Genomic DNA, 72,089 nt, shown 5'->3' with positions numbered 1-72,089 from the left:
ACCTAGACAAAAAAAAAATGATAGATTTGACTCTGTTTCTAATTGTTTCATAGATATAAGTGGTTTATTTCATGAGAAAAATAAGCATAACAAGATTTTCTTTGGATGACACCCAGGGAGACGATGATGGTTACAATAGATTCATTAACCCAGATGGACTGATTTTTCTACAACATGCATTTCAAATAGACACTTGCCCCAGTATACTCGAGACTCGTCCTCAGTGGGTTAAGGAGACAGTAGACCTTAAGGAGACAAATTGTGTCTCCTTAACATTTTCGACTCCATGATAAGTCATTCAGTCCATGCATTACCACTGGCTAGTACAATATTTTTGTTCCATACACTGTCTCTGAAAGTCTAGAGGAATATGTGTTCATATACAAACATAACGATGGTATTCAAAGAGTTCTGACTGTAGCGTGCAATCAGTGCAATCAAAATTAATGCCAGGTGCATCATGGAACAAGCCATTCTTATTTGAGCTCCATTTTGTTGGTCTGAAGTAATTGTGAGATGTATGCTTCATAGCCACTAAGATTTAATGAACTGCATTACTATTTTCTGTCTAAGTCCTCGGCAAAAACATCACATCTCCCTTCGGTCACAACCTGGAAACATTGTCACTGGATATTTCAAAACATTTTTCCCCAGGCCTGGAAAAGGACCGGGTAATAGGGAAAAAGGAAGGAAGAGTATCAGGATGTCGCAGAAATGTCATGGAAAATGATTTCACTAGATTTTGCTTATATGTGATTCCCGAAACTACACCTGTACAAAATTAAAGGGGGTGCACCCTTTCCATTTTTTCTTTTTATTTCTTTTGTTTTAACAAAAAATAATTGGGGGGCGTGCTAAGTGCACCCCCGCCTGGATCCAGCACTGATAATGAAGTGCTTAAAGTAGAATATGTCTCAATACGTTGTTCAGAACTTGGAGAGAAAGTCATGAAGTCAAGATAAGAGACCAGTGAAATATTGAATAAAACCAGTTGAAGGGAAAAAAAAATGACTACGACCACTTCAAGCTGTCTGATAAGGTCTTCTTCTAGCTCTTCACTGTAGCTATCATGGTCATTTTACTTCATTGATGTGATGTGTTTTGACTCTTACTTCTCGCTGGCATGATAAGCAATGGGGAAAAACAGAATCTTATTTTTCATTTTCATGTCACTTTTTGTTTTTTGCTTTTTTCTTCTTAACAGAGGAATCAGCATCCTCGGTCACAGAAAATATCGAGATTATAATGTCCTTCATTGATTTTGAGCATCATTAGGGAAATAATGTTCCTTTTCAAGTATGTTTCAATGGCACATGACAAGCAAGCATTACAGCACACGTGACATGCCAATCACGTGGCTTTAAAGATAGCTTTCTCAGTACCATTCAGGGGCCATGGAAGGGAGGGGGGACTGCAGCCCCCACACTCTTGGTTCAAAAAAAAAAAAAATTTTGTAAAAAATGGGTGAAAAAAACCGAAGAAGAAAAGCTACAACTTTCATGAGTTACACCCCAATATATACTTTTCATCTTTCCACTCCCAGCCTATTGAAGTCAATAGTGTCTGGATCTGTTTAATTTCTGGATATCTGTCCGATGACGTTTAAGTTTCATTGATACTGTACCATAATGCAACCAGTCAACTGTTGAGAACTACGAGTTAGTGTAGGTACCAATGGAAAAGCAATTCAAGCAGTCAATGAACCTCCTTTGATGTGCATCTGGGTTTCAATTCATTTCTGTGTGTTTACATGACCATATTTCCTGCTCATGGTGATCCCAGAACTATTTCATTTGATATTTACAGACTGCGCTCTAGTGGAGACACTTCAACTTTACATATTCCAAGACTTGTTTCAAAAAGAGCAGAGGCTAGGTTTGATTTTTGTGGTCCCAGACTGTGGAATGGTTTGCCAGCACATTTTACGGCTTTTTTACATCAACAGAATCTTTTGAGAGAGACTTAGACATACTTATTTTTATCATAGTGTAACAACATTGGAGAGCTGTATGTAAAGTGCATAGAAAAATCTTTGACTGGTAATGTGCTAGATAAGAGCCAGTTTGTTATTTTGTTTTGTTTAATGGATTATTCTTGTTCTCCTGACTTCAGATTTCATGCACAGCTCAAGTGATCAACAAAAAACGTAAGTATCAATCTTTATTTAAAATAAAACTTGGATGTTATTTCAGTTTACAAGGCTTCACAGACGTGAAAACATAAATGACTGCACTTTTTTTTTGGGGGGGGGGGAGAATTGCCCTGCTGAGCAAGTTATCATTGAAGGAATGAAATAGAGTAACAGCTAAGTGGGAATTTTTAAAACTTAGATAGGCAGTGAAAGGTGGTGCTGACTGTCATGTATTTCATACCACCTTTATGAGACGAAAGGGGTCACAGACATCCTACATCATTTATGCATACCATAAATCTTTCCAAGAGTTCCGTCAGTAACGTTGCCATGTAACTTTCAAAAATGTATCATAATGATGTTGTGTCCTTCTAATATCCAGAGCTTTGAAAATCACAGCTTGTGGATCACAAATTGTTCTAGAATGTTTCTTTGTTTGATCATTGAACAATATCATTAAAAGGTGAAATGAGAAGAATGAGGAGAACTGCTGTTGTTTCTTAATTGGCTTAAAGGACAAGTTCACCTTAATAAACATAAGGTTTGAGAGAAAGTAGCAATATTAGTAGAACACATCATTGAAAGTTTGAGGAAAATCAGACAATCCGTTCAAAAGTTATGAATTTTTGAAGTTTTTGTGCAGTAACCGCTGGATGAGAAGACTACTACAGTGTACGATGTCACATGCGTACAACAATATAAGGAAAATATAAAGAGAATTTCACAAAATTCCATCTTTTGAAAAAAGTACACATTCCCCAGACTCGTTACCGACAAATGTTATGGGTAATATTATTCCCCCTGCCTTTAGAAAGAGGCAAGTCAAGTGCTCTTTTATTATGCGAAATAAGTGAAAATATGTTGAATTTTCTTATACATTTTCTTTATACATTTATTCTTTCTTATACATTTTTCTTATACATTTTCTTTCTAATCCAAACCAATTTTTTATTTCGCACTTTAACATAAGGAGTATAAACAAAAACTTTGATCAATTCAATATGTTCGTGAATCAAGTTAAATTTGATAGTCAGGTTATCGGAATCAGTGAAACCTGGTTAAATGAAACATCACCTTCTTCGCTATTTACCATTGATGGCTTCACTCTTTTGACAAAAAACAGGGCAGGTAAAAAAGGCGGCGGAGTTGGGCTTTACGTCACTCAGAATTTGAATTATGAACTCTTAGACGAATTCAGTTTAATGTCTGAAGTTATTGAGAGTATTTTCATTGAAATTAGGGTTCCAAATAGAAAAAGTATTGTTGTCGGTGAAATATACAGACCTCCAAATACAAGCCCCACTGAATTTATTGAATCTTTATCCGTACTTTTAGCTGATAAATATTTGGAGAATAAAAGTTGTTTTATCATGGGTGACTTCAACTTAAACCTTTTAGACTGTCATACCAACTCCGCATGCCAAGATTTCCTCAATGTGATGTTATCCGAGTCCTTTTCACCTCTTATAAAGAAGCCCACTCGAATTTCAGATGTCACAGCAACTCTAATTGACAACATCTTTGTTAATAGTTCTCTTTCCAATATCACGTTTGGTGTAATAGTGTCTGATGTATCCGATCATTTTCCGATTTTCGCTGTTCTGCCCAATGTTAACATAAGTAATGCCTCTTTTTATTCGCCCAATTCTGGTTTTCGAGAAATGTCAGAAACTAATCTTAATAGACTTAGGGAGAGACTAGGATCCATTAATTGGTCAATTGTTAATAACCAAAGCGATGCAAATTTAGCTTTTGAACACTTTTCACAAATATTATCATCCGCATTCAATTCCATTATACCCGTTAAGCCATTTACTCGTTCAAACCGTAAAAAGGTTCCAAAGAAACCATGGATTACGAAATCTCTCCTGAGGTCTATTAACCGTAAAAATGCTCTTTTCTACAAATACCGAAGTGATCCTAACAGTCGAACTCGGTCTCGGTATGTGCATTATCGCAACGTTCTAACATCATCCATACGTTTAGCCAAACGAATGTATTTTTCAAAGCAATTTATCAAGCATAAAAATGACATCAAGAGTACGTGGAAGGTGATAAATGAAGCGCTGAACACTAAAAATAACATTGAACCACCTAGGCATATTATTAACAATGATAAGTACATTGAAGATGAAGCTGATGTGGCAGAAGTATTCAATGAATACTTTGTAAGCATAGGACCTAATCTTGCCAGCAGTATTCCGCATTCAAATACTGATTTTTATTACTTTCTAAAAGACCAGAATCAGCAGTCTCTTTTTTTTGAACCTGTCATTGAAGAAGAAATCAAAGATATCGTGCAAAACTTGAACACTAAGAAAAGCTCTGGATGTGATGGAATCACCAATTTTCTCCTTAAAAACATCATTAATGAAATAGTTATACCATTAACACACATTTTTAATCTATCGTTATCTACTGGCATAGTTCCACAAAAAATGAAAATAGCTAAAGTAGTACCAATTTTTAAAAAAGGACAAAAAGAATCTGTGACAAATTATCGCCCTATATCTTTGTTAACTTCATTTTCAAAACTTCTTGAAAGGTTGGTATATACGCGCACACACAAATTTCTCGAAAAGTGTGAAGTTTTCTGTAACTCCCAGTTTGGTTTTAGGAAAAACCACAGTACGACCCATGCCTTACTCACTTTTATCCATAAAGTTGCTCATGCTATAGATGATGTCTCCCACACTATTGGAGTTTTTCTTGATTTTTCGAAGGCCTTCGACACAATTGACCACGATATTTTGATTTACAAGCTACGACATTATGGTATACGTGGGAAGGCTTTGGACTGGTTTCGAGATTATTTATCAAACAGAAAACAATTTGTGAGTATTAATGGCCGTGATTCTCAGTTAAAGTTAATTTCATGTGGTGTTCCACAGGGCTCCTTACTAGGCCCACTATTGTTCATTTTGTATATTAACGATCTTCCTAGTTCCTCGCCAATTCTTTCCTTTATATGTTTTGCTGACGACTCCAATCTGTTTTTTACACACAGAGATCCTTATACTCTTGTTAACACAGTGAATAAAGAACTTAAATCTGTGCAATCTTGGATATACGCCAACAAATTGTCACTTAATATTGATAAAACTCATTGTATGCTTTTTAGCAATAGTCTTAAAACCCTTCCTTTTCATATTAAGTTTAATGAAACTGAATTAAATCAAGTCAGTAGTATAAAATTTTTAGGGCTTTTTATTGATAGTGATTTATCTTGGAAATCCCACGTTAGTTATTTAAGTAATATTCTTTCTAAAAATATGGGTGTTCTTAATAAACTTAAGAGTGTTTTTCCAAGTCAAATTCTGCTTAATCTTTATTCTACTTTGATTACTCCGTACCTTAATTATGGTATTCTTGTGTGGGGGAATGCAACTAGAAATCTTCTTGATATACTGTTCCGTATTCAAAAACGTGCCATCAGAAATATCAACCATGTCGGATATTTGTCCCACACGAATGATTTATTTTTGAAAAATAAAATACTGAAAATATCAGATCTGTTCAGTTACAACGTCGGCATATTTATGTACAAATTTTCTGCCAACGAGTTACCGGGTGTTTTTACTAGCATGTTCAGAAAAAACTATTTGATTCATAATTATCCTACCCGCCAAAGTGACGCATTTCACCTTCCACGTACTCGAACAATTTTCGCTAAAAAAACGATAATGTATACGGGCCCTAGATACTGGAATGACCTCTTCCCCGAAATAACAAGCTGCTCGTCCTTATATTCCTTTAAACGTAAATTAAAAGAGTTTTTATTGAGTGCATATTTTGCAGACACTGAACAGTCGTAATGTCTTATGTAATACTGTGGTATGTTATTGTCCAATCAAACATTTTGTCAACACGTTGCAGATTCCATTTAGGGTCTTGCCATCGGGCTCTCTGAATTCATCATTAGCAATTCCACATTCTACTTCGTTTCCCTCTCTTCCTCTTTCCCTCTACCCCTCTCTAACCTTCTATGCAGAGCTTGACGGCAGGCACCAAATGGCTTAATAGTTGTACATGTTACTTTTTGTGTCTTACTGATCATATCCTGGTGAAAGTTTTAATGCAACAATAGTTCATAGTATATATACCAAAGTAGGCTGTATGATAATGATGGCTCGGTCACAGTAAGTTCATATTAATGTATAGTTTGTTTGTTTTTCTTCTTCTTCTTTTTCTTCTTCTTTTTTATTACATAAAATTTGGCAACCTTACATCATCATTCTGGTCTTATCTTCTATCCGTTCTCCGTTTCTTTCTCACAAACACTGATTACTCGGGGCTTACAGCCAAACAAGCTAGCTTTCATGTAGGTCCCGTCATACTTCTCTTTGATCAACCCCATTTCGATTTCGATTTTGACCAGTTATCATTACATGTAATTACTGTGTTATCACCATGTATATTGTTTGTTTTCTGCACATTGTTCACAAGGTAAAAGAACTTGTCTGGTTTCTGTTGTAATGTTCATAAATGAGAAGTATGAAAATAAATGAATTGAAAAAAAAAATTGAATTTATACTGTTGTACGCAAATGACTCACAAGGTGTAGTAGTCTCCTCATCCAGCGGTTCTAACACAAAAATTTTAAAAATTCATAACTTTTGCATCAATTGTCCAATTTTCCTCAAACTTTCACTGATGTGTTCTACTAATATTGTTGCATTCTCTCAATCCTTATGTTTATGAAGGTGAACTTGTCCTTTAAGTCACGGGTTCATTACAAGGTTCGTGCTCAATTTGAAAACAGCTATGAAATTCCTGTTATAGAAGTCACCTTGTAGTAATAACTTCTCTATGCAGGGAGGCAATGTCAACTTCAGCATCCAGCCTTCAAGAAGAAGACATAGCATGTCGATTTCAACCAGTCACAGAGAGCAATGAGTGAGAAACAGTATTTTTTTTCCTGTTATTTGCAGATGCTTAATCATCTTTGTTGATGATATTCCTGCCAGTTCTAAACTTTTGTGGTATTCCCGACCTTGTTTTAAAAAAAAAGATTAAATACTGTTGATTAGAATTATAGATCAAGGATGTAGTTTTGTGAATACAGCTTCATTTATTTTCTCTCATTTTGATTTCCTGTTGCATTGGGTGTAATTATATGACTCACTATATTTTTATGGAGGCTGTTTTTGTTCCTTCTTTTTTTCTTCTTTTTTGGTAATGCAGATTGAGTATGCTCTCCTTTTTTCCTCATAACTTTCTTATCAGATCAAAATTCATCAATGCCTGTGTTCCACTTCAATATGCATCAAAGGAAGTGTTAGTAACATGTCTATAACTCTATTAATCTCCTTTGCTGATACTCTTATTCTCTCACATTTTGTTTCGGTCAATCTCCATCTCGTAACGGTCAGCTTCGCTTACGTCCAGTCCAAAGAGACCGGAGATAGCCCTTCGCCTCACATGAATTCCGACTTACGCTAGAGAATCAATTATTGACGTTGCCAATTTTTCAACTTGTGCGAGATTGACCGTATCTATCAATTTATCTCTCTCTCTCTCAAACAACTCTGCCTTCCCTGGTGGCTTCTAAAGCTTTGGTCTCTGCTCTATTCCCTTCACTCTTTTCTCATTCCCTTTTTTGAAATCAGCCATGATGCAGCTTTTTTACTAACTGCCCAAGGTGCAGTGACGCCTCAGATTGGCAGATAAATTCTGCAGACTCCGAAATATGAGTTGTTTGAAGTTGCACAGTGGGTGCATTTATGCTTGACTATTTTGGGGGGCAATAGATAATCGTCATTTCGAAACATGATTCGTTTAAAACACAGTTGCATCCCAACTCTGATATAAGCGCCGGTTCCAAATGCTCAGAAAGGTATGTTTATGATCAGCACTTCTCTATAATCATGTTTTCTGAGGAAGCATAAATGCACATCACATTTACAATTGGTGATTCTCTCTAGTCATGTTGACTTGGGAATTAAAAGCAAAATTATGCACACTGAACAACTCACTACAAAAGGGGTTTTCAAGTCTTCAACAGCGCTCATAAGCTCTTTTTCTTGAGCTCGAAATATTATAATATTATAATATTAATGTGTGAACAGTACCCCTGTGAACAGTCTGGATCCAGATGGTGGTCAGAGTCACTACCAAAATTTAATCATCTGTTCCTTGTGTCATCATAAATTTTTCCCAAAAATTTAATCCAAATCAGTACATATCTTTCCGAACTGTTTTGCAAACAGACAAACAGACAGACAAGCAACCCGCTGCTGACAAAAAAAGTAAACATAAAGTCCTTGGTGGAGGTAGTAAACAGTTCCAGGATGTTGAAGATCAGGGAGGCAATTTATAGAATGCGTAACTATGAAAGAAAAAGTAAAGAAATTCAAAAGTTCTATCTATTTTATGTATTTTTCATATAATGCATTAGAGATGAGAAGCCATACAAATTCTGTGTCATGTTGAGTACTTGACTGTGCTCAAGTAATGCCCACATCACATGATTTATAACCGTAAGAGATAGATATAAGATGCCACGTTCCCTGTTTCTGTTGAACAGTTAAGCCTACTTTATGAAGTAACCAAATTGTGGCATTTGGCATATAAAATTGTTTCCTTGGAATTGATCACTCCTTATCAGAGATGGTTATACAGTGGACTCCTGTTATAACGAAGTCCTCGGGACTGGCAGTTTTCTCTCGTTATATCAAAATTTCATTATAACCGAAGAAATAAACAATAAAAATGCACAGAGTGGATAATGTTGCGGCCTGAATTTCTACTTTGTTGTAACAGGAATTTTGTAATAACTGTGTTCATTTTTTAACGGGAGTGCACTGTAGTATCAAGACCAGGATTTGCAGTCAAATCTTTTCTCAGGTCAAGGCTTGAAGGCCAAGAAAGTTTGCTTCTCATGATGATATCACAGGCTGAGGTTAAAGGACAAGTCCACCTTCATATACATTAGGATTGAGAGAATGCAGCAATATTAGTAGAACACATCAGTGAAAGTTTGAGGAAAATGGGACAATTCGTTCAAAAGTTATGAATATTTTAAGTATCTGCGCAGTCACTGCTGGATGAGAAGACTATTACAGTGTATGATGTCACATGCGTACAACTACATAAGGAAAATAAAAAGAGAATTTCACAAAACTTTACTTTTTGCTTCTGATGTATGTTAAGGGTAATATTATTCCCCCTGCCTTCTGAAAGAGAGAAGTCGAGTGTTCTTTTGTTATGCAAGAAAAATGGAAATATGTTGAATTTTCTTTATTCTTTCTTTATGTCGTTGCACTCATGTGACATCACAAGCTTACTTAGTCTTTTCATCCAGCCGTGACTGAGCAGAAACTTCAAAAATTCATAACTTTGGAAAGGATTGTCCGATTTTCCTTAAACTCTCATTGATGTGTTCTACTAATATTGCTGCATTCACTCAACCCACATGTCTATGAAGGTGAACTTGTCCTTTAAGGAACAAATAATGGCCAACTGTATACACTGTTATGCATCTCCATGGATATAGGTGAAATATTGAGAGGCATTCAGTGCACTGAAAACACTATCTTTTACAGTATCAAATTTGTGCTACTGAGTGTTTAACCATGACTGCACACTAACCAATTTTTTCTACTGGTCCAACCTGTCTCACAGTGTTGGACCAGTAGGTACGAAGTTTTTCATATTTTACTGGTCCATTTTCTGAAAAAAAAAATCACTTGTGCGACAGTGATTTTTACTGGTCAGCAACTGTCGCACCAGCGTCAGTGTGCAGCATTGGTTTAACAGCTGGTTCAAGGTATGGCCAGGATTAGGATTTCATGTGAGGTTAATATGCAATAAATAGTTTCTTTCACAGTTTCTCTGTGTGTTTGTTTGATATGCAGGTGTTCTGCAGATGCCGAGCTGAATAGAATCGTCATCAGGCTGTTGACTTCAGCACTCACCATCAGCAATGCACTGCAGAGAGAGGAGTATCGAGTCACATGACTCGAGATCAAGGATTGCAGCGACAGCAGCTTAACCCTCTGTGTGTTTTGAGAGCAAATTGGCACAGGAAACCCCCTAGTATTGTACACAGGACACTAGCTGTCAAGAGTCTTCAGCACAGAAAGGGTTAAGGGTCTTATGGATGTGGTTTTGGCATTCATCATACTCCCCTATTAATGGTTATCCATGTCTTCAAGTGCTCTTCCCCATTATGTCAAGTTGACTTTAAAGGTGCATGGTCCCGGTGTTTTAGTCAAATGCATACGCGGGCGCACGGCACAAGTTTCCTATAGAGACCTACGCTATCGACTCCTCTTTAGCGCTTACGCTGTGGCCCACTTCCCCGAGTCCGAAGAAGTCCGATTCACTGTAGTCAGTGGTCGGATCACAGTTCGGCTCATGATTCGGCGGAGGGGGATGACAGCTTTAGCAAAGTTCTTTTGTGATGTCATAATAACAAGCACATATGCACTCACCCTGACATTACTACAGACTGCGCGATGTGCAGAGAAGACAACGAAGGCAACGTTACTTGTAACACCTACGCACTTTACTCTTGAGGACAGCTCAACTTCGGTAATCTTGGTATCAATGCTACTGGTGATCAGCAGTATCATCAACAGCGCCCTCTACACTGCCGGGACTATGCACCTTCAACCCTTTGTGTGCTTTTAAGTGCCGGTTGGCTCAGAAAACCTCCATAGCTTGTACACTCTGTCAAAAGTCTGTAGTTCAAAAGGGCTAATAGGTATAGTAAAATCCATGTTATCCCCCTCCCCCCCCCCCAAAAAAAAAAAAGGGGGGGGGGAGTTTGTGGGATTACAGAACTTCAAAATTTCATCTGTTTATGCCAAATTGGAGGATGTATTTATGTCATCACCTCACAGGTCTTATCTTGATTGGAGGACAAAATATCATTACATTTTGGTGGACAAGATATCATTAAACCATGATAAATGACTTGATGACTGCAAACTCATTCCTAAGAAATTGTTGCTTGCAGGAGATTGAAATACTACACTTATGCAATGTGCCATGGTCCATCTTATCCTTGAGGCTTCCATGTCTATGAAAAAGGGGAATTTAGCGAAGATTTAGGTAATTTGGGGAATTAAGTTGCTTAGGAGATTGGTATGGTGATGATGTCATTACTTTTGTCACATTTTAATGTGTGATAACAACTAAATCCACTAATTTGTAAAAATGAAAAAAAATTAGTAAAATTGCATATCTCTTGTAAAAGAATGTAGGAAACTTTAAGAATATGTAACTCTTCTAGTGGATGTCACATTTTTAATAAAATCTATACCATTCTTTTCTGATTTGCCTCTATTCGTAAACACCATTTTTCGCATTTGGATCAATTTCCGTCCAGTTTCGTTTATTTTGTTTATTTCTGAAAAAATAAGCCATGCTCTATTGTAACACAAAATACATGACTTGCACAAAACTCATCTTGCAAAAATGCATAGTAAGAATTAGTGTCATTTGCTGATATTGCAGATGCAAAAGAGAGAGAGAAAGAGAGAAACATGAAGAAAACCTCCAAAAAGCTAAAGCTTGTAGGAAACTAGGAATTGCAGGTTTCCAAAGAAATGTGGGTTTGTAGCATTATGGAGGTCAGAACTGATTTGAAACTGACCAATTATAAATATTCTTATGAAAACAAACCTCCCAAAAACTTTCTGTATTGAGGCACAAACGTGATGGAGAAGTAGGACAAGTGTAGAGAGTGAACTCACAATAGTATTGCATGTACAGTGCACTCCCGTTATAACGAACACAGTTATAACGAAATTCCGGTTACAACAAAGTGACAATTAGGGCTACAACGTTATCCACTCTATCTACTTTTATTGTTTATTTATTCGGTTATAACGGAATTTCGATAAAACGAAAGAAAACTGCCGGTCCCGAGGACTTCGTTATAATGGGAGTCCACTGTAGTACAAACAGTATATATATGCAATAAATTCCCGAACAAACATATGAAATTGCGCTATACAGTGTTTAAGAAGAAATCAGTCAAGAGAGAAAGTTGCTTGAAGAAAAAAAGATATGACCTAAGGATGCTGTTAAAGCAACATCTCGGTGTAACTTGACAAAGGGTCTAAAGGCTGTGTAATAAAAAGTTGTATAAATAAAACTTTCAACTGTCTGAATGTTAATAGTAATGTTAAATTAATAGTGAAACTGGACCAAAATACAAAGAAAAGTAATGACTGTCTGAATGATGGAAAATTAGCATGGCATTCATTGTTCTCCAAGCATGCCCCAAGGATTCATTACGTTCCCGATTAGTCTGGTTTCTAGACCGTCTGCTCGTGATAATTTCCTTCCCAGAATATTAATGCCCTCTAATGACAAAAGAGGTAGCATGTTCTGGAGCTTCCTGCAAAGGCAGCTACTTCGTCGCCACAAAGAGTGCATTTTGTAACAGGAGTACAGTTAGCAAAGGGTCTGGACGCCAGACTAGTTCCTGATATGTTTTGAAAATGAAATTTCTTGTTCACTTTTTCTGGCCAGAAATGTGTGGACAGCTCTTAGATATGCCGTGACAAACTAATCGTGCTTTCCCTACCTCATCCTTGGGCCTTGTGCATGAAACTTTTTACAAGATTTTTTTTCCCCCCTCAGGTAAAAGGTTTTATGCAACAGGCCCCTGGAAATAAAGCAAAACCTAAAGAATGCTGATGATCAATAATTAAAGTACCTTTCTTTGAAACTGCCAAACCATGCAAAATATTGATGATGACTCTATTTTGACAGTGTTCATTTGTAAGAACATGTAATTGGGAGCAAATTCTACAATGTCACATTGTTTGGTCACAAAATAGCGAGTGAAATTGCTTTGTCTGTCTAGCATATGAGTCAATTTCAACTTCGAGTACCATGGTAGCTTGCTTTGATACCCTCCACCCAACTTACGCTTCATAAGTGATGGCTTATTTTTTCCTTCAAGAAATAGTCCATCATTACATGCATTTATCCTCAAATGATGACCTTAATTTCTTCTCCAATATGACTGGTGGTGATTAGGCTTGATGATATGATGTACCTCCATGAGAAACAATTAGTCCTCTTTATAAAAAGTTCCCATGTAAGGCAAAAAAAATCTTGTGATGACAACACGCATTACCTTGCTTCATTATCAGCTCATCATGCCATGATAGTACTGTATGTCCAGCTTCTGTTTTCTTGGGACTCATTAGCCCCTTTATGCATCCTCTCTGAGTGGAGTTGGCAGTGCTACAACAATTCATGATTATTCATCCAAGGAAAATCACATTTTCCATAATTTAAAAAAAAAAGAGTATCATTACATGTTGTATCTCATTTTCACTATAACATGAAAACATTATCTAAAGTAAATCATGAAACCCTTGTCAGTGTTTCCAGTACATGTCGGTTTGATGTGGGCAATAAAACAAGTCATGTTTATAGCAGCAAATTTCAGAAACTGTGTCCAGAATAATTTGTCATTTTATAGAAAAGTGTGTGACGTGCATGTGTGTGTGCCCGTGCGCGCGTGTGTGAGCGTGTGTCTTTGTATTGGATGTCTTACACGTCGTACTATTGGCCTGCATATTAGCACTTGTTAATATTCTCTTCATCTGCTATTAATGATTATAATTATAATGATGTTGTGGAACTCCTATAGCATATAAAGCCACTGCTAAATAGATTAATTTTAGCAAAATGTCATCGTCTGGAACGTAAAATCATGAGATGCATACAAGATGCGAAACGAATGACACAAGATTTCATACCTGCACTCCTGGGAGAGCTGTTTTCACCCCCATCCCCCCCCCCCCACCACCCCTATTCTCTCTCTCTCTCACTAGCTCTTCTTCTTTTTCTTATTCTTCTTTTTCTTCCTCTTCTTTTTTTCACTAGTTCATTTATTTCCATTAAAAAAAACATGATACAAAGTGGTACATGTGTCAATTTGATTTTCAATTTTCCAATTTCAATTCAATTCAGTTATTTTCATTCTTCAATTCATTTATTTTCATTCTTTTCATCCAGCTGGAAAGGACAGTTCATTGAACACAGTATAAAATGTATGCACAAATGGTAATATAGCAATTAAAAAAAAAGAAGAAGAATACACACTATATTTGTCACGGTAACAACAACAAAAAAGTAATAACAATGGAAAAGAGTGTTCTGCTAAAAAGCCAAGCTTGTAGGACGTGGAGCACGGGAATGATAACAACAGCAGCACCGATATACCAATAGCATGCATTCATATTGGATTCATCTATGTACCATTGTACATTTTTTATCATTGATATTCATGTTGATGATACAAGCATACTATCAACAGTACTTGTTTTACAATGCAAATGAAATATATTGTAACAAAGCAATATTATGCCACAGACACTATTTGGTCGTGTTTGCTCCTTGTGTACTTCTGTATCCAGTTATATGTGTATACTTCTCTCTTCTTCTTCTTCTTCTTCTTCTTCTTCTTCTTCTTCTTCTTCTTCTTCTTCTTCTTCTTCTTCTTCTTCTCCTTCTTCTTCTTCTTCTTCTTCTTCTTCTTCTTCTTCTTCAAATCCTTCTCCCCCTCCTCCTCCTGCTCTTTGCTTATACATCAGTACATTCTATGGTATCTACACGTACTTATTTCTCTTCGTTGTTGTGCTTCTGAATGCCTGCTTTGACAGGAAAACACAATCTACTGTGCCCACGGTGAGCGACCCGTTGTCGAGACGCCTCATAATGTTGGTCATTGTGGTCACAGCGTTATTTAAAGCCCGCGAGGTATACCTCCTTTCCCCTCCTTTTATTCACACTGAGGAGTGTTCCTAGCGGTTAACCCCCTTTCTATTCATGGATCCACGCCCAGAGTTTCTTTGCAGCAAAGTCAAGCTCAAGAATAATGCCTCCATTACGAGATTTAATCTCGAGTTAGCTCGAGTGCGTTGCAGAGTGATCTCTTTTGAAATCAACCACTCGAAAGTTCTTATATACCCCTTTGGTTCATTCACAAGCTCCGGTGATAAATCACGGCGCTGGAATGAGTCGGTTCTTACGGTTGGATTAGGGGAGGTGAATGGTGAACCCTCATGGTTAATAGAAGTCCACTTGTTCCTTCTTTTCTTATCATTCTCTATTGAAGAGTCATCTGAATTACTCAAGCATGCATGGATATCTTTACCACACGTACAAACCATGTCCAAAACCGTAAGCTTCCCGTTAAGTCCATACTTTGGCTTCCCTTCATACTGGTTCCCTTAGTATATACCCTTTCAATCCCCCCCCCCCCTTTTTTTTTTCAACACTCTTTTGTTGCCGAAATAATAGGCCTAAAGCAAGACCACGGCTGACTCCGAGAGATAGTAGCCGGTCAACTGTTAGTAAGGTTGAGGAGTATAACGGATCTGTGTATCCTTATAGTTGTTTTGTCTTCATTGTTGGAGCCGCGGAGAGAGAGATGTTGAGGAGTGGAGTTGGACCCGTGTCTCGATAGTAGAGGTCTGGTCCAGTGCTCGTATGATAGCTACGTTGCTTTCACTCGAAAAGTTCATATTCATTAGTGCCAACCTGAAAAATACGTGTTTATTTTTAATCATTATTATTCACTTACCAAATTAACGTTTCCTTTTTTTATCACTAACCAACGACATAAATCAATTCCCGGTGAAAACTTATTATACCTCCCTTTTCATCTGTTTGTCTGTTTGATGTGTGTGTGTGTGTGTGTGTGTGTGTGTGTGTGTGTGTGTGTGTGTGTGTGTGTGTGTGTGTGTGTGTGTGTGTGTGTTTACGAAGTCATGGAAAGGTATAGACAGTCAGTCAAATGAATGTTTTACATTTGAATTTGTATAAATAATATTCCACTAACTGAAAAAACTAAACACATTTGGAAACTTTTTAATGATTTATATTTTTTCCCAGATTTTCTGTAATGGGCTTGGGTCGTTTTTATTAAGGTTGGCCTATTCAATTAAAACACTGTCGTTCAATGCAGTGATCATCATCGCTGGCGATTGCCAATTTCAATATACTTTGTAAACATTTTTGTTACAAGAATGCAATGTACAAACAAAACTACCATACCGATCTTGCTTAGATAACACTATCTAAGGAAGATCATGTGTTCAAACAAAAACATTAAATCTTTTAGAAACAAAATGAAGTGCAGTAAATTGTGAGTGAATTTTCACTTATATGTCATAATCCACGTTAGCAGGGGCAGTCACAATAAACATACATAATGTCTTGGCGAGATGACAACTTTTTTGTTTTTGTTTTGTTTTTCAATATCGTCATTATTCCTCTCCGTGGGACGGTTGAAGTGACTGCCATCTATTGTCTGATGGGGGAAAACGCTACATGATGGGAACGGCTATGAACACTGTATGTGAGCGCTTTAGTGTGTGAATGAGAATGTGTGGGAGTATTTTATTATGTTTTGGATCTTTTATGGGGAAAGTGGGCGGATGTGTATTAAAAACAATCCCTCTCTCTCTCTCCTTACAAACATTTTTGTTGTTGGTTTTCGTTTATTTGGTTCTTTTTTTAACCATGTATTGAAAAAAGATAGATTTTTATGAAAATTTTATGGAAATTTTATGAAAAGTTTTTGTCCCTCTTATTATGGCAATTATTGTTAAAAGTTCGTGTTTTTGCAACAATAAAAGTCAGGTTCCTTTCACAAGTTGGTATATTGTAAGTGTTATTGTTCGTGTTATTTGTTATTTGTTATTGTAAGTGTTAAGTCATTCAGACCTTTCCTCAGAGTTATAAAAAAATGTGTGTGTGTGTGTGTTTTTTTTTTTTTCTGGTCAGAGAGTAAATTTGCAAGTTTTAAAATCGAGAAAAATATATGAGGCTATGGTGGAAGATTTACAGTCATCTTATGATTTACAAATTAAAGATGACCTCAGTAGCTATGATTATACAAACAAAGAAATAAAAGATCTTTTTATTAAACCGAGTAAGTGTACATTGATAGGAAAATATAGAGAGTTTCAATTTATGATGTTACATGGCGTAGTTTACACTAAGGAGCGTTTAATGAAGTTTGGTTTTGTAACAGACAGCCTTTGTTCCTTCTGCCAACATGAGCCTGAAACTTATCAGCACTTATTTTTACACTGTGTTAAAGTGAAACCGTTATGGGAATTCATAATTAATTATTTTGATATAAATGAGTTAAGGAATATGGATTGGAGAGATATATTTAGGGGAATCTCTGGTTATTCAAATAGATCAAAATGTGTAAATACTTTGATTATTTTAATAAAATACATCATTTTTAAATCTAGAACGGGAAATAAGTTACCCACTGGAGAAAAGATGCAAAAGATTATTGTTGAATTAATAAATGAGGAAGAAATCCTTGCGACCAAGGCTGGGAAGCTACATGTACATTTACAAAAATGGGAATATTTTGAGACTTCGTTGAATAAACCATTCTGAAGCTACGTGCAACGTCTGTGACTTTTATGAAAATAGTAATGTTTCCATAGTATTCCATTCTTTCTTTTCTTCATTTTTTTTCCTTTCCTTCATTCCTCCTCCTCTTCTTCTTCTTCTTCTTCTTCTTCTTCTTCTTCTTCTTCTTCTTCTTCTTTTCTCTTGTGTTGTGTTGTATTTTCTCCCCCTCCTTTCCCATGCGTTCCTGTCAGCCTGTTGGCGGGCTGATTATATAACTATATTTACTATATTGTGATGTGTAGGCAAGAGCAGTTAACCAAATTAGGTGCATGTGTATGTGTGTGTGTGTATGGGTGTGTCTGTGTGTGTTTGTGTGTTGCATGTGTACAGATAGGGGTGGGGGAGGAAACAGGAAGGGATGAGGGAACTGGTGGGGGTGGTCATAGGGACTCAGGAAGGGATATGAGTTAGTAGGTGGGCGGGTATTGGTTGATAAATAATATGGTTCCATTATTTATTACTGTATAATTTTGCTGCATAATTCATTTGGATGATTATTAAGATTAATGCTAGAAGAATTGAATTATCACTGTTAAATTTAAGCATTTTTTTTTTGAGAGCATAGGGGAAGTGACTGTATGTAAATTGATAATTGTTCATGAAAATGTAATTTTTGTTATGTCATTATGTACAGCAATAGCAAATTTGCTATTATGATCACAAATGTATATTTTCGTCATTTCAATTGTAGCAAATGAAAATTGTTATTTTTTCTATTACTTTGAATGGAACAGAATAAACATCGTTGAAAAACAAAAAAAAAAAGTGTGTGTGTGTGTGTGTCGTACTGTGTGATGGCGAGGAAACAATAGATTTCTAGTGAATTTATTCGGACCGCGAAAAAAAAATCCAGCCTTTATTCTGGGTATATAAATTTGAAGTGTGGCGTATACATTCTTCAGTGACATTGATTAAATTTTAATTTCTTGTGATAGAATTACGGTAAGATTTCATACACGATGTTGGGATACATTATTCTTTAACGGTGCAAACTTTCATGGCGCTTGCGAATTTAAAGGGACCTATTACGACCTTTAGGGCAGATATCAATGCATATATTGCAAAGGATTTGTAGATATGTAAAATTTTGTGATGAACAATGTGAAAACTTTGCATTTCATTTGAGAGGGACAATAGTAGAAACGTTACGAAAATATTCTTTCTTTGCTTCATGATTAATCACGGAAGGTGCGGGTCAACATGTACTCTGCTTTATTTCATGTGTTGTGTTACATGGTTGCGCTTGTTTTTGCCTACTTTGACACTGATCATACTTAATGTGGTGAGAGAACCGACACGATAATTCACTGTCCTCGAAAATATCACATAATGGTGTCTCCTTTTCGTGTTATTTCAGTAGTTCGTCGCCTATCATAAACAAACCATTTCATATAGTCGTGGCTCAATTGATACACAAAGCTAAAATTTTGTTGACAGGTTGATGTTCAAATTGATGGGGGAAAAGAAAAAGTGCGAGAGCATAATTTAAAAAAAAAACTTTAGAATTAGTTTGTCTGAAACAAGACATTGAACGCGTATCACACTGCAAATAAATCATTTTGGAATGATTTATCTTACGAAACGGTTGATAGGATATATCTATTGTGCATTTTCCATAACGGAACATGTGTTCTCAGCCTGTGGCTTCTACACAAACTGAAACACATGCATGCACAAACAACTGAGCAACAACAATAAAACTGTTAGGCAGAAATGAAAATCGACTACTTCGGATCCGCACATTCCACAAGTTGCACAGAAAAGAGATTTTCAAATACTTAAAATAGCGTACACGTGTATCTCCTATCAAGAATATTGGACGAGCAAGCCGACTGTGAATGAGTGAGCAAAGTGGTACACGGAGGGCTGAATGAGAGCATTAGTTCGTCAAATTGAGCGCCCATTGACGGGAAGGGGGCTCGACAATAAGACGTTAATCGATCGCGCGCTGCATTGTGACGATGGACCATTGTGCGGTCTGGTGACTCATTTTTTTGCCTTACCTTTTTTTTTTCGCCCGAATTAAGAAGGAAACAAAAGTTACTGGGATTAAGGGGTGATAAAGAGAAAAGAAAGAAAGCTATAGGAGGGACTGGGACGAAAAGTGTACACGCTATGAAGCAAGGTGGACCACAATTTGTTAAGAATGTGTAAAATCCACAGACAAACAGGCAAAACCACAGAACGTTTTATTTTGATTGGAGTCAAGAGACCGACTGTGTTTTCGCGCTTTCGTTATTTTGGAATCTATAGGAACAGTGTAAATAAGTTTGAAGACAAAACAAGACAATTACAGATGAAAGATAAAATTAACAATTGACAGTCATTCAAGAATGAGTGTGCTGACTTGTATTCTTTACCTGCATTCATCATGTTGCGAACGCGTAGTGGTATTATGTTCAGTATTGACCGCAATGTCAATTAACCCTACAAGTAGTGGTGTTTTTTTAATAGTATTTTTATTGATTTCAACTATTGGCATACAAACATAAATAATTTCTAATTATGGTATGCAAATAACACAAGCAAGAAAAATAAATTTTGCGAGAAAAGAAAAAATTAAAAAGAGAAAAACGCAGCAGAGTAGAAATACGTTTGTCTTAAGACCTCCATCAAGGGGAAAGGGGAAATGAAAACCCCCAAGATACGCGGTAGTTCACAACAACAACAACAAAAATAAGAGATGATTTCGATTCGCCACAGAGAGAGGGGAAGAGGGCAAACTTTTTTATATTACTTTGAATGTATGACTTTTGTGATGAAATAGAGAGATGTCGATAGAGCATTCTATTCCCTTCCAAACATAAAAACACTCTATATAGCGTATACTCTACATAAACATATCATCCTAACAAAACTGATTGTATTATTGGAAAATTGAGCAAAGAAAATGGGATTCCTTTATTGTACATACATATACATGCAACTACTTCTAAGGTTCAGAAGAACTTGCCCTCTTCTCCACAGCCCTTTTGTGTTCATACGTCATTGTTGTGTTGTACAAAATTTTGTCGCTGACAGTTATTCTTCATGAAACTTCGACGAGCTTATATATACTCTCAGGCATGAGTAACAAACAGAAAGAAATCATTTCACGTCTATTGGCTCTACGGCATTTGCACTGCACGGTGATTTGGATCAGAGATTCTCGATTTAAAGAGGGAGTGAAATCCACCCCAAAAATGAATAAACTTCAAAAGAAAGAGAAAAATATTCCGTGCATACAGAGCGATACAAAAATCGAATAAGAAATAAGGTAGATATGACATTTTGAAATTTCACATTTTTTTCGGAAAGTATTTCATGATCATCAGTCCTTATGAACATTCAAATTAGGGAGTTGCTGATGTGATACCCTCACAATTTTCCATGTATGTTATATACGACATTCAGGGGATTTTATTTTCAGCTAGTACAAGTAAGCATGCTCCCATACTAAACTATATCAGGGTTGATGTTGTGTTTTGTCTTTTTTTTTTCGGGTAGTTATAATCATGTTTGTACAGCTGAAACATATTTTTGTCTTTTCTGTATAATCTATGAAATTAATTGTGGCCGAGTATGAATTCGTCAACTTAATCATTTGAATATTCATAGGGATTGGTCAAGAAATATTTCAAAAAAAAAAGAAATTTCAAAATGTCATGCCTTCCTTTACTGATTTCTTATCCGATTTTGTCTTTTTTTTTTTTGTTCTGTAGGGAATGCTTTTCTGTTTCTTTAGGTATTTATTCACTTTAAGGGTGGGTTTTCTCTTTAATACTATGGTGAAGTCTCGGTCTTCGGTGTTCCTTGCACAGTGTGTGGCACAAACACATTTTTGTTTTTTCCGTGAGCTGAACAACTGGCTGGATGTTCTCCATATGAATACACTAAATCACTTCACAGTATGTGTTTTATAATAATTGCTGCTCATCGACTCCTTACATGGATACATTCGACATCATACCCAATATACACATTTCACACTCTGAAATCATGGTTATTTCAAAATTGTTCTTGTCATTTCCTTTTTCTCCCAATAATTTCTTTGTAGGCCCATGTGAGGTGATATAGGCCTATACATATAGCAGTATGTTCACTCTGCATGTGTTGAATGACAATTCCGCTCTCCGTATATAGGCCTACACTTTTTTTCACTCATGCAGGTCCCATGCACCAAGTGTTTCTCCATGCAACTCTCCCATTCTTTGTTTACTAGACTGATGTAAAAATTACTGGTTACGGTTCCATGTTCCAAGGGTTCGTTATTCCGAAGGTGCGTTAATCCGAAAACGAATAGGTTCTCGGGGCGATTCCGAAGGTTCGTTAGTAGGCCTACCCATCTTCTTTTCATTTTCGGATGTGAAGAACACTTTTTCTTTTTTTTTTCTTTTTTTTTTCTTTTTTTTTTTCATTTCCGGATCAATGAACCTTCAGGATTGAACGCCACAAATGTTCGGATTAACAAACCCTATAATTTCAGATTAACGAACATTTACGTAGCATTGTATGTTTAGGAATAATGAACATACGGGATAACGAACTTTATTTCATTTTCGGATTAACGGACCTTCGAAATGACGAGCATCACCCAAAATGTTATGTATACGATCATATTAATCATACTGTTATGATTGTAATCGTACATTTATAGTTTCATTTTTACAGATGCTTTCTTATTCATGATTAAAGATGAAACTAAACAGCATGAATTTCACCTTCCATTCTTTTAGCAAGACAAATTATTATCAAAGATATATAGTATAGGATCTTTGTCACTCGTGGAAATGTGACTAAAATAACATTGTAAGGTTCGACAATGATGAGCAGCCGTATATTGCAAAATGGCAAGTTTAACAGGCACCATGCATGGACGATGAAAAATATATAGGATGGCGAGAATTATAAGGAAATGATGATGACGACGGCAATGATGAATGTGGTATAATGCATGGTTGTGATGATGGTGATGATAACGATGAAGGTGAAGACACAGTGATTTTATAACACTTTATATACCCACAGCAATATCCACTTCAAAAATATGAACGTTATAGTGTATAAATGTGATTTGCATGATGTACATTGACGCTGGTTTGCTTGAAAATACCAGTCATGTGCATTCGAATGCCTCAAGGTTCACTCCATTCCGTCCACAGAACCGGGGCAAGGACTGGGGGTGGGGGGGGGGGGGGGCACTTTTTTTTTTTTGCAAAATACATATACACACTTGTTAGCAGAAAATAAAGGGGTTTTATTTTTATCTTTTTTTTTGTTTTGTTTTGCTGTTTTGTGTTGTTGTTGTTGTTGTTGCTGTTTTGTTTTGTTTTTGTTAGTGTTTTTTTTTTTTTGCTTGCTTGTCAGCTGATTTTGGTAGAGCAGTGTCATCCAAAGGTGTGAATGCCTTTTTGTTTTGTTTTGTTTTGTTTTTTGGTTGCTTCTCAACAGATTTTGGGAGAGAAGCAAAATATTCCTCCAGCCCCCACCCCCTTCATCCTGATGAATCGACGTCCCACTTCCCGTAAAGTCGGTCCCGGAAATTGGCGAAATTTCTCAATTTTATAACTTCCATAGTTTTTATCTGACTTTATTCACATTTTCAGTACTGTGCATGTAGGGCCTACAACTTTACTATTTCTTTTCAGACTATTAACTTGCAACTGATCCTGAAATCCCCCTCTAAAGTCAAGCTCTGAAAGTCTCCCATCGTTTTCTATTAATATTATCAAAATTCTGTGATTTCTTACATCGGCCTACGTATTAAATACATAATTTCTATGAATAAATTGCACATTTCGCCGGCCGCAGAATGGTCTATTGCTCTGCGAGAGCGCCCTTGCATAATGCCATTCTGCTGCACTCTTTATAGATATTATTCTAAAAAGTAAATTGATGATTAAAATCTGGTCTAAAACACAGTGAGACGTCATTCAATACTTTAGTATTCATCGGGCTCTGCGAATATTTTAAACCAAAGAGAAATTTACATTAATTTGTACTCTCTTTTCGTGTTTATATACTCTGTCGAAGCAAATGAGCTAATTCCCATTTTCTCTACCCCCCCCCCCCCCCACTGATAGGAACCACTCCTTTTAGCCTACATATCAGGGAGCTTGACGCTCCTTATCTATCACTGAGAGAAGTAATTTCATCAGGCGGCTTTACGAATACTTAACGGTGGATGTACCCTCTTCTTGTTCTTGCAGGAGGGGAAAATTGAAGACGATGTGCAAATCGATCTATAAATGTCGCCTATCAATGTTACAGGACTGTGTAGGTCTCAGTCGTTTATTACGCAATGTTGGCGGGCAGTCGTGGATTGGTCATAGCCTTACCCGTCAATGTTGATAGATCGCATGCTCAAATCACGGCACGTAAGTCCAACGGGCTTAACGAAAAACGCAACGACAAACAAACTTATCAGCTCAAAACGTAACACTATAGTAAACAAAGCTTTCGGAATCTTGAACAGAAGTAATTACATATAAGAAATATGAAGAATGAAACAATTTCAGTTAGGTTTAGATAGAATTTTGTATAGTGCGATTAAAGGTAAGGTTCATGATAGGCCAATAAGGCATTCACATTGCCCAGTGTCGAATGTATAAAGTGTCGTAATAATGTATTGACATGTATAATTCGTCATTTCATTTCAGTATCGCTTTGTAAGTTGTTGACATTTCTGGTGGTCTTATTTGCAATTTTGACTTGTCTATTTTGTTCCTGCTGTATCACTTGCCTTCTCAGCAGCTCAAGTAAAATGTGCACCACACATTTCTGCGTCCAAGACCGAAAAGGAAAGTAAAATAAATAGGCTCTCCTGTGGTTACAGATATAAGTGGTCAGTCTGCTGCCCTCATTCTTTGACAACGCAGTAAACTTTGTCAGGCTGCTTGAATCAGAAAAAAAAAAATATCAGTGAATCTTTATTTTGCGTGTGTGCGTGCATATGTACTCGTGCTGTGTGTGTGTGTGTGTGTGTGTGTGTGTGTGTGTGTGTGTGTGTGTGTGTGTGTGTGTGTGTGTGTGTGTGTGTGTGTGTGTGTGTGTGTGTGTGTGTGTGTGTGTGTGTGTGTAGGATGTGTGTATGAACAGAACGTATAGTTAGATAGGGTAGGGGGGTGTTGGTAAATCAAGTCGCGACCGTCTCAGGACACGTAAACAACTTTTGCGGTCATGATTACGTAACTGAACAAAAGGGGGCCGCTCCCCTGAGCTGAACTATTGTTCGCCGTGAGGTTACGGGAGGCTCGCACTTCTAGAGCCTATTTCGCGCGCTTGGATACCTCTTGGAAACATACCGTATAACTGCTTCCCGCTTAGCACGTATACAAGGAGGAGAGCTATATAGTGATTAGGATAAGCCTAATACCGTTCCCCCACAACAAGTCGTCGAGTGTTAGCTTCTCTGAATGAGATCCGACTATTACGTAAGACCGCTAGATGTTGTCTTAATTTGGCGACCACATGAAATCGTGTTGGAGGCTTTACATTGAAGTAGTAGTGAGATAAAAGGGAAGGCGGTGGATAGTATCTTCAGAAATCAGTCACAGCTCGTCACTCTGACCGAGAGTTTCTTGCTCAACGTTGCCATGGTTACGTGAATCACGGGGTTTACCAAACTTCATCTCAACGGCGTATTGGCCTACAGTACTATACAAAACAATGATCAGTCAAAGCGTGTGCAAATGCGAAACCATCCACGTTGCCGACAAAATTACATGCGACGAGTCAGAGACAAAAACAAAACAAAACGAAAAAACGGGCACACACAACACACGAACACAGACCACAATTCCGCTTGGCGTATGATATTTTAGTTGGTCACTCATTAAAATACATGTAGAGCGTCAAAAAAGTTAATTAGATATACGGATTAGTCGTTATATACTTATTCCAAATAGTCTGCACTGGAGCATGGGCGCAGATATTTATTAAGAATCCATCTGTAACTGTAATGATTGGGTTTTCGGATGAATATTTATTATTACTGTTTCCACATCAGTATCCCATCAGCGATCTATATACACTGACAACTATACGGGCCCTATACTCTGACAATAACTCAAGCGCAGTTTTTTCCGAAGTGTCGTCATCTCTCGAACTCATTTATAGCGAGAGAGAAAAAAAAATGATAGCAAGAGGTACTTGGTGGGGGGGGGGGGGGGGGGATCCAATTAATAATGAAACACCTCCAACCTAAAGAAGCAGGAGGGGGGATCAATTACAGTTCTGTCAAATTTTATAAGTTTGATGATGATAAGAGACAAAAATTAAAAACATTCAGGCATTATTTTGTCTTGTGTGTTTTGTTGTTCTTGTTGTTGTTATTGTTGTTGAGGAGGATCTTTGAATAACTATCCAGTAATACAACTAGATATGCTACATATTGCATAATCATAGTCAGTCATTGATATCACTATATAGGTCTACACTAATCTGCCATCGGGACTTGGGATCAAAAACTATATAGAAACTAGACCTCCTTGAATTTGAATTCAATTTCAATTCCTCTAGATTTTTAAAAGTTCTTAATGTACATGATTAGGCCTGCCATGTATATGCTCTATACATTGTTTGATTTGGTAGCAATCGGTAAGAAAAATTATTGGTCGTAGACAGCAGAGTCGCAAATGTAAAGACTGCATAAGATGAAATCAAACAACAGATTAAAAAATTGTTTTTAATGTTGTCATGTATTATTTTCCCTTTAAATTTGAAGTTTTAATATCTCGCACGAACAGCCCTGGTCAAAGTGCATTTTCTTTATATTAGTTTATTTTGCTTTGTTTTGGCAAAAATTCCAGCAGAATCCTTTTAAGGTCAGTTCTCTTCCTTTCCTATGTTTTAACGATTTAGTAGACCCATAATCAGAAACATTGCACAAAATACTTATCAAAAATTATGTCTTGTCGCCCTCTGTTGGGACTTTTATGGCGGTGCGATGTGACATTCAGTGTTGCGTGTTGCAGAGACTAGACTACACTTGCCAGCCCTGTCACCTACTGACTCCCTGTGATGTGAAATACCGCCACAGTACACACACAGGATAGCTCCAGCTTTCTAAGCTGCACAGGCCTCCGTACATTTGTGTGTGTGTGTGTGTGTGAGTGTGTGTGCTCCGCATACTGCACTGGCATACAGAGTGCGTAGGTTTCCCTCTGTGTAAAATCGTGAGTGCGTGTGTATGTCGTGTGTATGGCAGCGTACACATATCACAGCTAGCTAGCAATTCGTGACGTTGGGAGATACCGACGCGTTCTAAGCCGACATTTCGTCGTCTCGCATATCGACACTCGTGCGTCGCGTCACCCGTTCTCAACAACCCTTTTCCCGCATTCACATTGGTCACTCTCAACACTAAAATACTGTGCGGAGCCTTTTTCTCAACACGTCCTAAATGCATGCTGTGCGCACACTACGTACGATAGCCGTGTCGCATAGGGACCCTCGTCGCTCTCGTAGTGTGGCAGTGCAGTGTGCATGCTTCTTCCACTATCAAATCGCACACTACCGTAGTGTGCAGGAAAGCTACCTACCTGTCCGTTCCAATTCACAGTGAACTGCACACGCTAGGATCTAGGATAGGATTGCATGTTATATGTGACATCGATGTGAAGCTACGTGTACGGCGTTCAGCAATGTCATTCTAGGAAACAACTCCGATAATTTGCGGATAATACTGGTGATCCTGCAACCTCTGGCATTACATTGGATAACCTTTTGGGAATTATATCATCATGGCTGATTTTGACCCCGATTTTGAGCCGCAACCCCGACCACGATCGTGTACTTGGCCGTTACGACGGCCAGACTTTCTTGATTCCAAAACTGAACAGCCAGCCGCTGCTGCTGCTACTGCCGCTCCTGCCGCGGCAGACCCCCATGGTGCTCCTGCTGTAGTTACAGAAGAATCTCCAGATGCGAAGTCAGTGTTACCTTTAGAAGGAGGAGAAAATCGTGAATTGTCAACTCCATCATCTCAAAGAAGGAATGGATCGCGGAGGAATGCTTGGGGAAATCTGTCATACGCAGATTTGATAACCAAAGCTATCCAGAGCGCCCCTGACCAGCGATTGACCCTATCTCAAATTTACGATTGGATGGTCAAAAATGTCCATTTTTTCAAGGACAAAGGAGATAGTAACAGTTCAGCAGGATGGAAGGTGAGTGTCACTAAAATGTACAGTAATGTCTAAATCATCACATACAACTGTATACAAGAACTGCCATGGCCGGATTGTGTGTTTTCTGACCGGATTTTTGAGGAAGTTTTATGCCGAACTTTCTCGCCTGTGCTGTGTCAATCGGCGCAGTGTAGGGTTCTACGGGCGTTGCGGAAGACTACTTCCATCCGGACGCTCTTTTTTTCCCCCTCTCTCTCTCTCCCTTTCTCTCTCCCTCTACCTCTCTCCCGTGAAGGCTGGTGTTACAGTGTACTTCCGCACTTTACCCATGTAGAATGTGCTACCTACTTTCACGTTCGTCACCTAGCCTTTTCTACATATTTGCTTAAATATCTGAGAAATAGAGCAACATCATGGTTCACTTGTCCAGTATATTTCTAGGTTTACATAATATTCTAACACTCAGGCTACATACTATATAATAGTCATTGAGAGTATACAAGGAATGAATAGGCCCTTGAGGCTTGATAGCTATTTGAAGATTAAGATTTATAACTTATAAGAACAGAAGAAAAAGAAGAAATGTTAAGTATCAATTTGATGGTGGACTCCATGCGTAATACTTTATAAGCTGTTATTTTCGCGAATTTTGCAAATCATTGCTTGACCACGAATTTAACTACACCGCCAAAGTGTCACCATACCCTGGGCTAATACTAGTGATATAGTGCACTTACAATAAGCGTCGAATCGCGACAACAACATCTCGCAAAAATGTCTGTGACCTCTCCATTCGCAAAAATATCTGTATGCGAAAATAAGAGCTTTCTTATACAGTTTACAGTGTACAAGTCAAAAGAGATATCTTTTCTTGCTTTTAATATCTAGACCCATTAGCAAGTAGATTTTCAGTGCTGATTGTTATTTGGGAAAATCTTTGGAAAACAGGCTGTTTGTTTTACATAAATCAATCGAAACAGTAAATATTTGTGATCAGTTAATTATTATTATTATTATTATTATTATTATTATTATTGTTATTATTTTGTTTTATTTATACAGGGTGGCCCCGTCAGTAATCAAGTACTGTTTTCAATTAAATTAGAAATTGGTATTCTAAATTTATGTGAAATCATTGGTAATCCCAAAAGAAAAAGACAATTTAGAAATTGAATACCAGCACTTAATACTCGTCTGCTTATCAAATACTATTATTTCTGAATAAGCATGCCTTGAATATCATTTGTTATATTCATTCTTGATGTCATATATTGTGAGCATCGTGCTCTCTTCAAATGAATAAGAAAATGTCAATGCATTGTTGAAAAAAAAAAGATTGTCAGACTGCCCCCATGTATGTACAGGTATACTTGGGTGACCCGCACCTCGTCATAGTTAATGTTTGCCCGTATTTGAATCACATTTCGCCACTGAAATTCTTTGAAATCCAACTCACATACAGGAAAAATGCTGAAAATTCCAATGGAATCACAAGTTTACTGATCGATATTGAAAATTTGCAGCTATCATCGTCAAACGCGAACGATGCAAAAAAGTTGCGCGCTAAGGAAGGGGCCCGCAACTCATCACCCGCTCTCCCATAGACTTAGCACGTGAAAGACGTGTGCGGGTGACCGTGATGTTCCCATAGACATACACGTAAAAGATGCGTACGGGTGACTTATAACACGTATTTCTATAGCCCAATTAAAATTTCAGATTTTCGCGAAAAACTGTTCGGTTTTCACCACAATTTGCTCGGTTGTGGTAGCCCTGCCAAGTTTCAAGCGTACTGAAGACAGTCCCGGGCATACATTTTTGTTTAGTGCGCTCAAAACAATTTTAAGCGGGGTGACGGTATTCAGGCCCCTGACGAGGTGCGGGCACCTCACTATACATACTGATGTGTTGTTTCAGTTTCTGTCACATTTCTGTCCGCTGCAATGGTGAGCATGTGTTCTTGACAGGAAACTGTCATTCACAAACATGTGTTCTGTTCCACTGTGGTGTTAAGCTGTTTGATGTGTGAACATGATACTATTGCTCTGTGCAAATGCCATTTGTCATACAACTTGTATAATAATACATTGCACAGCATGCATACAGCATGCACATCATGCACTGTATGTTCTGCCACAAAATACAGTACAAGCAGAATAGCTATTAAAAAGATCATGACAGTTTACATCCATCTTTATGTAGGGCAAGGCTTGTCTTGTTTGAAATGTGTTATGTACCGAATGTGTAGTCTTTACCTTTACATTGTACAATGTAAGTACATGTACATGTAATTTGTTATGTTTTTGTTTCAAAGTTTGTTGTGCCAACAGGTAGGCCCCTATTTGCGCACAGTGAAATTTATAAAACTTCACGTCACATTTACACGTATAGTATGTAAATCACAGCAACTTTGTGTTGTAGAGATCCCATATCCATGCAATTAATGGTTCTAAAGACCTCCTCAAATGAAGTTTTGGCAACATAACAAGATAAGAAGTACTATTTAAATGTTTAATTTTTTTTCTCTCTCTCTGCTACACTATATGGGCTGCAGCCCTACCTCTAGTCTGTCAGGTTGTGATGTGATGCTACATGGACATTGAGCATATAAACTATAGAGGTTGCTGTGACCTTTGATTTCAACTTAAGCTTGAGGTGCTGGCAGTTTGTTGAACGTAGCAAAGATGCAGCTTAGCTATGTGTGCAAGGAATGAGGTCAACTACTGTACTTGTGTGCACAATTCACCTAGAAGTGTCACATTCAATCTCTCCCCCAAACCATGTGTAAGCCTATGTGTAACTTCATTCCGATACAGATGCCTGTCTGTAACAGCTTTTCTGAAAAAAAAACAAAGAAGTATTGAGTTACAAATAGAACATGCATGTTTTCACCAATCTAAGAATAAAGGAGTCAATTTATCTACTTTCACAAGAATATTGATGGACGTCAGTTGAGATTAAATACATGTAACTGAATGTGATATGGTTCTGACTTTCACAGAGAGCTGTAAGAGTACCACTTGGGTAGATTGCTGCTTCAGAGCAGCAGAACAACAGAGTGAAGAAAATACAGGAAAGATACTGGCACAATCATGGCAAGCCCAAACCGTAGGATTACATGTAATCTGAGCTCTAGAGGAATGACATTGTACGTTGTACCATGTTCATCTGTTGTGTAAGCACTATTTGAGCCAGTATATCATTTGTTGAGAGGCTTTCCTTGTACACTGTATGTACATTGTACAGGTGTAGCCCAGTGAACATTCCAATTCATGTTGTATTGTCAGTATCCATTAGTTGAAACTAAGTCTACAGGACTTACTTTCTCATAACAATCAACAACAAACTTTTAGAAGGGTATCTAATGGTTTGAAAAGCCACAGTACTTGTATTTGGGACTTATGTAAAATGTATGCAGTTGATGTGTGTCATAGTGTCATGGAGTGCACTAGATTCACAGAAGCCAACTGATTTTAGTAGGTCAAATGGTTGCTAACTGCTACAGAGTACAGTTTGAGGTTTACACACTACATAGAATGCTTTGTGATCGCAGGCCCCTACCTTGGCACCGTACAATGTAGTATTAAAGTGATTCACAATAATCGTAACGTGTGCAATTCCAAATACTCCTTTGGGTTAGTGTTGTTCAAATTCTGACACCTCTGTTTTTGATTTAGTGATTAATGTACAAAGGGTACCATGTACTTGGATGTATTGAATTCTTCATTTTGTGCAGTACCGGTGCATGTAAAATCATTAATTTGTGATTATTTTTGACCAACAAGTATGTATGAGTTTAAAAAACAACAACAAACAAAGTATCTGGTACAACAGACATGTCGTGTACTTTATGCATATTCACTTTGTCTCAGCTACCAGTCAGGGACTGTAGCCTCACTGAGTTAATTGTTGATCAAGTCCAAAAGGACTGCACTACATCATGCACTGAGGTGTAATTGTGACTGTTAGTGTTAGCAATCACCATTATTCCATAACTCTTTAGCCATGATGAGGTCGTTGCAATTTAGTGGCTCAGAAGTGCTGCTGAACATGCTGCCAGTACAGGTTAAACTATCGGCTTAGACATCCTTGCACGCAGTGAACACATCGAATCGACTACGTACAAGCAAAAGGGTGTATATTCAGACACTTCAGTATTGCTTTTCATTTACTGATTTGTACATTCTACATGCCCAGTTGTATACACATGTTTCCCAAATTTCACATGAATGCTACAGTAAAATCCACTGTGTTTTGCATACAACTCTTCTTTTGTTTTGTTTTGGTTTGTTTTGCCTTTGGTATAGCCGTAAAATATGGAAAGCATTTGTATTTTTCTGTTACACCTTATTTCTTATGGCCGATTATATACAGTTTGTAGGCCCTCATTGACAGATCAATTAGTGAAAGGTTTAAAAACATTTGGCCGTTTTCTTATAATTCATGAAATTTCATGTACTGCTGATACATTTTAGCATTTGAACTTGCCTCAAGATCTGTACATTTTTTGTACCTTCTCATTTATTTTTATCTTATTAAAACTCTTGCTCTCTGTTAAAACACTGACAAGTTACTTTCCTTTCATTACCAAAAACAACAACAAAAATCATATTTATCTTCTTTAGAGATGACAGCAGTGCTCTTTTTATCAGCTATAATGGAAACAAAACAAAACACCAATCCCTTAGCTGACATTGTGTAGTAGCATTTTGTACACACCGTGTCAGCATGCCATTTTAATTATGAGCAGCATCACGGAGGATGGCCACTGCTACCATGCAGTACAGCTGTTGGCGATGCAGGCTCCACTTTCCCTTTAACCCAGTCCCTTTATCTACATCATGCCTCAGCACTCGTGAGCTGTAATGACCTTTCCACGACCATGTGACGTAGGTAGAATTAAAGGAGATCTCCGTGATAAGATATTGCCGTCGCTCCAGCGGGGGAGCGGTGACGAGGCAGCGGGATGCCAGGCCTTGCGATCGGCTGGCCCTGTGTGTGCACCGGCTTCTCCCCGAGCCCCTCTCCCATACCCCCAGTGGTAAATGGGAGATAAGTGTGATTAATGTACGCATCACGATTGTGCAGTTGAGTTGATGAAGGAGGGCACGATGAAAATTTGATGATGCATACCAGCGTCGGGTGGCTGGTGTCTGCTTGAGGGAGAAAGAGCGGGAGAGACGTGTGAGGAACTGCTGTTGAATGACTGTGGGGGGAAATGATTTCGATCTTGCTCTGCCTGTTTTAACACTGATTGGTTGGGAGATTATAAACAGGGTTAATGTTGTGTTCTTTCCCATACATCATTATAATTCTTGTACCACACATGGGTGTGCCGTGTTAGAATTGAATGCTGAACTCGTAAGAATTCCGCAAAGAACATGCACGTGAAGACAGTTTTAGGAGATGATATTGATACGTGTAGAATTGTGTCATTTGAATTTATACTACTAAATAATTATTTCAGTGACCTTTATGCCAATGACTGTCTTGCCTTGTCCTGCAATGTATGAGATATTCTGAATTTAATTTTAAAAACAAGTTAAGGTGAAACTTGGTTAAGAGGCGTCTTTCATTTCTGTGGAGAGGAGAGATTTGTCAAAACTGCTGCTAACCTCAATTGCTCTGTAATTAATCTGTGGTATGAGTGGCTGTTAAATTGCATTTTTGTGAGATAGGGCGTATTGATTGTAAACTGACCTACATGTACAGTCTGAAGGAAAATTGGCTGTTTGCATTTTCCATGTGTGTAAGTGTCATTTTCTTTTTTTAACCGGTCATATTGTATCTGCCAACACAAGGAGTATGGATCTACACTGAAAGTGTTAAATGAACATAGTATTTTGCACGTAATCGACATGTTATGTTATTTCCTGCACATTGTGGAGTCATCAGTATCACACATGTACGGAAACAAAACTTTTGTTTGACTGTTGTTCATTGCAAACATGTAGGCTACATTAGTACTAACATGGAGCTACTGTAACTCCATACCCTGAAGTATGATGTAGGACACATTTGCAGCCTACTTATAGCATGATGTGAAGGACATGCTGAGTAGCATGTGGAAGAAATTGTGATCGCTTCAAAAAAGCTTCAAATGATTGTAATCCTGTGTCATGTTCACTAGTGCATGTTGCAGCCATGGATACAAAGAGAAAGTAAAGGAAAAGTGGAAGAGAAGAGGGGTGGGGTGGATATTATGAAACAAAAAAAGAAACGAAGAAGGATTTGTCCGGGGGGGGGGGGGGGGGAATAGTCTCTTGTAATACTGGGGTAGCCACACCTGAGTGAGAGGAGAGCATAGGAATGCTGCACTACATGAAGGCAGGCATTGATAGGAGACCAGCAAATCAGGGTGATCCCAAAAAAGAGCGTTGTTGCCCATTTACAGCAGCGCAGTGCCCCACAATAGGTCCATCATACATGGCCTCCCAGCCCAATTTGCATGTGAAAAGGTGTTCTGCCCCCCAATTGCTGCCAGGCTGCTGAGACTGGTTCTTGACGTCAGCCTGTGCCACCACTTCCCCCCCCCCCCCACTTCAAACCCCAACATCGAATTGTGGGGGGAGGGATGGGAAAAAAAATCTTAGAGGAGTGCCCGCAAATGGAAGAAATGTATGACGATAAAAGTCCCATTGCCGTGAATTGTTCTCTCCGTCGCAAGTAGAGCTGGTTTTCACTGAGTGAGTTCACGCGGACAGAGGCCCTTTAATGCCCCGCTGCGCGGTGGGCTGACGTCATGCTGGCGTCTTAGTAGGGCATGCCGTGCCACCGAACTGTGTAATCGCTGAATTGTGAATATTTTAGGGCATCCTGTGACGTTGAGATTTCGCCTGAATGCGCTCTGTTCGTGCAATGCTTTCCAACAGTTTTATATTCCCGGAGGACTAATGAAAAATTCTCTGCCATTAATTAGTCGATGATCCCATGAGTGTCTTGCCATATTGCTGACTAAACTTCCTCTCGCAATGATACACATCCCGCATTGTTAATTCATAATTACCAGCACATTTCTTTATGTGGAGCCCTACTGCTCATTGCACACGCATTGCTGTTGACACGTGAATTACGTGAATATCTGTCTTTGCTTGTAGAGCATTAATGCATCTAGACAGGTAGATGTTAAACGTGTGTATGTATTTGAAAATAGACAATGGCACATGTACACTGTATGCAATTTTTTACGATAAATTTTGAGATACGCTGGTTATAAAATGAACTTGAGATTAAATTACTTGTTGCTTTGAAAGTTGTAAGTCAAGCCAAATTGTTTTCAGTCCCATCAAAAAAAGAAGAAGATGTTTTTATGTGCTTCATTCTGTAACCGTTAGGCCCTAGATATATTGGAGGAGGTTACATTGCATGGCATATAATGTGTGCAACGATATAAAGAGCAAACAGGCTACAGACAGATGAAAGGCATGTTTCTTTAATATTTAGTAAACAAAATATAATTGTGCTTGTCTGTTCTTTTTGGCCTACTGCAGATGGTTTTCAGCCAGTATTATGATACACATTGTGTACATTTTACTTGTATCTGTGCGATCAAAATATGTATTTAATTAGATGTTTCGTGCTCAGTCCTCATACCCGGAGAAAACTTGTTTTTATGTTTATTCATGTTTTTTGTTGTTAAACTGATGTTAGTCACTGAATTCGCACATATCTATACAAGGTACATTTGTAGAGTATGTTGGTGTTCAAATATAAGGTACCGGTAATGTTTTTTTCTTGGATATAAAACTTCATTGATCAGTGGTAAATTTCTGGTGTCTAGACTGCTGGTCATATATTATAGTAACATACGGATTACATGCTACCTTGTGATCCACAATAAATTTGGCTCTTGTTATGATTTGATCTAATCCATGTCCCTCTCCATACCCTCCCACAAGCAACAAACAGAACACATACTACAGTAGGTACTGTACTCAAACCCTGACTCACTCAAAACAGCAATGCTGCTTCACCTGTATTAGGACTCTGTATTGTACACCCTGGTGCTTTCTAATAACTTTATTTTTGTCCCCTCTATTCCCCTCTCTCCTTCTCTCCAACCCCACCCTGGCCTCCGAAATTATGTGTCACCAGTGACCTCTGCCCTCCGTCACTCAGTTCCACATTCTCTCACAAGCTTTAGTCAGTCAGGGGCACACAGGCCACGAGAGAGCCCCTTCCACGAGTTCCAGTGGCAATTGGATACAGAACCTTCTGTGTAGATGTTGCTTGCAGTACTGGTGTAGGGCACAGAAGCTGCAGTGTACTGAAACTCTCGTTGGCTGTACTTGGAACGCTGTACATGTACGCAGGGTCTGCGTGTTCGTGCATTCACACAATGTACGTGTATGTATAGACGCACAGTCCAATGTGTGCTGAGTGTAAATGGGCAAGGCCTGTGGTTACCCCACTGAGTGCTGTGGTTCTCACTCATGCTGAAAGTTACTGAAAAGTTGTCCTGACTGCAAATAAGATTTCAGCATTCTGTTGCTAGTTGGTAGGCATTCTACCTATCAAATTCATGTCAACTGAGTATTCCACTTTAAAGATTCAACATTGCTTTGTCATCAGGATACTCCAGTGTTCAAGTGCGTTCTTAAAAGGGAAGATAATTTGTTAACTTCACTGTCATTGTCAGACATTGTAGGTGATTACATCGGTCCTATTGTGTCTGCCTTTTATCATTTACTGCTGTCAGCATCAGATTAAACAACGCCTGTATAGCACGGTCTATTGTGTCAGAAAAAGGCCTCTCCCAACTTTTGTGCAGAGGTGATCCTCTTACAGCTCTACTGGTAATTACTAGACGGGTATCCTATTATCATTGTCAAGGACATGGTGCAGCTACATGCATATCAGAGTAGGGAAAATCCACTTAGAAATGGCATGTGATCATTGGCTATCCCCCCCCCCCCCTCTCCCATACCATTGTCATTCCTCCCTACCAATGCCCTTAAATCCCCACCAGTAACACCAATCCATCTTTCCTCTTTTAGCGCCTTTCCTATTCATTCTAAGCCCCCCTCTCCCCTACCCCACCCCAAATGCTGTTTGGAAAAAGTCTAATAAACAATTGAAAAAAAAGAATTATCTTTAAAAAATTGTTGGAGGAGTACCTACAGTATTTGTACTTGGTAAATTCTCAACGGTGAGGAATTGATCACTACAGTGTATAACTGTGATATTCATTGACCTTTGTATTACCCTGAAAGTATCTTCTTCTTGTGTTTTCCAATGGCTTTCCATGATTACTTTTCACTTCTGTTGTGCACAAGGAGAATCAAATATCATTTTCTGCATTCAAGTGCCCCTCCACATCTGTACTTGTGATGTAGCAAATAAAACAAGCAACATACTGTCATATTCGTAGAAAAACCCCAGAGGCTGAAGTGTATCTCTTCTCTTGAAATTACATGTTGAGATAATGGTACTGCTGCAAAGTGTGTATTGATAACCTGTCAATGAAACTGATCTCTTCTGCAATATCACTATACATGTGCATCATTTAATGAAATTTTTGGCACAGTACATATTGAGAAAGCTGCAGAACCACATTGTCAATTCGAATGGGTTATTCTGCCAAAAATTAAAGAAAGCAAAAAAAGAAAAGAAAAAAGAATGAGATGGTAGATCTGGCAATTTTTCTAGATTTCATTTTCAAATGCGAGGCACTTTGAAGAAGGATTAATTTCAGGAATTGTAAAGATTATCAGTGGTGCAGTATAGATTACACCTTCACATTGTCATACATCAAGGGAGATATCCTCCCAGTTTCATCCGTTTCATGCTCTTAGTGCAGCCCACTGTATACAGTACTCACAGCTGGCAGTATAATGGTATTAAAGGTCCCGTTTACCTTTGGGAACAGTGATTCAAAAAAAATTTCAAGATATGACATTTAATGCATATGTGTAGGTCTGTTGTACCACAAGACATCCTGTCATATAAAATTTTAGCCATAAAGCCTGAAATGTAGGGAGATATCTGTACATGTATTATTCTCAATAAACCGTAACTGTAGACGGTTTAGTCTGGAAGCATTTTTATTATAACTATTGTTCACATTTCGTATTATTTAACAATACTTAACATCGATTTTAGCGATTCAGATTTTTACAGTGGTTGTTTCTATCCCTAACTCACATTTTGGAACTATTTTAAAGCACGAATGCAGGGTTTTTGTTTCATCTGCAAATGGTAAATTATGCCTTTAAGTATCTTTTTTTTTCAGTAGAGTTAGTGCAATATAAAGCAGAATTTTGGGCCATTCCAGATGATTTGATATTGTCTGTATGCTCAGTCCAAGAAGGCTAAAGATGCTGAACGCATTTAGTGGATGAGTTTGTGGAAGTACGAGTTATGAACCTTTTTGTAAGGCCAGGTCTACAAGTTGTATGGATATCAGACATTAATATGGTTATTTAATGGCTATTAAGATTAATGATTACATTGTCAGAAAAACAATATTTTGTAAATGAAACAAGGAAGGAAGTGTATGTTGCGTGAATCAGGTTTGCCATTGTCACATCTGATTATGTGACTCAAACCAAGAAAGGGAGGATTTACATGTACTGTGTGTGAAAAGAAGGAGTCTCAGGTTGATGTTGCCGAGTTACAGTGTACTCCCAAAAAGTACTGTCTTTCCAGCCTTGTCATGTTTCTCTGGATATATATATATATATTTTTATCAAAAGCTCTGTGTTTGTTTTTCTAGCACTTCTCATTGGCAGACCTTTTTCTCCCCTTTCTTTCCTTCTTTCCATCATTGAATTTATGTGTTTTCTTGGTCTCTAAAGAAGGGGAAAAAAGCAGGGAAGATGTAAAGTGAGATGCATGCTCGCCCCCACAAGCCCCTTGGTGAGCGTTGGTCTGTAGCAATGAGTGTAAAGTGAAAGGTGAAGCAGAGTTCACTCATTTCCAGGATAATCCTTGGTTGAGAGTTGACAATGTCTGGGAGAGGAGGTTCTGGTAGTTTTTGGTGAGAAAATGCAGGGAGGGAGGGGTGAAGTTGCCTTTGCGCATGATTTTCATCCACTGCAGCAAGTGCAGGGGAGACATTCAGAGATTTTTAGGCCAGCTTCCATGCTGAAGAAACATGTGCCAGGCGGGCTTGGGCTGAACACATCACGTCTGCATCTTCTATGTGGCAGTTCTGACTGGCAGTCAGAACAGTCGGAATGGAAGACTTGGCTCATGGACTGAAATGTTTACCTTTCATGCTTGAGAGATCTATGCCAGTGGCACCAGTGATGCATATTCCTCCCCCCCCCCCCCTCAATTTATGGAGAATGAGACTGACATGTCGAAACAATAGTGACTTCTTTGGAGTCACTATGCGGAACAATCAGACTTTTGAATATCAAAGTCAGACGATAACCTTTCCAATAAGGGATAATGGCATTGTACCCTTCATTCTGTTATCTAAAGGCACCCGTAGCATCTCACTAGTCCTAGAACATCACATCCTACTACACATGCACATGGGACACATGCATCTTACATGTCTTTTTCCAAAGAAATGTGAACCCGCACATACAATTTTAATGAAAATATTCAAAGTAGACTCTGCAAAAGTTTAGGTAACCTGGGCATTTTGTCCCTTGGGTATCTTTCCTCCGTCATCGTGCAGAAGTTGTTTACATTCTCTGCAATTTAGAGGTGTTTTTGCCTCAAACAGAACCCGAGGCTGGCTTTAGAACCTATCTGTGATATTCCACGCACTCCAAAGCACGGCGGATTTTTCGTCCGCTCTTGGGGATCACGGCTATAATTGCGCCATTCGGAAACGATGCGGTAACAGATAGCACAGTCAAGTCTACTGAGAGATATATGTATTGCTGAATCCATTTGCTGTGCCAAAAAAAAAAAAAAAGGAAAGAAAGAAAATGTGTATGCATAACCTGTGGTGAGTTTTAAGGCTTAGAACTCTCGACCACAAATCCTATCTCATTCTCACTTTTTTCATTTTTTTGAACGATATGAAAGTCTGCTCTTATGAAATCAATGACTCTCATCTCAGGTAAAGAGAGTGAATCTGAAAATCCCCGTGTGGTTGTGGTATGGAAAATTTGTTCCATAAGAGACTGGCTTTGGTTTGCTTGTAGTGGACACAAGTAGTACAATGTATGCTTTATTCCGTTAAAATACTTTTGTAACTTTGTATGGTTGTGTGGAAATGTGAAGAGTCATCCGGACATGCAACTTTCTTTGGAATCAATAGGCCTACGTGTGGACAAAGTCGTTTACTGCTGTCTTTACTATCCTGTGGCTGGTCTTTGGAAAGAGATGAGTGGTTTTGGAGGGAAAAGACTGCTTTGGGTTTACAAGAGTTTTTGTTATCTCCCAATATTTACAGCAAGGTTAATTCTGAATGCTTGAAGATTTTTTTTCTGTGCGATGCAATAACTTCAAAGATGAATGAAATTGTCTTCGTGTGTTTGTCAGACAAATTGGGAGGGGGGGGGGGACAGAACAAACTATGCCTTAACATAGCCCATCCATGTCCAAAGCATATCACAGTGCATGCACCTCAAAAAAGAAATTGTGCTATCAATGGATAAATTCCATCATCCCCCCTCAAAAAAAAAGTGCTTATGAAAGAAGGGAGTAAAATTGAATCATGTACAGTAGGCCTACATGTAGATCTTTGAAAAGGAGGCCAGTTTTCGAGAATGGTACAGTTATGTAGGTCCGTAAAGAGTAGAAAAGTCTATTACGCATTGTATAATGGTATAATATAATATAATGTGCTGGCTGCCCATCTAATCACATGATCATGATCAGGATGTTTCCTTTGCTATCTTTGATGGCACTAGAGACTGACATTGTAGTGATCACATTCCAATCACTGTCCAATTCTTTTTCCACCAGGATGCTGCAACATACATGTACATGAATGCTTGCTTGCAGAACTCCCCCTTCCCCCCCCCCCCTTCCCTCGTGAGGACTGTGACTCCCCCTCAGGAGAAGACTGTTCTGCAAACAGACAATTTCTTGAATTGTAGGAATCTTCCCCCACCCCCATAAAAAATGAAAAAAACAAAACTACATGTTTCTGTTGTGTTTCAAGCATGTTTGGTTTTAGGAATTGCATGTTACTGTGATGGGTTTATTTCGATTGTGGATGCAAAGGCAGAAGGAAGGCCGTTCCACAGAATAATGTGCCAGCAAATATCTGTATTTACCTCCCGGATTACGACAGCAAACCAAGTGACATCTCTCCAAGGAAAGCATTATTGTTCAAGACGGGTCTTCAAAGGCAGAGAATAACACTGCCTCAGTGCACGTAGGCGTGTTGTTGTCTGTTGCTCAAAACTCTCTTTCTTTTTCTTTTTCTTTGCTCTCATCTTTCATACCATCTGAAGGCTGGCTTAAAGTAAAAAACAAAACAAAAAGCTTCATCCACTCAGCGGAAGACAATGAAATTTTCCCCTTTTCTTACTGCAGGGTCTAAGGATATGAATGCTTTGCTCACGTCATGGGATACTACGCTGTATGTCTCCCCACAAAATGTGTCGAACACGTCATGGTGATGTTTTGAATGTGCAAAGTAGGCTTCTTTTTCTATGCAACTTACCCACTTGATGTAGGCACAAACAGAATGATTTAATAGTTTTTAGCAAAGAAGCTTTGCTTCTGGATTTGTCACCTTTCATGACGGGTGACTTTCATATTTCCCTCTTTTTTCTGAGATTTGTCAGTCCTTGGGTGTTGCACAAGGTTTGCAAATCCAAACTGCAAATGGTCATTATTTGAGTTGCTGTTAACCCACAAAGAGGCAGTCATTGGTGCTACAGTTGTATCAATTGAATTTTTGGACAAGACTAGTACACTTGTACTATGCTTTTGGGGGGCCAGTATTCTACATTGTATGTACATTATAGAAGGGTGAGTTCACAGTGGTTTCCAATCATTCAGGAGAAATGTAAAATCAAGAACATCAAGAGAAATACACCTGCAATACACACTATATTATCAAACTGAGCAGGACAAGGCATATCTAGTATAGTTACCTTCATATTTTCTGTAAAATTCCTTTGGATTGAGAAAGTGACTAAAGATCATCTCTAGGGATTTCAAAAGTATGCTGGCCTTAAAACTATATAATACTGACAAACTTTGTACTCTTGCTTTGCAAAATAGTTGTAAACATACATACAGTGTATGACATCATCTTAAGATAAAGTAAACTCAGTATTCTGCAATGTGGTACATTGTTGAACTGCAATTTGCTGTGACCGAAAAGACTCAGTTGATATTTTTTTATGATACAATAGTGATATACAGTGCATTCTGAATATTCAAATTTACAATTGTCAAGTCTATTGTCATGTAATACAGTATGTATTGTAGTACTGAAATTAATGTGCAATTCCATAGATCTCTTGTCAGTTGTATTCCTGTGTTAAACTGAACAATATAACCAAACATCCCTCTTTTCTTTTTCCTCATACGCATATCATTCATACGCACACATACTTGCATGTATACACACATTTCATCACACACACACACACACACACACACACACACACACACACACACACACATTCCCTCTCCCTATGTATCCCTCTGTGGTATGTATGGACGTATGATATACAATCGGCCGCATAACCTCAACCCAGGGCCAGGAAATGAGTTGTCATCCGAAACGTGCTGAACTACGGTCGTGTCATATCCCCTTCTCCTGGTGGCAAGACACACTGTGTAAAAGACAGGACAAATTTAATAGTGGTGGGGTTCCGCTAGAGGAACACTTCATCAGACATACATTGTAAAGCTCCCCCGACTCTTTCCCCCTTCCCAAACCTCTCCCATACCCCACAAATTACAGTATGTGGGACCAGGAAGCATAGTGGATATCAAACACAAGTGTATATAGCACAGTCTGCTGCGTTATTTTTGTTAGTCGACAATGTTCCTCTTCAAATATGCAGAAATAATAATGTAATAATTTACTTCAAATGAAATGAGATGAATGTGTCATCGAAATATTTGTGAACTTTATTTATAGTTTCACAGCTGGATCTTTGTACACAAAAAAAAAAAATTCTGGTGACAGATATCAACAGAACGCAATGGTTTGTGTAGCAAATTTGCTTTCAGTGAGTCTGGCTGACTCGAAAGAGACTAGAAACAAGAAATTCATGACAGAAATGCAAATTATGTGGAAATGTTATTGAAATCATCTTTTTTTTTGTTTTTTTTGCTTGCAGTACAAACAACAGATATAGTTTAACCTTTTCGCTATGTCAGTGATAGCTATACCAAGATGTGTGCAATGCACAAGTATTTAAATGGATTTAAGAAATTGATTAAATATCCTAGTAACAGCTTGTGTGATCTAATGTAACTCTTGGCTAGAATTTCAGAGAAAAAACCTGATCTCTATCCTTTTAGCAGCCAGTTAAGTACAAGTCCAGGAGGTATCTCTCTTTGATCCATTATAAGGAGATGCATTAATTCACCTGTTGTGTCAACTTTCCTGCAAGAGTGTTTTGATAAAGCATGATGCCTGCCAATGTTGTTCCTACAGATGTACATTGTAGATTTGGTATACATTCTTTGGCAGGAATTGAGGGTATGAAACTTCCTACATGTAGGTAGGATAGCAAAAATATAAATTCGTATCTTTAGACAAATGTAGAAAAAAAATATGTTCTCTGAGGAAAAAGAAAATACTTCCACTTTTCAACTGATTGATACACCATGTCACATACAGTGCATGTTCAAGACCTCGTGATAGAATTGTGTTAGTTTACTTTTTGAGCTGGAAACCAGGGTCTTATTTAGATAGTGATGTTGGACCGCAAAATCATTTGCATACCCACAATGGACTTTGAGATCAAATGGCATGAAGTGTACAACTCACTGCTGTCTGTACCTGGAAATGCATTCTTCAGGAATACATGTCACACCGCAAATGCCGTTAACCCAGGTTAAAAAAGTCATGTGGCCATTTTCCTCTCCCCTCCCACCTTTACCTCTGGACGAAGGGTTATGGGGCAGGCAGAAAAAATCAGCTGTTTCAAGTTTGTTGTGCCTTTTTTTTTGGGGGGGGGGGGAGTTCATTGTTCACAGAAACATGTGATCTTTCCTTATCACATTTACATTCTGTTTTCCATGAAGTGATACTACTGGCCCCTTTGACACTATATGATTGTGCAGGTACAATTGTAGTTATCTCTTTAATACATTGGTTTAATTCATGTACCCCTTGATGAGGTGTTGTTAAGTGTGACAGGATTTCAATAAAGCCATATCATACACTCATGTGGTCCTTTGCTAGAAACTACATGTAGGCCTACAATATAACAAAGATTGAAACCCACAATCTGAATCTACAGATTTGCTACGCACTAAATTGCATGGACTGTTGATGAACATAATTAGTTTATAAAGAATACAGCAAGCACTGTGTGATTACGTTGAAATGCAGCTAACTGTACCATTAGTCTGGTGATGTTCCTAGAGAAGTAGGGGATGACGTGAAGACGATCAGTTGTAGATGGGTGCACATCCTCCAGTTCACGGTGCTCAACATCAACACTCACAATGGAAGCGCTGGAGAATGTTTTGTGTCATCTATATGGGGCTATATTTTACACCTGCTGTCCGATCACAACTCCTTTAGGGTGCGGTGTGAGCAGAGAGAGATGATGCGGAATGCAATGCACGTGAAAAGCGAGACAGTGAAATCCGCAAAGGAGCAACACTGGGCTGTGGAAGAAGACTGTAGAGGGTGCCTAAAGTGGCAAAGGAGTGGCCTACCGACACCAGACACGGCAGTCATCCTCAGCCACAACTTTTGGAGTCCAGATTTTCGAATGAGTTCTTGCTGTGGTCACATACATGTCGTACCACTGACCAGAGGCTGGCCTTTCAAGGATTAATGCTGCTGCTACAGTTGCCCTGATCACGATTGTGTTGCATCCACCAACAGTCTTTTGAGACCTCCTCCGTGAAACTGCCTGCAAGGTGTCAACTTGTGGGACACCCTTGTTACTGTGGCAAGAATATAGTCATCATTCATCGGGAGGAGACCGAGTGTGGTTGAAGCAAAGCTGAGAATGGCATCTCGTACAATTTGCCCAGGAATCTACTGGTCTTACAGTATGTACAGTATTTTGGAAACCATGTCGTCCTCTTACATTTCTCATCCCTCTAGAGTTTTTTAAAGTTGGAAATGAAGATCGAGAATAAAGTTTCCAAAAACTGGCTGTCAGGGCACCAATCTCGATGCTGGTGTGGAAAGACAATTCTGTTGATTACCACTCTCTGTAGACAGTCTAGTATGTACTGTATATATATTTGTGACACTATGCTATGAGTAAGTTTGACATTGTTGCACACACCAAAGAATTTAAGAGAACACACAAACAAACAAAACTAACTGCAAGCTTGCATTGGAATAGGTAAGCAAGATCACTGAGTTCAGTGTGTGATTAGTATGAGAAATACAGAATTTAGATGCTCCATGTTGACTACAACTTGCGGAATTCTCATTAGCAGCTGAGGATAATGATAGGTGTTTCAGTGAATATTATAATTTTTCTCTCTGCCATTAGCAATTAGGAAGGTGGTGAATTTGATGCATTAATTGCTCGGCGCTCACGATGCGTGGTGGAAATGGCATGATGTGCCCAAGAAGGCTGTAACGAGTCTTCAGAGCAGTACTTCAATGTATTTCATCACCTAGTGATCTGTTTCTTTTTTATTTTTCACGTGTTTGTCCCCCCCCCCCCCCCCCCCCCCAATCCTGTTGGCGTGCAGGTGATTTCCTTGTCTTCATGGTGCTCTTCTCTTAACTAGATGTTAATGTTTTATATTTCCATGTCTCTTGGATTTTAGTTTCACTTTCCATAGCAAGTGCATGGTGCATGCATGTAGTCATGCTTGTACATTCTGCTACACACGGTTGCTTAAACCATGGACCTACAACAAACTCTTTTGTTGTAGGTCCATGCTAAAAACATTAAACAGTGGAATATGCAATTCTCAAAAAAAGGGTGCGTCTATTATTTGACTCACTTCTGGCGCAGAATTAAGGTTTCCAAACAACTTTCAGGGAGTTGTGGGCAGTTGATAAAGCTGTTTTGATTATGGAGTTTGAAACATGTTTTATATAGCTCGGACCTGTCCACACCAACCACTTCCAACTACGCAGCTCCGCTCCTTAGGTCAAACTGCACAATTGAGAATATGCGCAGTGACAAGGCCTCCCTACCAACTCAAGACAAAGTTGATATACGCAACAACTTGCAATTGCAAGAAATGCAATCCAAAAGGCATACTGCAAACACTTTTTGATAGTGGGTATTGAAACGCATTTCAAACATGGAAAAATTGATAAACGCAGCCAAAGACATTCAATTATCAATGTGAAATCATTATGGAAACAAGCATGAAAAAGACGAATATTGTCCAGAGTGGTATTGAAAGAAAAATTGGAATGATTCCAAAAGTTCTCAAGGGTAGCAGGTCAGTCCATTTTATGGTATTCGTTCAAACTCGTTGGTCGTGATTCACTGTATGCAGTTATCCAACCGTTTGGAGCACTATGGTTTGATATGTAGAGTTATACAGTGGGTCTTTTTGATGGATAGACAAGCCTCCTTCACTATTATAAAACAATGTAATCATATGCTTGTGAAAAACCACAATTGATTGAGACTTCCAGTTAACCAATCAGTAGAGATTTGTGGGGTAGAGGGGATAGCCTACCAAACACATCCCTACAAAAGTGGCCCAACGAAGTGTCTACCTGTAAAAACTCATACTCCTACACGAACATGTGCAGCATTGGGTTGAATGTGTTTGCTGCTGTATGTTAGGAAAAAATGCCCTCACAAATACATGCCTACATGTATTTCACTCTTCTGAATACATAAGATCATGATTTCCTGATGCGTTCACAATGATTTCTACAGTGTGCAAGTGAGTAAGGAACATTTCACATGTGGAAGAGGGACTCTGCATATCATGGCAACCCACAAGTGAAACCATTTTTCGCTCCTGCTCTGCTCCACCTCAGTGACCCCCTCCCACATGTGGCCAGTGGTCTGCACACTCTCATTAGTAACCGATTCACTGTGTGGCGGGGGAACATCAAAGCCGTCGGTTTCGTTTTACCACATGTGAGCCTCCCGCCACAGAAAAAAAGAAAAGAAAGAAGACATGCTGGCCAGTGCGATGGAGTTGGCCAAATTCACGTCAAAGGAAGGATGGGCTCCGAAACGTGATAATGGGCGCTGGAGCAAAGTATTGCTTGGACGCAAGTGTGCATGACGTACCCGAGACACCCTTTGTTTTAAAGGCATTGTGGGATACAGTGGCACTTAAACTGCCAGGTTGTGCAGGTAGGCCCATGCACTGTCCACAGTGAAATGTGCGCATGGTCTCAATCTCATTTCTTCTCAACCTTATCTAAACTCTATGGCCCGAGTCTACAAAGGTGGTACAATTGAAACCATGGTTTAAACCATGGACAATTTGTATGGAGCACCAAGTGTCGCATGGCCTATTTCGTCCACGAAATGATCATTTCGTAACAAAATGACAACATTTCTGACGAAATAGGCCATGCGACACTTGGCACTCCATACAAATTGTCCATGGTTTAAGCCATGGTTTCAATTGTACCACCTTCGTGAATTCGGGCCAATGTATCGCCGTGAGGAGGCCTGAGTATAGTGTAGATGCAACTATGCAGGACACAGACTATAAAATTACTGTGCATTGATGCAGTTAGAGCATAAAACAACAAACTTGGTTTGAGTTTGAGGAGAGACATACTATAATAAACTACAATTGAGATGTCAGTTCTTTTTATTTTGAATGTGGCATTTGCAGACTAGTCGCTACATATTTTCCCAGATACCTTTGAACCATGTTGTAAAAAAGTCATCTCATGAATATTTTTGTCGTGAATGTGATGTGGCTTGTGCTCATTTTCAGGACGAAAAGCAAAAATGAAACACGTTTTGTCAGATTGCAATTTGACAAATGCTTACAAGATAGTCAGATGATATTTTCAATTTCATCCTGAGTATGAATACATACATTAAAGGATGGTAGGCATTGTCGGGATAAAAAGCAAAGCAAACATTCTCTTGTTGCAGCTTATGCTAAGATTAAAACAACCTATTCGTTGCGACTATGTTTACCAGAGTAAAATGAAGCAAAGAAAGGAGGAAAAAAAGCACACAAAATATGGATTGACTGCATACATGGGCCTAGCTGCACTTGAGGCTTTAGGAGAGAATAGACAGCTAGCATACATCAACTTAATTACCAACTTATTTCCTGTCAGGGGATCCTGTGAATTGCATGAATAGTCTTGTCGTTCCAGACCCATACTTTGTAATATGACAGCACACGAAAGATCAATTTCTAAATGAGGGAAACGTTTCTTTTGATGTGAATGTTGGTGTTTCATTTTGTATTCATTCTGTTTGCACTTGCTTGTGGTGTCTTCTTCTTTTTTTTTTCTTTTCTTTTTTGTTTTGTTTCGGCATGGCCTGTTTTTAATGGTAAATGAGGTCACTGGGTAAGTTCTGATAGGCGGCACCCAAACTGACGCCTCTGCCATTATCTTGTCATTGGTCAAGTGAAGGCTGTGCTACCATCACCGATATTACCTTTGGACCCTTGAGTAAAAGCATGGAAAAAAAAGACACGCATTATATCACATAATGAACATTTGGTAGTGCCATAAGAGCAGTATTACACCAATGGCAGTTTAATCGAATCCAGACAAATGCAAAGAAAGTGAAGACAGTTTGAATAATAGGTAACCTCAGAGTGGGGCATTCCAAGAGGCCCCTCAAATCACTTGTCCTGATTTGAGGGCCTGTACATTTCAGTAAACATGTGAACTCATTTTCATATCGTATATTTCAATATGAAGCTTCTTTAAGAATTGACAGAATCTTGATTATAAATTCATTTTAGTCTGTGGCACATAGACTAAGATATTACATACTAGACCTTTTCCTTCTTTGATTTCCCCTCTCTTTCACACCACACCCCCTCACCCCCCCCCCCCTTTCCCTCTCTGCATTTCTTGCATGGCATTCTACTACAAGAGGGAGGAAAAGAGAAAAGAAAGAAAGAAAGAAAGAGCTAGGCAGAGAAAGACAGTGATGCTCATTGACAGTGAGTAATAGGAAATGGGTTGATTGGTGCTCAAGTAGGAAAGTTTGGCAACTCTTTCCCAACTCACAAATCCCACACCTTTCCACTCTCCCAGCCAATCCCCCCCCCCCCCAAAAAAAAAAAAATAGAAAGAAAGTTATAGAAGTAATTAAAAATGCATACATGTTGAGATGGTTCATGTCTTGTTCATCGTTAAAAGGTTGGTATAGTTTCAGGTTGAGATGGGGCTTCAGGTTTTCAATTTTTTTTTTCTTTTTGATGATGATTTTTTGAAATTTGAAAGGGCATAATAGAAGGAATTCAAAGTTACCTAACGGTGACATGTGTTTGGAAACCAATCTCATGAAAATTAAGAACTACAGAAATTGTGCTGTTTATGAGACTAGCATGCTCTTTGTGCATACCAATACTAACAATTTCATTTCATTATTTGCAAAACCAAATAGTGCAGACTGTTGTCTCTAGTCTGTCAGATTCATGGGTAAGACCTTATGCTTCAAATTGGACGTACACGTACTGGACGTACACATGTACTGTAATAGTAGGTCGGTCAGTGAGTAGGATGTTGCGGATCCAGAGCGCACGAGGAGCTATTGAGACGACCTTGTAAATTCTCTCTCATATCGGACGCACCAGTGTGAAATCACAGCCTTTCCTGTAGTTCAAGTCAAGTGGCTGTGAGTTTAATCTTCGCGAAGATTAATGTGTTAACACGACCTTGTGTCACTCTGCCACTTCTCTGTTTCGCGGTGTTTTTGTCCGTCGTGAAATGGCCCATTGTCCCGGTGGCATGTGACGGATGACGAGCCACCTCGTTGACAAAAGCCGACTGTGAAAGAACGACAAGGGCATTCATTTTTCGGCCACTGGGTTTTGCCGTGCCAGCAACGATGTTTCCGTGGCAAAGTTGATCAGCTCTCTTCCATAAAAAACACTCCATCTTGAAAATGGTGCATCTTCTGTTTCCCATCATTAGTGTTTATTCCAAGGCAGTTGAATCTGAAAAGGCACCTCAGCCAGATACTAGTAGTAAGAACAAACTGGAGGGAAACGAGATCTTTTGTCAGTGATGATGCACGATTACACAATCGTCAGTGTCCAAACATCTTAATGTACTCATAAAGATGCATATAATCTGGTGGCTGCAGTGATGATGGGATTAAACATTTCGCCACTAGCAGTCAAGTCTGTATGCTGGCTGTTCGCTACATGTCATAGGGGATATCATGTGCCCACGCACAACATGTGGAGGTCAAGCAGAGTCACACTTTCAGTGTAGACTTGTGCACTTCTGGAAATGCGAAGTTATTGTGCAGCAGGCACAGGCAGAGTATATGCAGTATTTAAATCACATCTACTTTTTTTTTTGCTTTTCATTATGACTAAAACATTGTCACTTCACAATAGAATATGTATTCTTAAAGCCTATAACTTCATATCTTTTATCAACGTTTTACAGTTGCTGAGAAAATATACAAAACTGGTAGTTTGGAGATAGAGATAGTACTCCATGTTTTTTTGTGTACGATCACGTAGAGCTCGCACTGTGCTCCGCTGACACAGCAATGTTGACACATTGTTACAGAAATTAGATAGCACCGCCACACTGTTAGACCTTTTACAGTCATATGTGATGGGGGAATTATTGTCATTTTTTTTTTATTTTTTTTTTCCATTTTTTTTTTTTTTTTTTTTTGGTTGTCCGTATGAACCTGGCTCCTCGGCTGGCTGAAGTAAATCATATCCACTTACAGTACAAAAAACAAAACCAAACAAAAAACGAAACGAAACGGAGACAAGATGTTAACAGTTGGAATGACCTACAACATGCAGCTCATCAATCATGTCTGATAAAGCTTCCTGTGTGTTCTCTATTGCTCACTGGGTTCTCTTCCTGTCACTCTTTGAGCATGTGTATTAAACTATTGAGAAAAAAAAAAATCGAGTCAAGTGAGAGCTATGGTGTTTAGATTGAGACAGCCAGCTTGATAGCTTCTTTACACATGGTTTACTATTTCATTATACTCTAATAGTTGAGCATACTGCCAACTTTGGTGTGATGTTTTGCTGGGTCATCTTTTTTTTTTTTTTTTTGTGGTGATGGTGATGCTTGTGAGAATGAGCATAAGGCAAAACCTCTGATTACCACAGCATGCTCAAATGAGGGCACATGTAACATTTGGAGATGTTTTTAATAATGTATAGTCTCCTTGAATGCTGTATGGTTCTTTGACCAAAAAAAAAAATATCACTGGCCAGTCCCAGGAAGTATTGTATGCAGACAAGTCAGCCTAGGACTGTAAGCATGACTGCATCAGAGAAGATTGATAGTTCTGAATCCTCATTGATTGTTTCACTGCATAGATTCTAGTGTGTACTGTTTCTAGCCAGGGAGGTTGTGTTCAGGTCAACACACTTTACACAAAGTTTGCAAGTTCAGAAGTTCATCATAGTGTAGACACACTCCTGTAATGACATAGAAATTGGCTCACATTTTATAGTAGCAGAGCTGCTGGGACCAGTACAATTATGCATTAAAAAAGAATTTGAGGAATGATGATAATAGGAACAGTGATAATGCAGTTTGTCTGTAAGTTCTCCTTTGTCATCTTCACTGTAGAACCTACAGCATGTTGTCTGGTTTACCTTTTTGTCCATTTGCTCAAAGGCATCATTAAAAGCTCAACTGAGCTGAAGGCTCATGTGAGCTATTATGACCGCTTTTCGTCTGGCGTCGGGCGTGCGTCTTGCATCGTGTATAGACTTTTTACATTTTCATCTTCTTCTTGAAATCCCCATAACCGATTTTCACCAAACTTGGCAGGTAGTCCTACTTGTAGCATGCCTAGAGGGATAGGTTCTCAGTTTTGTTTTGTTTTGTTTTCCAAATGGGCACTATGTCCCACCTTGAGGGACTTCCAGGAGGGCCCAACCCCCCCCCCCCCCACCAAGAAATCTATAAAAATCTTCTTTTTACAGGTCCAAATGGGGGCCTAAACTTCCAGAGCAGAGCCATACAAATGTACACCATGCCCTCAGCTCTCAAAGCTGCCCCCCCCCCCCCCCCTACGTAAGTTTACAATGTCTGAGGTAAGAGTCTGCAAGAATGCATGGAAGGTGAACATAATGATACTCAGGTGAGCACGAGTGTTATCACTCACCTATATTCCCATTCAAGTTTCATGAGATGGGCTGTGCATTGTGTAACTGACTGAATGTTGAGCATGAACGGGCTCTCCCAACTACACATTTACAGATTTTACCATTGAAGTCCATTGTCAGAAGGAACCTGCCTGACAACAGTGCAGTCCAGAAGAGATTAAAATAATATCTGTTGTGATGACTACTTGTGCATATTGTAGAGGGCCATGATAGACTCGACTGGCATCACACGTAGAGTGCGTACGTGGTGTCAACTTTCCGTGAAGCTGAATTGTTTACAGCCAATTACCGCGGAAGACAATGGCAGCAGATCTGGTAGCTTAAACGATGCTGTTGGTGTATTGGTGGCCACCGCAAGGCTTGGTATCATTTTACCGCGTTGTTATGACACACAGACAGCAGGGAGAGATTCAGGCTATTCACTTGGACTCGGGAATCAACATGTGTATAAGCATCAGTCACGTGGAGCAAAGGAGGAGGAAATTCCTAGGAAAGTCGTCTTGATTTTGTTTCCCAATGCCAAACCAGAAATCGGTTTGCTCGCTTGTTCACACGCCGTTGCCGTTATCCAGATATGTACATGTAGACGTGTGTGGACATGTGCGGTTGAAAATCACGTGTATTCTCCGGAGGCTTTTTGCAAAAGACCTCCTGTTGTCGTTGAGCTTGTTCTGCTACGCAGTTATTAGCTGTGAGCTGATTATTTGTCTCTTTAGCCTTACTAGACATACGCCAACATATCCAGCTCTGTAATAGGCTGCTACATTAGTGAGTTTATGGATACATGTGCATCACTCATATGATATAGTGGGTTCTAGGGCTTGTAGAGCTAACCTGTGGAAAAAAAAAATCCTATCCAAGTGTATTCAAGGGCATTTGCTATCCAAAAAAACAACAACAAAATGGCAGCAGAGTCTCTTTGCTTTTCTCTGCCTGCCCAAATGATCTGTCATCTCTGTGAGATCGAACTTTTGTGAAATGTTCAAATGCTGGAGTGTGTGACCTTCTGCGGAATGGAGTGATCAGCTCTTTCTGTGATGTATGACTTGCTGAGCAGAGAACGACCTCTAGTGACTTTTTGGAAATGGGGTTGCCAGAATGTGGGATGGACTAATATCACAGGCATGCTTCTGAATAGGATAGGGATGATCGAAGAGTTGACAGTGAAATCCAGAAAAGAAGAAGAAAAAAACAAAACAAGTGGCCTTCCTGAGCTGCATTTACCAATTAGCATACTAAATGTTTGGCGTTTATTGCCCACAGTTTTCCCAGCCATTTATTGTATTCAGGTCAAGTCATTAACGATTTGAGTGGTGGTTAATTACCTGCCACCGCCTTTGCATAAATGAGTAGATGCGGCTAACCATGGCGCGTTGTCGCGACTAATCTAAGGAATCGATAATGCAGGGTAATGTGTTGATCGCATGCCTCTTTGCCACAGCCCACTGCCCGCTTAATTAAGGCAGCCACGCCATGCTCCTTTTTTTCTCTCTCTCGATTATTTTTTCTTTTTCTTTTTTTTTTTTTTGAAATCAAATGTTCAAAGTGTGTTGATTGGTAGAATGGCTTCAGTGTGTGAATGCTCGTAAGATATGGCAGTCGTTAGTATTTCATGTCAGGATGGGGGTGCTCTGTGATGGTGTGTAACATCCAGTATTCAAAAGAGAATGAGAGCATGCTGCACTTGGAAGGATGCAATACGGCCACCTGTTTCTTATGACGGTGTCAGACCTCTCCGGTTCCAGTGAAAGGGGACTCTTCTCAACTCGCTGAACTGTTTTGCACGACGTATGAGGTTCCACCATGGGAGCTCACACCACTTTAAAGGACAAGTCCACCTTCATACACATAAGGATTGAGAGAATGCAGCAATATTAGTAGAACACATCAGTGAAAGTTTGAGGAAAATTGGACAATCCGTTCAAAAGTTACGAATATTTTAAGTATCTGCGCAGTCACTGCTGGAAGAGAAGACTACTACAGTGTATGATGTCACATGCGTACAACTATATAAGGAAAATAAAAAGAGAATTTCACAAAACTTTACTTTTTGAATAAAGTGCACATTTCTTCGACTTGCTACTAACGTATGTTAAGGGTAATATTATTCCCCCTGCCTTCTGAAAGAGAGAAGTGGAGTGTTCTTTTGTTATGCGAGAAAAATGGAAATATGTTGAATTTTCTTTATTCTTTCTTTATATCGTTGTACTCATGTGACATCACAAGCTAAAGTAGTCTTTTCATCCAGCCGTGACTGAGCAGAAACTTAAAAAATTCATAACTTTTTAACGGATTGTCCGATTTTGCTCAAACTCTCACTGATGTGTTCTACTAATATTGCTGCATTCACTCAACCCACATGTCTATGAAGGTGAACTTGTCCTTTAATAGTATATAATAGTAGGGATCAATTAGCTCTTTGTGTAATAAATGTGACAGAATGGTATTTTATTTGAAAACTTTGAAGGAAGCTAAAGGAAAAAGAACAAACTATTAAGCCGAAGGGTTGTTTGCCAAGTCGGTGTTCGTGGCTATCAAGAAGGAGCTGTCATCTGTTTATCTTTTGACTAATGGAAGAAGGAAGTTGAAACTAGCTGAAACGTGAGAGCTGTCAAAATGTTTAGAGAGATACACTGCGGAGCTGATGCACAGAACGTAGGCTGCACAAGTGCACGGAAATGTGTACATTCACAAGTATATCTTTTCTAATAGTTCATACCTAAAGTACATTGTAATTCAATACACTGTATTTTGTTCCACTCTTACAAAAAAAAAAAATTAAAAATGATGCTTTATGAGCTGTTTTTCTATTTCTGGCATTGCGATCTGAAAGATCAAAGTGCCAAATCATAATCCAGTCAATCTGGATGTAAATGACATTGGATCACTTTGAACCCACACAAGGTCCTTAACCCCAGCTCGGTACAAAACTTTGTACAAAAATAATGGGCTTGTTTTATTTTTGTACTCATGTGTGTGTGTGGGTGTGTGAATAAACTTTACTTCTTCTTTATATCACACAAGTTGTTAATATCTTTTCAAGACTCTCTATAACAACAGGACACTCTCCATTTCATAGGCAGCAACTGAAATATCCCAATAATAAGTGTTTACTATTCATAACTTCAACTCTATCACTGTAATCTCTTGCTCGGGAAGTGTCCTTATAAATGTATGCACTATTCAAAAGTGCTTCTCCTGGTCATGCATTTGTACACTGTAGCTACTTTGTAGGGCCTCTTAATGATCCTCTTGTGATTTTTCTTAGTAGATTTTGTTGAACTATTTGCTTTGTTTCGTTTCAAATGTCAGTATGCAATATGGCAAAGAAAAGAATCTATTTTTTTTGAACAAGTGTAATGGATAAAGAAAGATTGTTATTCTATGCGTGAAAAGACAAATTTGCAACAATTGTACATGTCCAGCAGTGTCCACATTCTACAAATGTATGTCATTCTCACGTGTGGCTTGAACTCTGACATCTTGAATCATGTTTGTCAATATTTCCCACCAACCAAGCAACAAAATACTGAACTAAAAGCAAGAAAATTTCGCAGCATGAAATTTTCGCAAATTGGAGCTGACAGACTTTCTCACGGCATGAAATTTTTGCGAATCGCCACTGGCACCCAAAGCAGGATAGTGTAGACAAGAACTTTTGCATTTATTTTAATGTTGGGAATATCTGCTCTCTCGAAGTTAAAATGCATGCAAAAATTTCTGGTGTTACAGTATTGCAAGTCATGCTTCTCAAGTTCTAGGGATGTCTGTGTCTTAAACTTTTCATATATCAGTAGACAAATTAAAACATCAACAATGCAATCCAAACGGGCAAACTACCACTCAAACAACACTCAAACATTCTTATACAACTGTGTACAATCATTGTAATGTTATGATGAATTCAAATTACATTGTAGTAATTAGTGATAATGACAATATGGTGGAATGATAGCCGTGGAAAGTGCAAATCTGAGAATGTGAGCGTGACTACCAAGGATGTACAGTATAATGTAATCGCCTATTGAAGTGTATTAATCTGATGTACATGTAAGCAATGTTGATGCCTTTCTTTGTATGATTATTCAATGGAGTATCAATTTTTGACTAACAGCAGTGTGAGAGTACAATTTGAAAGGGAGAAAGAAGAAAGAAAGGTTGCAGAATGTGTCGGGGTAGTTTCTTGATCATGCTACAATGCACGTAGGGGTTGTGATTGTTCCTTGTACATTTTCACAGCGATTTTTTATTTTTATTTTCATGCAATTATTTATTTCTGTAGATATTATTTTTTTTGTTTTGCTTCCCACATATCAGTAACTTGCACATTGTATGTTATAGTGGTGCAGTGTGTAATTCACTTGCCGCAAGGCATACCCAGTAATGAGCATAGAGGTGCGGCCATTGTGTGTGGCACAGTAACTACACAATACGGCAATGCACTGAACATTTCATCACCCCACAAATAGTATTTCAGCATTTCAAGAGAGACACAGCGAGAGATTGAGGGGGAGTGAGAGAATTCAGAATGATAAGTATGGTACATTTGTACACGTGGTGATTGGATGAGAGAAGGATAGAGAGGGTGGAGAAAGGAAAAGACGGTAAGAAAGGAAGATGAAGAGGAAGAAAAAGGAGGAGAAAGGTAGGATTGACATTGCTAGCAAAACACAATTTTACCATGCTTAAAGGGATGGTACAGTATTGGTGGAGATGAAAATTGGGCTTTAACTTTTTTTGCGAGATACCAAGAAAACACTTATGAAAGAGTACAGAGCATACCATTTTAAGAGGAATTCAAAGTTTTTTTGATGAAAATCAGGTTTGGAATAGCTGAAACATACAAAAACAAGGTAAAGCAAAACAATGATAATAGAATGTGGGTCCCACACTTTATTAGGATGGCTCTGTTTTGGATATCATCTCAGCCATTTCAAAACCAATTTTCATCAAATAAACATTGAATTCCTCATGGAATTACATGCTATTTCATAATTCATAAGAGGTTTCTCAATAATCCCACAAAAATTGTTAGAAACCTGAAATTATAGGTCTCAACCAAAACTATACGATCCCTTTAATATACTTTGTGCCTCTCTTCTCCCATTATTCTTCTTGTGAATAGATAATAACAATTGATCGTCCATGTGTGACAACATTAGAGAGATGTACATTTGTGTGTAGCCAGATCACTAAATCCCTTCCCTGCCCCCTCCCAATCAACCGGCCGTACAGTATGTAGCCTCCCGTGAAAGCCTGATGTCATGAATAGGTTTATGAGTTAGCAGGCCTCTTCCACAAAGTAAAGCATACATTCAGTGCTGTGTATGCTCTCATATCGTTATGGGCAGATGCTGCAACAGTTCCACCTGTTGCAGTATCATATCTGCAGAAACTGTGGTTGTTGTATTCACCTTCTTTTTTTTACATCAATGTAATCTACAATTTATTGTTTTATTAGATTTTTCTTTTGTAGGAGTGCTCATAGTCTGCAAATCATGCAGGCTAACAAGACATACTGCCAATCCTGCGGGTAAGGTCATCAATAATGTGCAGGTTAAGTAATGAAAAATCTGCGTGGGGGAGAAATTACGAAACAAGAGGTCCTTAACTGCATGTACATTTGTGCATGGAGTATCAATATTGAGTGACAACTGAAATTGAAGTGCACTTCCAACCTAATTGAGCCTTGGAATATGGCGGGTACCTTGTAGCCATCCATTAGAAAGCATCTTGCCAGAGAAAGAGAGAGAGAGAGATGGGGAAAAAAAGAGAGGTCTGTTACTGGGCATACATGTTTATGGCAAATAATTCAAAGAAAGAAAAAATGTCCACATTTCTGAATGTAGAAATGATTGGGTTGGCTTCTCTTTTGTAGGCATAGCAAGATATGATAAACCAGTATAAAGCCAGTTTTTGGAATCTAATACATCAATCTCTCTCTCTTTCCCCTTAGATAAATTGTGTGTGATGAATATACATTTAAATGCTCTAATATGTCAGAAAATTACAAGGAATCATATATAAATAGTGGTTGAGAATGTGTGTTGATAGCTTCTTTCACCAGATGTTGATTATACATGTCATCTTGTCTCCTTTCTGCAGAACTCAATTCGACACAACCTGTCCCTCCACAGCCGGTTCGTCCGCGTCCAGAATGAGGGAACGGGCAAGAGCTCCTGGTGGATGATCAACCCTGATGCCAAGCCTGGAAAGTCATCGCGCAGAAGAGCCTCTAGCATGGACACAACCAACTCAAAATATGAGAGAAAGAGGGGCAGAGTCAAAAAGAAGGTGCTTGAGGAGCGAGCAAAGTGGGGCAACACGAGCCCCACGCCAAAGCTAGAAGGAGAAGAGGGACAAAGTCCCCTACCGTTCAACCTCGCAACTGCAGATTTCAGGTCCAGGGCGAGCTCAAACGCCAGTAGCTGTGGCCGCCTTTCACCCATCATGACAACCCACCCAGAACTGGACTTGCACGATAGGGAGGTACCCCCGATGTCACCCATTCCCTTCCAAGACCTCCAATCCTCCCAGAGCTACGACAGTCCAGACCCCTACCCGTCCACAGATCAGCTCGCGAAACTCGCAAAGGCGATGACGTTAGACTCCAGTCTCAGTGTTGAACCGGCGATCCGCTCGCAGCACCTGGCCAACAACAATGGCGGCACATACATCTTCTCACCCCAGAGCTACAGTGGGTCAGACATGTCGCCTGTCCACAGCAACGCGCAGAGTCCATACTATTCTCAGCAGGGCACCCCGGCGGTGAGCCCACTGGGGCAGTGCTCCCCCATGCAGGAGATGCCGCCAAGCCAGTACGGCATGCAGCAACAACCGAGCTTCACGAGAATGATGCAGGAGAGCAGCATGCCGCCTTGCAGCGAACCCATTATTTCTCAGGGAGACCCCATGTTCCCACAGTCCAACCTCATGCGCCAGCAGCAGCAGCAGTCGTCGCGGCCCATGCCCAGCTGCCGCGAGCAGAGCATGATGCATCCGTCGCCCAACCGCCTCATCCAGTCCCAAAGCCAGAGCAGCAGCAACCTGGCCTTGCTGCTCAACAACAGCGGCTCCCACTCCGGCAGCCACCAACATCTCGCCTATGCCAACGGAGGGACTCCCCACCACTACCCCCACATGCCGCACCACGTCCAGCCTGGGCACCCTTGCATGGGCCATGTGGATAGATTCCCCAGCGATTTGGAGCATTTGCAGGTCGACTCCCTCAGAGAGTGGAGTGACTTTGACGTGGAAAACATTCTTTCCAATGAGCATGATCTAATAGAGCGGCCTGATGCAAGCTTTGATAACATTGGGACGATAGGAACGACAGCACCTACAATGGCACCGCCAAGCTGGGTCCACTAAAAGGTAAGTGATGCACTCTTTTTTGCCTGTCAGTTATGGAAGACTAGCTGTGCAACATTTCTTCTGTGATTTAGCACTACAGTAACCTTCAGTAGGGGCATTTTTAAGGGAACACTGCTTCAATGGTGCAAGACAGTCTTTAAATTGGACAGTTTTGCACCAGATATTCATTAAAAAATTGGAAAACTTTGCATACAAAGTTGGGACAAAAGTCCTTCTCTTGAGCCATTTCAATTAAGTGGTGGCACTGACAGCTTTACTTGTTAGCCATATTTATGTTCCATAGAAACAGTTAAGTAGCAATTCTTAATAGCATCCTTCAACCATACCCAGAATGAGTTACCATGAGTATCATGCCATTCAGCATTGCATGATGATCATCACCATGATTATTGTTACAGAGATTGCCAGTTATGGGGTCAGTTTTTTTGTCCCAGCAAGTTCTTTCCTGACCCTGGGTGGCAAACTTTATGAAGATATCGCAGCCTTGGAGGCTCTCCTCGATAGGAGCGTAGCATTTGTGTGCACAGCTAAAAAAGAAGCTTGATGACATCGTTAAAATCCTGACCAGCACAAACACAAGCCTGTTTGATATCTTTCCCTGACTAGAGGGACAAGTTATGGGGGAGATGTGGGGCGGTTCTGCTGTTATATGTGTACATGTGATACAAGGATCAGGCCTCTGTCACACGTTTCCTGTATATATTGAAATGTTACAGCATTTTGTGTTATCTCCAAGTGCTTCAGGAAGAGCTTTGAAAACTGTGTTCTCTTAAAACTAAGATGTCCAAATGCTATCTAGAGAATTGCATCATGTAAATCCATGCACAATTTATTGAAGAAAGGCATCATCAGGGGTTATATCAAAATCAATGCAAAAAGGCATATTCAGAGTATACAAAGAAAGAAAGAAACCTGCAATTTGAAATGTATTGAATAGGCTTTTGGCCCAGTATATGACCTACATTTACTGAATATGGTCCCGTCGAAAATTGGATGTTGATTTTCATTTGCAGGGTTTTCAAATACCTCTTAGACCCATTATACCATATGTTGCAAGCCTTTTTGAGTTTGTGTTTTTTTTTTCTGTTTTTGTTAAAGAGAAAGATATAATAGTGTAGCCTCATCTCATGGATGTATGGACTAAGTTTAAATGAAACTCTAGTTTGCACAAACGTGTGTTTCACTCAAGTCACACAAGCAGTCTGCCGCATTTCTTTTTCTTTCGGTTCTGAAAAGTCACGGCTTACATAATTCATCGGCGCCTCTCAAACTTTGCGAGAAATCGCAGGCGAATTTGGGTCACTGTCGGAGGCGGCGAGCGTTTCCAGTGCGTCCTTGGATGGGTTACCTCAGTTTGCCGGCCCTCATCATGCATGCATTTATTCTAACCACCTCCTCAACCCAGATTGCTCCTGACTTCATTATGTATTCTCTCGTCCCCTCTCCTGCCCTCCTTGCATCTTTCCGCATCTCTGAGGATACCCTCGGTCGGTCCGCCGTGGGGGATGCTGAAAAGTGGCTCTCTGAGGGAGATTGTGGGGGGGGGGATTGTATTGGTAGAAAAAATGAGAGAAATCACCTCTCAAGTTGTGCCATCGACAATGCCCATTCTTCTGGAATGTGATGTAGAGCTGTCGTTTGCAGGATGTGCAGATGAAATAGATGAGTAGTGTTGGAATGAAACAGTCATGCTATATGCTGAAGATCATGCTTTCAACTGGGTAGTAGGATGCAGAAGGAAGAATGGAAAGTGCCCCTTCTCTGGGATTGACTACAGCATGAGACAGGGACATGATATACAATTGAGTCACCTCCCTGCATTCCTTAAATGCTGACTGCTGTTATAGTTGTAAGCACAGTCTGTCTTGGAACGGACCCGTGGTCATGGCATGGTCCAGGTTGCGATGTTGACCAGAGAACTGTGCCATGACCCCAATGCAGACTTTGCTTTTAGGTACTTAACCATAACCATTATGTGGAACTACATGCATTATGGCAGCATCCAGTTACAATAAGATCTTTGGTTTTCCTTCCCTTATATTCGCTGTCATTACAAGTTGGTAGAGGTGTAGAGCAAGTCTCAGTGTATTGTAGGCCCAAGACTCATGACATGGTAAACAAGATGACCTACTTGCTCAGGCACGAGTGATCAATGTGTTGATGAATCTATTCCAGAGGTGACGATGATATTAATGTGCATGTTCCAACATGTCTGGTTCCAGTTTGTACAGGGGAAAGATGAGGTGTTCATTTATGCTTGCTTTGCGTAGAATGCTTAGACCCTGTTCACACCCAGGCTTGGGTCGAATTTGAAGGGAAAGTGAGGGGTTTCATCCATCTTCATGACTCTATCCTTTGACAATTTCAGAAGGGATATTTTTTAAGCTTTCCCAGTTGCCTGCCATTTAGATTTTATCATTGTTTTCATCACAGCAAGCCTCCCTTTCCCTCAAAAATACTAGTTCAATACTTGTCGTCTTGAAGATTTAAGATCGACATTAATTAAATTGTTCACATGTACAGCATGGCGTGGTGGTGGGATTTAGCCAGTCAAACCAGGTTGCAGCCCCATTCCTTGGTAACATGCAAAGTTGTTGGGCCAAGCCCCGCGATTGAATCCAGGCTGAGCTGAGGCTCAATGTCTTGGATGCATGGGAGAAACCATGAACCGGTCAATATTCCCCTTCCCATTCCATCCCCATTTAATATTTAAAGGAATTCACAGCAAATGGCAAACCAGTGCACAAACAAACATGAAATGGGTCCAGGCATAGCAATGTGATGCATCCCGATGTGGAAGTGGGGGAGCATGGGAAGGGATGTTTCACTCAGTGCCCATGCCAGGAGTAATTAGCCCGTGGAATAGATAATGCAGGGGATGGTACCCGCGGAATGTAGGCTAGACACGTTCAAGTTCCTCACTGTGGGCTAATCTATAGTCCAGGCCCGCAGCTCCCTCCCCATCCCGCTCGATGCTGAGCAATCTCTGTAGTGCGGGACACTGCTTTGTACTGTTGTTTGTAGGGCAAAGCAACTGCTTCCTCCAGAAAGTGCAGCAGTGGATGAGTTTCTGGATGTTTTTGTAGGATGCTCAGCTTCTTACATTATATTTCCAAGATGTTTATAAGATCATGCAATGCCCTTTTCAGATTTGGTGAGATTAATACCAAGATAATGTTCTAAATCTTGCAGATGTTTACATTTTGCAAATTAAAGTCTGCTTTTGATGGCTAGCACAGTAAATGCCAGAGTTTATTAACAACTTAGTGCCATGACCATCATAGGCACCCAAAGCCATCATGGGCATCCTTCCCAATGTACATTGCTGTCTGGAGGGGGGGGGGGGCATGGTCAAGAATCTACAATATCCTCACCTTTTTTTTCAGTGTGCAGTGGCTTTTTTTAAACTTTTAATGGTGTTTGGTATAATCCACTTTTGTACAGTCACTTGCGACCACAATCTTGACACCAAAAGCTGAAGAGAACTTTGGTCCAAATTATAATCATTTAAATCTCTTCAATATGTCAGTGAAATAATTGTCCTGGAAAAATAGGGGATTATGACAGAATGATGTACCTGTAGCATGTCCTAGGGTAGGGCCTGCATGATGTACTTTGTACATGTATGTCTGCAGTGAGGGCCGCATGTGGAAAGAAGCAACATTAATATTTAGCATTTATGAGCCTTCGTAAGATTTAACAAGGTACATTGTATTTATGCTCACACTGTATTCCCTGTTTCATAGTTGTTGTTTTTTCTATGTTTCTTTAGAACAGTTAAGAGTTACCAAAGATAATTATAAGAGAGACATAATATCTCTCTCTCTCAGGGAGTATGCTGCCACAAAGGCTGTTGACATGTGAACCCTTCATTAGTGCCCCATTTGTGTCAAGACTGCGTCAAGATTTCTGACTTGGGCCAGATGTGCAATCAGTGCCAGTTTGCTCTCGCATGACTTCTTCTGCGTCCTCTCCTTCTTCTTTTTTTTTCGTTATGTTTGTGACTCGGTGCTGGATTGGGGATCGGTTCGTTACCGCAAGCGAGGAGAGAGAGAGAGCACGGTAGAAAGAGGAGAAAGAGGAGATACGGACTGTCGTCATGCCTCAATTAGTGTGGCAGTTTGCAGGTCTCGCGATGTCCTTCGCGCAGTCAGAGCGACGTTCCCCTCCGAAAGAGAGAGAGATGTTTCACTCGATTGGAGAGAAACTTAACGGCCGCGCGAATCTCTCCCCTCACTTTTCCTCCCACTTGTGCCGTGTACTTTTCCTTAATTAAAACCACAGCTCTGCAGAGCATGAAATGCGCATGAGGACATCTCGACAGCCCCTGCGCTGCATTAAAGCCTTGGCGTTATTAGCAGAGCGGACTCCATAATCCAACATGTGGCAGGGCTGAAGGTCACCCACTGTTATGACACTGCAGGATGATTGCACAGCGTGGTTAAGTGGTTATTATATAGTCTACAGTACTGCTCAAATTCATCCCCTTACACTTCATATTTTCCAGATTCTCGCTGTATTACCCAGTCATACTTTCCATAGAGTACCGGTACTCAAGTGAAGGGACTGCTGTAGAAAGAAAAAGTGCTACCCAGCATTAGAGAGTGCTACCCAGCATTATACAAGGCACATGTATGCTGATCAAATGTCATAGATCCTACATAGTTGGAAGGTGGGATGTCATACGTTGTCCGTGCTCATAGTTTTAAAATGATATTTGATCGTGTTGCTCCTAAACTCTTCTGGACATTTTCCCTTAAGATTTGAACAGAGTTCACCGCTAAGTTGCCTAGAGAGAGAATAATTGCATACAACCTCTATGTGAATTTTATAGATACAAGTGTTCTGGAGCCAAGACTAATACTTTTCTGTTGGACTGACTGTGGCAAGGACTTGACGTCATCATTTTTCTTTCTACAGGAGGTTAGAAATGCAGTCTACCCGTGAAGTACACTAGAGCACTTTGGTACATTTGCCCGGTTCCACTCCAGCGAGCTGAATCCTACGAGCAATATAATCCATCCATTTTTTTCCCTCTCTCATCCTTTGTGCCAACTTCTGGCCATGAACTCTTCCTGTACATTGACTTTGCCATGATCCTAGAAAAAAGTTCTTTTTTTTTCAGTTTGAGGAATTACCACAAAATGTTTCCATCCCTCTGTCTTCTTTCATGGAATGCTAACACAGACAACCTTATTATTTTATATTTGCGGTCCTTGCAAAAAGGCCGTGCGTATGAATCTTCTTTTTTTTTCAAAACTCTTGTGTGGGTAATGACACATAGTCGGGTGTACTTGACAATGTCTGTTAACCACACATGCTAGTATTCAGAATGTACCTTTTATAGAGTTTAAATACTGAACAATTTCTTTTTTAATTCTGACCAAACTGTTCCCCTTTGATCCTGTTATAATTTGTTTGCCATCTAAGTTTTCTTGTACGAGTTATCATTACTCTGGTCGAAGCAACAGATTTCTATTCGAGACTCCATATGGAAGATTCTCAGTGAGAGCTACTAGTATACCATTCACAAAATGATTAGACCCTACAAACTTTCTAACCATTCACCCTGGGTAAGTGACCAATTTGGAGGAATACAATAAACAACAACGACACTGATTTCAGATTTCAGATGCCCTTGTTTTGAATTCCACGGAATCAAAATGGATGGAATAGAGAATGGCATGAACAGAAGTGATATTGATATTGGACAAGGAAGGAAGATGGGGAAGAATGTGAGTGGAAGCAAAGATAAGTTTTTTTTAATAGTTTTTCCCTGTACAGTAATCATACTCACCTCAAAGTCTTGTGTGCCGTGCTCGTGCATACAACGCCTTCTGCCCCATCCCTAGCTTACTCGCAGCTGGCTGGAACTTGCAAGCGTGCTGTGGAAACCAGCAATTGTACCTGTGGGATATGCACACCCTGAAAGCACAGAATAAGCAAGGTGACAGGCAATGTCAGTGTTGTGTGAATAGTAGGCCTGCCTGGCAAGATTTCATGCCACCTACCGAATTTACAGTCTGATCTGAAACTTGCCAGTTAGCAGCTGAGAAATTGTACAGTTGTCTTGTGAAGTTCCAGGTTGAAACATTTTTGTGTCCATGTCTAAAAATAAAAAAGTGGCTAAAATTTACACAAGTTTGAAATCTCACACTATTTTGCAGTAGGAATTAACGGCTCTACATAACCTCAGATTATTTGCATTTCTAGCATCATTATCATCATCCCTGTTTTCATCAAATATCAGTAGTAGTAGTAGTAGTAGTAGTAATAGTAGTATCAGTAGTAGTAGTAGTAGTAGTAGTAGTAGTAGTAGCAGCAGCAGAAGTAGAAGAAATATTCGTACAAATGTGGAACAGTTAGTATCATTGTGATTGCAATTGTCATAAGCCGCCAGTGAATGCCAGGCTGTGTTGGGTTCCATCAATGACTGTCGGTGGAGGAGATGGAGGAAGAAGAGGATCAGGAGGAGGAGAAGGGTTGATAGAAGAAGAGACACCATAGCAATGCTCAAATTGGGGCCCATCACTCCTCCCAGTTCCAGCCCTGATTGCTTTCCCCCAGATTTCCACCACCACCACCACCACATCCCTGACCTCTCCCTATTTGCCCCCTTCTCCCATCACCCCCTCTCCTCTCCTCTGTCAGAAATAGTCTAGATGTTCCAGTCCCCTCTGTCTGAGTCGGTACCCTGCGCTATTGTATATCATCGGGTGACCAACTGGCTACCGTAACTGCAGGAAGTATCCACTGTATAGTCTTGCCGTGCAAGCAGTCATGCCAGAAAATGTGGAAAACTGAGAATGTCATGCTACTCCGGCAAACGGGGGAGGTTTTAAGGAGGATAATCATCCATGCCAGGATTTTGTTTGTCTACGTGAGCTTTCATTCTGGTAGGCGTGAGAAAGGGGAAGTTTGGGGGAAACCATAGGTAGTCAAGACTTTCTGACTTGTCAAAGCCAACGTAAATTTGCCGGCTCTGTTTCTGTTTGTCTTTAGTAGTGGTCTAGTGTATTCAAAGGTATTGGACTATCATAGCAGCTATCATCTATTTTTGGCTTATACTGAGTATAATCTATGAAATACATTTGATTTTGATATTGGTAGGATTAATTTGGGGTGAGAAAGAAAAGGAAATGTGTCCAGATAAATATGAGACAGAGTAAATTCGAAGGAAGCAATTTGTTTAGAAAGACAGACTAGATGTGATGACTGGTTGACTAGTGGCATCTGGCCATCCCATTAACATCATCAACAGATTTACCTAATGGCATAATAAACTAAACTGTCCCCAGTTATGCGGCCATAAATTGCTGCAGAAGTGCCCATGGGTCGGCCTGTCCAGTGCAGGGTATGTGGGGTGCTAGTCTCTCACTTCCAGACTGTAATATAATTCACTCACATGGATGCATGTCAATGGAAGCATTTTGGATCTCTCAAGAGCAAGCTTATTTGGCACAAGTAACAACCATGCAGTGGCAGTAAGGATCCCTCCAGGGATTGTCTGTGAGTGATAATAAATGCATTACTCCTTTTGCGTGTTTGTGGTTGAATTATCCAATTGAAGCAGTACATATCATGAGACAAAAAAAAAAGTTTTGTTCATGTTAGAACTTGTGAAGACCATACTATTTTGACAAGGTCTCACTCTGCAATGACATAATGTTTCAGGCGGATCTCTTCTGGCACACGCTTGCAACCTGAGTAGCCAGTCATGTGGTAGTTTACACACATACACACACACACACACATATAAACATGTGTATGTAAGGAAATGTGATGCGCAAAGTCACAGTTCCTGTTGACTGGACTTTTCAACAGAAGTCTTGAAAATACTGTCACGTAAGAAGTCTGCATCATTGCTGTGTTGATATTGAGTCTGGGCGGCAGCAGCACAGGAATAGTGTGTACAATAAGTCAAGTCCAATCGGCCTTCCTGAAAATCAGTGAAATCACTCTTTTTTTTAAATGACTTGGACCATATATATAGTAGCCTATTCAGTTCTTTTATGACTTATCTTGCATCCAGGATTAACTGAAAGATGTACAAAGTTCATCCACGTTCCAGACATGACCCTGTAGGGCCTTATGGTCAGATTCATACCCTGAAACTTAGTTCATAGTTGGGGGTTAGGTGTTCCACAAAATGATAGAGAATTCAATAGGCCTACACCAGCGCTGCACACTAGCACTGGTCCGATGGTCCATGACCAGTGAAAATTACTGTGGGACCAGTAATTTTTTTCAGGAATGGATCAGTAAAACGTACAAACTAGGTACCTACTGGTCCAACAAACAGATCGGACCAGAAGAAAAATGGGTTAGTGTACAGCCCTTCCTACTACATACCTACACAGCATATCGATGCTGTTCCTGTGGTGCTACTACTTATCACTCTCCTCGAGTGGAGCTTGATCCTGTGCTAACGTCAAATGATCCTTCTCAGCAGATACATGATCTTTTCAATGTTTTCTTTTTCCCCCTTCTAATCGTTATCACAGCTTAGCTCAAAATACATCCAGCATTCCACGCATAGTGAGAGTAAAAGTGCATACTTTTTTTTTTCTCCTCTCCCCCCTCCTTTTATTTTAGTTCTGAGTGATAATGAGAATGCATACCATGGTCTTTGTCAGGGAGTTTGATGATATTTATGGAGTATGTGTACACAAAAGAGAGCTGGCAGCATATCATTGTGCAAGTATGGTGCAATGTTGATTCCCGTGTCCCCCTCTTCTGAAACCTGAAGTGCCGACACGTCCCAGAAGCTGTCACTTCTATTTGAATCGATAAGTAAATACCAGTTGCAGAATTCCATCTTTTCCTCTTCTCTTTTTCTTTCTTCTTTATATATTTGCCTGATTGCTGAATAAATCATGTCCGTCAAGTGTATTTGGCCTGTCCCAATTTCAGCAGTAAAAATTTTACTCTCTGGTTCTTCAAGAGCGTTGCCTCATTTTTTTTGTGATGGTTACAGTGCGTTTGCTGTTTTTAAGAGCAAAGGTGTTTTGTCCCCGCCGTGTTTGCATGCGTCGTCAGTATCGAGAAGTGGTCATCCATCCCCCCCCTTCCACCCACCCCTGCTCGAGATGCCATTTGCACAGGAGAGACTCTCCATCATCCGCGACCGGTTCACCAGCAATTCAGGTCGTGCAGGCAACCGGCAATGATTCGCGATGATCCGAACTGTAATGGGGACTGCCGCTCCGGGTCATTACATTATTATGCCAGATCATTGTAGTTATCGTGCATTCCTTTCCATCACAGCGGCGTTGAATGGATCGTGATGTCCTTTCTTTTTGTTGTCATTTTGTCCCTTTTGTTTCTGCTTCTGCTTCTTTTTCCTTTGCTTCATTTTCCCAACACTCTCTCTGTATCTCCCACCTCAATGTCTCTCCCATTTCATTAATGAACAGTGCACTGGGATTTTGAGAAGGAAAATCGTCTTTTTTATGACAGGTTCGTTACATCAACGTGGGCGCTGTGCCCATTAAGGTCAAACCTGGGGAGGGAGGAGATCAGAGAGGGATAAAAAAAAAAAAAAACAGAGAGAGATGGGATACACTGTAATTGATGGTTTTCCAGGCACCAGCTAATTAAAAAGATTATGTTGCCAAAGGAGGCACGTACATCAGTCAGGGCACCAGGTAAGAGTGTAGGCCTGTAGAGTCCAAAATGTATGCAGCGGAGAACATGTTTTTCCAGGAAAATCATTCTTCTCAATCATCAAAAACATGTCTTCAATAGTGCTGAACTTGGATTGAAAATGAACCTTTCCATGATTCCTCATATTCAGCACCATATAGGCCCTCTTATTTGTCAAAGTACAGTTAGTAGAAAGATAGAATGATCACTACCAGGATATCCAGACGTATTGGGCTTTAATTCATGGGAAATTTTCTGTAAAGTGTTTGTCATCTCTCTGAGGTGGCTGCAACTTTGCTCATTTGTGATGGAGTACTGTATGTTAGCTTGTCAAGTCTTCGCTTCAAATGAACGGTCTCAAGCAAGACAGCCCAATGGCATGATGCCTTACAAATGAATGCCACTCCAATCGCCCTAATGGGGGAGAGATAACAGTGTTTTAGATGGGTCCTACCTGGTAGTCAGATGTGCCAGTGATGTGCGGCAGCTTTTATTTTTGAGCGGGGCGCCGGGGCGCCGAGTTGTCACTGCAAAACAATTTCTGATTAATCAGAGAGGGAAGGGAGCCCGGACCTTGAGCACTGAACAGTCTCTGGGAGTGAAGCTTTTATGGCTGTGTGTGAGTTTGCGTTTGTGTGTGTCATTGGATGTGTGAGTGCTCAGCGGTCAGCTATGCGAGCCCTATCATCTCAACAATCAGGACCTTGTGAGGGTCTGGCAGAGGGGGGACATGATGTATAGAAGGGGGACATGTCAACACATGCAATTCACTCGTTTGATAAGTTTAGCACCCTCATCCATGGTGTCGGGCCCGGTGATGAAGACAATCGGGCGCGTCGACTCGCTGCGACGTGGCCCTATGCAAAGCCTTCGTTCTCCAGATTTTCTCTTCGCACGTCAGTCTTCATGTCTCTGTCAGGTCATGGCAGCGAGGGCGTTAGTAACGGGCCGGAGACACGTGGTGTTTACCGAGCCCCGGATCTGTGACACTTTTTGAGACAGCAGCAACAACTACAACAGCAACGACAAAAAAGCACAGCCTGTGCAAGGAGGCTCGTCACTGCTGAACGTCTTCCCCCATCCTGGCCAGGAGAAAGTGGGCCACTGCTTCTGAGAGAAGGAGAGGGGGGAAAGAACGTGTGGAAAGCAGTTGGAGGATAGAGGGATAGAGGGAAGGAAGGGGAAGGGGGAAAAAGAGGGGACAAGTCTATGTCACCTCGCTTCCAGCTTGTGGCAGTTGCAATGCAGCCGCACTGAAGGCTTCCTTGTAACATTCCCACATGGTTGTGATTTACGCTCCCGAGTTCCATTACAATTTTTCGCATTGTTCCCTCCCTTACCCTCTCATCCTCCCCCCCCCCCCATTCCAACCTTTCGCCAACTGTCCATCTACCCATCCCCATCAAGCAAGCAGCCATTTGTATACTGCTGCAGACACAGAAAGGTTTACACTGTCGAAAGAATGTGTATTTCTGAATTTGCGTTACTGAGTATGACTTCAGTTTTAAAGTGGTAGGCCTAATTGTTGGGCGCTGGAATGATTCTCGATGCTGGCGACAAACCGTACATAATACAGTCTATGTGATATATTGCACAAGATGGCAATGTAACAAGTTAACTTCTTGACCTGTCTATCAAATACACAACTCTTTGGGCCTATAGGCCTGTGCTTTCGTGTAAGAGTAGGTACACCAGTACATGCAAACACCATGCTAGACGTGAATACAAGGTCAAGCTGCTATAAAACCAGAAATGTTTGCATGCATTTTAATTTTGCGAGAACCAAGATTCATGAAATTAAATCGCACAAGCTCTTTCTTGTCTACCACTATAGGCCTATCATTGAATGCCAGTGGTTATTTGAGGAAAAAGGCCATCGGCTCCAATTCACAAAAATTTCAACTTATAGCTTTTCAGTAGGATTAATCTTCACCTCTTGTTACCTATTTTGGTAGTTGAACTGTTCCGATTGCAAAAGCATGCCCCCTGAATTAAGCAAATTTACAATTGTTAACCACTGCTGGCTATCCATGATTTTCAAGACATTTTGTTTGGAAGAGATTTCATTCTAGTTTGCATTCAGACTTAAGAGCAAAATCATTTTTGTGTCATCTGCCTTAGACCTAGAGCTGTTTCTTTTTAACAGAGTTGCAAACAAACTTTCCATTCAGTGTGAAAAATCCCTTGTACAGCTTCATCATGATTATATACACACATTGCCTGATAGCCAGTGCCTTTTTCACCATTAGATGTAAGGCATACCCATGCCTGTGATGCCCAGCCGGACAACCCACAGTCATCTACGCTAATGAGATTTGCATGCCCTATCCGCAACCCGTCCATACATTCTGGTGGAGATAGATGCCAGTGACTGAGATACGGCCATGTGTACTGAACAGCCCATCAGAATCTTCTTGTCTCAGGTCCCTGTTGTGTGAGAAGAAATGCATGTTATCCAGCTAATGGCTAATTGACCTCTTTTGGAATGGTTACCCCCTTCCCACTCCCCCCACCCCCTCCCCCCCCCCTCCCCACTCCTGTTGTGTTTGAAGAAAAGTGTAACTGAATGGTTGCTTGCCTCCACTGAGGTAATTTACATGCATTAAACATGGTTTTATCATGCATGTGCCAAGATTTAGAGTGTTATTCTTTTATTTGTATAAATCAAAATCAAACAGGGTTGGCTTTTTTTTTGGGGGGGGGGGAGGGGGGGAGGGGGGGGGGGGGAGGTGAAGGGTGCCAAGCCAACTTGTCGGACCTGTCCCACAAAGTGTACACTTAATACTACCTTCAGTATTAAGTGGCTGTCTGAACAATTGAGGCTAGAGGAATGAATATGTGCACCTATTGCTGTGAAATTAACTCTAGATATGAATTTCATTTGATGTAAAACAAAAGTTTGACTTAACTTTCTTTCATGTGGACTGCTGTGAGGCAGTCTCAACCCTCCCCAGTTTTGCGTGGGACACATTGATGATGCTTATGGGGGGAGGGGGGAATTTGACTTGAAAAGGGGGCTTGCTCATGTTTCGAATGGGTGTGTGTGTGTGTGTGTGTGTGTGTGTGTGTGTGCGCGCGCGTGCGAATGTTCAGTGCAC

At 39.7% G+C, this 72,089-nt stretch overlaps 1 protein-coding gene across 1 annotated transcript; it reads left to right on the top strand.

Annotated features, from left to right (window-relative positions):
• Window positions 1-26,774: 26,774 nt before the first annotated feature.
• LOC139729014 (forkhead box protein O1-like) lies at window positions 26,775-62,654 on the top strand. Its single transcript, XM_071639939.1, has 2 exons — window positions 26,775-27,693; window positions 58,078-62,654. Exons 1-2 carry the CDS (start codon window positions 27,268-27,270, stop codon window positions 59,341-59,343), a joined length of 1,692 nt encoding a protein of 563 aa, XP_071496040.1. The 5' UTR covers window positions 26,775-27,267; the 3' UTR covers window positions 59,344-62,654.
• Window positions 62,655-72,089: the final 9,435 nt, after the last annotated feature.

Source organism: Diadema antillarum, unplaced genomic scaffold (assembly GCF_040938485.1).
Source record: "Diadema antillarum isolate AM-2024a unplaced genomic scaffold, OU_Dant_1.0 seq00000215_RagTag, whole genome shotgun sequence".
NCBI lineage: Eukaryota > Metazoa > Echinodermata > Echinoidea > Diadematoida > Diadematidae > Diadema > Diadema antillarum.
The sequence above is the reverse complement of the archived record's forward strand: the minus strand, read 5'-3'. Positions and strand labels throughout refer to the sequence as shown.

Coding starts and splice junctions, on each gene's coding strand:
- LOC139729014 (XM_071639939.1), top strand. CDS start 27,268: ATGGCTGATTTTGACCCCGATTTTGAGCCGCAACCCCGACCACGATCG. Junction 27,694..58,077: donor ACAGTTCAGCAGGATGGAAG/GTGAGTGTCACT, acceptor TCCTTTCTGCAG/AACTCAATTCGACACAACCT.